The sequence below is a fragment of the Strix aluco genome, chromosome 16 (genome assembly GCF_031877795.1).
Source record: "Strix aluco isolate bStrAlu1 chromosome 16, bStrAlu1.hap1, whole genome shotgun sequence".
NCBI classification, from domain to species: domain Eukaryota; kingdom Metazoa; phylum Chordata; class Aves; order Strigiformes; family Strigidae; genus Strix; species Strix aluco.
This window is the reverse complement of record NC_133946.1, coordinates 17,651,527-17,721,616: the sequence shown is the minus strand read 5'-3', so window position 1 is coordinate 17,721,616 and position 70,090 is coordinate 17,651,527. Positions and strand designations below refer to the sequence as shown.

At 50.9% G+C, this 70,090-nt stretch overlaps 2 protein-coding genes across 3 annotated transcripts; both read right to left on the bottom strand.

The window, feature by feature from the left end:
• Positions 1 to 17,680: 17,680 nt before the first annotated feature.
• IGF2 (insulin like growth factor 2) lies at positions 17,681 to 36,465 on the bottom strand. The gene is made up of 4 exons (XM_074842416.1): positions 35,817 to 36,465; positions 27,980 to 28,142; positions 20,749 to 20,915; positions 17,681 to 20,303 (listed from the first exon to the last, which is right to left on the bottom strand). The coding sequence occupies exons 1-4, from the start codon at positions 35,919 to 35,921 to the stop codon at positions 20,061 to 20,063; spliced, it is 678 nt and encodes a 225-aa protein (XP_074698517.1). The 5' UTR covers positions 35,922 to 36,465; the 3' UTR covers positions 17,681 to 20,060.
• A 20,926-nt stretch (positions 36,466 to 57,391) lies between these two features.
• On the bottom strand, positions 57,392 to 61,360 carry INS (insulin). Of its 2 annotated transcripts, none has more exons than XM_074842484.1 (3): positions 61,282 to 61,360; positions 60,528 to 60,731; positions 57,392 to 57,528 (listed from the first exon to the last, which is right to left on the bottom strand). In XM_074842484.1, exons 1-3 carry the CDS (start codon positions 61,358 to 61,360, stop codon positions 57,392 to 57,394), a joined length of 420 nt encoding a protein of 139 aa, XP_074698585.1. The 2 variants fall into 2 exon arrangements, with proteins under 2 accessions (XP_074698585.1, XP_074698586.1); XM_074842485.1 differs by having other exon boundaries at positions 60,528 to 60,736; positions 61,288 to 61,316.
• Between the last annotated feature and the right edge of the window lie 8,730 nt (positions 61,361 to 70,090).

Genomic DNA, 70,090 nt, shown 5'->3' with positions numbered 1-70,090 from the left:
TTTCCTGCACTTTTCTTCCCAGGCTTTATCTTGTTTATTCATGTGAATGGTACCTGGGGAATAGCTGCGCCTGGCCTTGGTTTTAATCTGTCTGTATTTCAGCAGTGTCATGTCATTACATTGGTGCAATACCAGATCTGGAGGAAATTCATATGGATGACCTATTCTTGATGGCCCTTTAACTATGGCCAGATGGAGCATGAGCCACTTGTGGCCACACATTGCATGGTGAGGAGCACATGGTAATATGCATGGCCAGGAAGATGACACAGCTCTCATCACAAATCATTTAATAGATGGTTTTACTCTGCAAAGCATAATCTAGAGCAACCAGCTAAAAAGGGGAAGGGTGTTTCTTGGAGGTCTCCAGCACCCTGGGCAGGTGAGGAGCTGCTCTCCCTCCTTCCTTCCAGAGACATTTAGGGACACTGGGCAGGGGGAGGGGAGCACCAAGAGGCCTTAGGTTAGCAGACGAGGTGCAAGCACAACCCTGTACAGCAGCAGGTGCAGCATGCCTGCATGTTCATGGGATTTCCACTCTCTTGTCCCTGCTCATTGTGGCTTTGGAAAACTGCATTTCACTCTGCCACTTCCCCACGTGTCACCTGTAACACTTCTAACATGCAGTAACCCTTAACAGCTAAGCCATCCTCTTTGTTAGCATCTTTCCTGCAAGGATCTCAAAACACTTAATACAGAGAAATGTTTCTCTCAGTTTTTACCAAAGGGCTACCTAGAGCCAAAGGACGAAGTGATCTACACAGGAATGCTTTCAAACCAAGTTCCTGACTGCTTTTCCAGGAGCTGTTAAAGAACAGCACTTTCATCCTTCAGCCTGGCTCAGTTCTAATTCTTGTGGCCATTAAATCTTTTTTTTCAGCTTCCCTGTCAGTCCGTCCCTGAGAGCCCTCCACTTTAGAACTCAGGAGGATGCTTAACTCATGACTTTTTCCAGGGTTTAGCTCCTTTGTATCACCACTAGCCTCAGGCTGAACAGAGAGAAAGTGGTCTGATCCACTCAAAGGTGAGGGTGAAGCTTCACATAATTTTTAGCTGGGACAATCCAAAGAGCCAAGGGAAGGCCACCATCTGTTTTGGGAGGCAGCAGTGGGGTGATGAGATGCTTGGGGTTGCTGAAGGATGCGTCAGTGTTGAGGCACACAAGGATGCCTTCTCCTCCACCCAAAGTTGGAGACGTGGGGTCAGAAGTGGGCTGGCTGGTGTCTGTGTGAGCAAGAGGCACAAGGTAGCCTCTGGGCATTGCTTCTGATTTCATTACCATATGATATGAAATATTTCTAAAGAAAATCTTGTTTTTTCGCTGCCATTTAATAAAGCTATAGAAAAGAAGAGGGAGTCCCACAGCATGCTGGGGAGATGGGGTTAGCTGATAGTCAGCCACTCCAGCAATGTGCTTGGCTCAACACCCCTTGCAGCTTTATGTGATGTCCAGGGCCTCCTCCAGGTCTCCTGCAGCTGGGTCCATCGCAGCAGTACATCCCAGGTGATCATAGCAAAACAAAACTTCACTTTCTAGGATTAAACTCCAGGATTTCCTCGCTCTTAAGCAAGTTCTAGCTCTCTGGAGTCAACAGCAACTTGCCCAGATCCTGCTTTCAATTACATACAGATGTAAAACACAGGGTAACATGGTGCTCTGCTATCCCTCTGGGCTGAGCTGCTCCGTTGGGTGCTGTACATTCCCCTGCCCCTTGGGAGGCTGGAGGGATCCGCCCAAAACAGCACAGAGACCCGCTCCCCAGTGTTGCGTTGGAATGTCGCGCGCCTACATGCTGTCTGGCTCCTCCACGGCTGGGAAAGAGTTTGGATGCAATTCATTCATTGCAATCAAAACCCAACAAGTACTGGAAGAAAGTTCAAATGTATGTGAAATAATTTGTCCAAAAAGCTGGCAAAGGCAGCTTATTTTTCCTGTCTTACAAGAAGTTATGCAATCAAGTGATTAATTACCCGTGGCACGGTCTGAGGGGTGAAAGATTAATATTCCTGGAGACTGCTGCTGTTGACCTTGTGTTATACCCAGGATGGGAATAGCCCAAGCTTCCCAGCAGAATAAACCTTGCCCAACGGCGAGACTGTCTTCTCTATAGTTGAGTGAAGAGGTTAAAGTTTTATTTTTCTTCTTAATTCTGTCCCTCTGGCAGGAAATAGTACCATCAAAAGACTCCCACCCATCTCCTGGATAAAAAGGAAGTTCAAGTCTTTTCTAATTCAAGGGCTCTGCCTCACCCAGCCGCGGCAGTGGAGTGGGAGCCCAGCCTTCAACACGGGCGCTGTTGGGAAATGTCTTAGCAGCGTTGCACGTGTTAACCGGTGGGGCATGAGCCACAACCCAGCGCCCGCTGCAGACAGCGCTGGAAACCATCTCAGCTGGTTGCAGTTAGCCCCGGGGGGTAACCTCAAATTCAATCACAATTTCAAATGACGGTTCTTGCCTGCACTGAATACTCGCTAATGCACATTGTGGTATTACTTCTTTCCTGGGGAAAGAACCATTTCCTGGGATGTGACAGAAATTAATTCTGCGTGCAGTTGCAGTACTCATTCATTCATTCTGCTCATCATGTGCGGCTGAAGGGTGCCACGTTTCTGTGGCGTAGGAGGACATGTCTTCTCAAGCACATTGCTCACCCTACCTTTCTTTCTCTACATGAGCCTATGTGCAGCAATCACTTTCTGCTGAAAATCCTGCACCAGCTTGCTATCAGCAATGCTAGCTTAGACCAAAAGGTATCTGGTATTTTTGTTAAAAGGGTACTTTTCAGTTTGCCAAACTAAGTGTTCACTTCAAGATGAAGTTATTTTCCAAGGGAGTGCAGCAAACCTTCAGTCATTTTAGTCATTGGATGTGCAAGGAATAACGTGTAGCTTTCCCTATATATAAAACCTGGCCCACTTTGGTATTAAGCCTTTACAACGCCATTCTTTGGAGTATATCTTAGCATATCCTACCTCTCATGGCTGAATTTGCAGCATTAAATACTCTTCTAATGAAACAAATACCCATTATTCAATTTTAAGCTATACTCAGTATAAGAAGAGGGGGTAGAAGAAAGGGCTTGTACAATTTTTCTTTCTCAAGTAGTGGTTTCCATCAAAGCAACTTGGCATGTGAAAGATCCTAGTGAAGGAGAGAACCAAACATAAGAAAGGAAACCAGGAAAAACAGGGCGGGGGGTGAGGGGTTACTTCATGTGCAATAAATAAAACCTCCCATAATCTTTGGTCTCGTGAAAAGGTCAAGAGGGCTGGTGCCAAATAACTCCTCGCAGCAGGAAGACTGGACAGCAGTGAGGCTGCCAGGGCTGGTGGGCGCCTCTCAGCTGAAATGAATGAATGAGGCTGACAAAACAGTGAGACGATGAACAGGGGCTGAGTGGAGGGCTTGGAAATGGACAGTGTTAGTAGCCTTCAAAAATGCTCTAACAGACATGAATGTGTGTAAGGTGAAGCTCGCAGCTCCCCACATAGTCATTGATGGCACTATTGGTATGACTCATGCCTCACTGCCAGTCTGGAAGATCTCTGGCACCTCATTTTCTCCTGGTGCTCTTGTTGCTGTCTTAGATTCACAAGATCACAGAGCAGGTGAGGTTGGAAGGCACCTCATGAGATTGTATACTCCATCTTCCCAGCTCAAGCAGGGTCAGCTAGAGCAGGTCTAAAACTCTGACCAGTTGGGGTTTGAGTATCTTCAAGAATGGAGACTCCACAACCTCTCTGGGAAACATGTGCCAGTACAACCTCCCTCACAGCTAAAAAACCTATTTTTTTAATGTTTAAATGGAATTTCCTTTCTTTCAGCTTGTGCCCATGGCCTCTCATCCTGCCACTGGGCATCACTTGGAAGAGTCTGGCTCCATCTTTCCTCCCCCCATCAGGTATTTATACATGGTGATAAGATGCCCCCGACACTCCTCTTCTCCAGGCTGAGCAGCCCCAGCTCTCTCAGCACCTCCTCGTATGACAGATGATGCAATCCCTTAATCATCTTTGGTGGTCTTTGCTGGACTCATTCCAGCACATTCATGTTTTGTATTGGGGGACACAGCTCTCTGGTGTTGGACTCACTCCTCAACCTGCTGGCAATGCTCTTCCTAATGCAGCCCAGGATGCCCTTGCCATCTTTGCCATGAGGTCACATTGCTGGTTCACGGTCAGCTTGTTGTGCACCAGGACCTTAAGGTCCTTTTCTGCAGAGCTGCTTTCCAGCTAGCTGGTCAGCTCCCCGTTCATACTGACGTCCAAGGTTATTCCTCCCCATGTGCAGGACATCACATTTCCCTTTAAACATTGTGAGATTCCTGTTGACCCATACCTCCAGCCTCCTGAAGTCCCTCTTAATGGCACCACAACCATCTGCTCTATCAACCATTCCTCCTGTTTTTGTACCACCTGCAAAGTTGTCAAGGGTGTCCTCAGACCCATCATCCAGGTCACTAATGAAGACATTGCTGGCGTCAGTATCAACCCCTGGTGTGCACCATGAGTGACTGGTCTCTAGATAAGCTTCGTGTCACTGATCAGAGCTCTTTGATCCCGGAAGTTCAGCCAGCTTTCAAGCCACCTCACTGTCCATTTATGTCATCCATATTTCATCAGTTTGTCTATAAGGATGTTATAGGAGACAGTGTTGAAAGACTTGTTAAAATTGGCATAAACAACATCCACTGTGCACCCCTCATCCACCGAGCCACTCATCATATTGTAGAAGGCTATCATGATGGCCAGGCATGATTTCAGCATATCAAATTCACCAGAGTGTGAGGTTTTGAGAAACTGGAGAAAGGGAACCGCACCTCGTCTCCCTCTGGTCTTGGTTTTCAAAATAGTTGGAGGGAAATTGGTGTTTTAGCTTTTGTTGTAACTAAGAATGCCTGTCTCCCTTCTGGGGAGTTATGTAGGAAAGGCAGAATTTACTGTAAAAGCTTAGTTACGTGTGCTAGAATTTTAGTCTCTGCTTTGGCATGGACTTAGAAAAATAATAATCATTTAAAAATAAACCTAGCTATTGTATTTAACCTTGGCCCGTGCAGCCAGTTATATTTTGTGAGACGTTCCAGTTATCCACAGATTCTTTTCACCGAAGCTTCCCTTCAGGAAACAAAATAAATTAATGATACAAACAGGAAGCAGCTGTCTTTTCCTAAATAATAATTAAAATGGGGTCCCCTTAGCAGAGAGGGGAATAAAGGGGAGGGAGAAGATCTGAAATATTGTCGGTTTAATTTTGACCAGCCTTCAGAGAACAGGCTTAGAATAGTGACACAAGCTGTGAGGCTGGGAGGACTTATTTTCTTACAAGCCGTTTTTGGATTTAAAAAAACAGAGAAAGGTCTGCGCGAGGGGCAGATGAGCAAGACAAAGGAATGCTGCTCTCTCAAGGCACACAAGCTCTCCTCCTTTAGTAGTATTCACATGGAAAGAAACATTAATCATCGTAATCATTGATGCTGTTCAGTGGCTTTCATCTGCTATCAGCAATCACTAGGAAATTCCAGGGTGTTCCTGATGGGTTTTTTTTGTCTTTGTCCCAGACTGTTGACTTGATACAGTTCCTTGAAATTCCACTTTAAGAAGGAAGAAGGACAAGAGAGTTGAAACTCTTGGCTCCTTCCAGCTGGCTGGGAGAAGGAGGTGGTGGCAATGAGTGTGGTACCACACAGGGGCTCCTGCTGTGGCCTCAAGGCTTGGTCTGCTCAGGCCTTCCAGAGGTGGAGGGACCTTGCCCCATGGGCTTATCAGTTGAGCATGTGGGTGACCACAAAAACATATTGGTCAGAGGCGAGGAAACCAGGGGAGATAACCATGGCCAGTAAAAGCCACAAACAGCACAAGAGTTGGGACTTTCTATCTTTTATTACAACTGGCTGAAGCAATAAGTTGATACAGCGTGGCAGTGCATTGGGAAGGGTGCATTTCTTAACAGCATGAAATAACATTTTATTAAAAATTAGGTTTGAATTTGCTCCATCTCAGGAGATAATGTCAATACGTAACCATATGACATGGCCTTGAGAGAAGACTTGGGATGCACCCTCGGTTGGTACTCTGCCATTTGCTTGGGTAGGTGGTACTGGGTAACTGGTGGCGCTGATCATAACAGGGGTGGCTTGATGGAAGTTTCTATGTCTGCAACCAGAGAACCAATGCAGAAAAAAACCAGTGCCATAAACACAGTGGGTTAGCCAGTGCCACCTCCCAAAATATAGAGCAGGTGGGATTTGCAAGGTTTATGTTTTATTTGTAAGACTTCAGAACTTTACTTGGCAGGAAGAGCCTTCTGTCCACTCCCAAATGTATCACTGAGCTGCTGCACGTGTCAGGGATTTACAGGTGCAAAAAGAAGATGGCAGAAAAATTGGTGACAAGCTTTATGACTCCTTCTGGTATTTGAAGGTAGGGTCAGACTATCATAGATACCAGTTTCCATATCCTTTGATGTATGGAAACTCCAGAAACACTTCATACCATAGACTCTTATCCATGAATCAGACTTGGCACCAATTTTGATTTAGATTTTTCTAGAACTGGTGGCTTTTAAGATGGGAAGGCAATAAGGCATCTAGTCCTAAAGAAAATTTTGACATGGTCTCTTTACTCTGCACTCAGTGACCCTATTATCTATACAACCTTTCTGCTATATTTTTCTCATTGTATCTTGTCCCAAAAGCTCAAGTTGGTATTCTCTGAGCGAAACAAAAAGTAATAGATGTTCATTTTTAACCAGGCACAGCAGTCTCCAGCCAGTCCTATATCTGCTAAAGGGACAAAGCTAGGAAACTGCAAATGTTTCTTTTAGCAGCACAGAGCTTGAAAGTGTAAGAAAGTTCAGTCAGGACGGTCCAAGACACTTAGCAGCCTTCACCAGGTCTCATGGAAAACTTTTCCATGGAAAAGTTTATCCTGAGTTACCTTCAGATAAAGATGGTGTCTCCACAGTCACCATGGGAATACCCATCCGTGTCCCCTCTGTGAGAGGGAAACCTGTTATGGGTCTCTGAAGGAAAACACAACATTTCAACATGAGGATTTTGTGATTCCCTATTGGAAATACAGTTTTGTCCCTGGCTTCATCTTCCTGTTCTCACCCAGGATCTCTGCTGTAATATCCATTAGTAGATAAGATGTAGAGTCTGCATCTTTCCTGCCATGAGGCACACTGGAAGGGTAACATGAGCCAGGGGGTTCTCCTTCAGATGCTCAGAAGGAAGTCAGGAGAGCTCAGGTATTCTGGGCAAGCACAGCTATTAAGACATAAAACTTCAAGGACAACAAAGGAAGGAGTTAATAGTTCTCCAGTGGTACAGAAATGCCTCCACGGGGTCCCAAGAAGCTGAGCAGATGGCAGTGTGAACATCACCTTTGGTTTTGTGTGCACTTGCACACAATCAGTGGGGTTGCTTGTAGTGGTAAACTTTTAAAATTTTGGAGACATTTTGGAGAAAACACGTTTTAATCAATGTTTAGACTCACCAAGCACACACACAAAAGGATTAAAAGGGAGACATATGTCATTTGAGGCCTCTTGGCTCCCAACAGTACACATGCCCTCATTTTTAGTTCAAACTAAATTAATCTATTAAGGTACAGGAAACCTAATTTCACATCTGTCTCTTCTCAGGCAGACTCTGGAATACCAAAAAAGGCAGCTAGGTCTTTATCACAATGTACAATTCAAGGGAAGTGAGAGGTATTATTCATGTGGGTGTGACCTGATGGCCATGCTGATTCACTCTTCCACTCCAAAGCCCTCCCTGTCCTTCCTAAGCTTTGCAGCGCTCAGAGCCGCCTTTACAAGGGTCCTTATTTGGTGAAGAGGGCTACATATTTTGGCCTACCCTTTCCTCCCTGCTGCAAGTTATTGTTGTAGAAATGGCTCACAGAGGGGTAGGTTTTTTTTTTTTTTCTTAAAGATTAGGCTCCCCGCAGCTAAGAATAGCTTCTGCCGTTATGTGAGCAGCAGCAAAAAGTAAAAAGAGTATCAACAATGTGAATGTCACCGGAGGCGAAAGTCCCGCTCCACCCGTCGCGACAGCAGTCCACTTTTGGAGATCGCCGGGTGGCGCTTGGCTAATTTTGAAGCTTCCTCAGTGAGATCCAAAGTTGGTGTGACAAGAGGGATGGCAAAGTTAGGGCAATCATTCTGCATCAAGTAATCCCTGCAGTACTGCAACTGTGCTGATAATCAGACGTCATCAACCCCAGTGAATTTTGAACTGCGACAGAGCTAGGTGTTTTGTTTCCACAACAGATGGCTTGATATGAAGTCCCCGAAATCTTGAATGGATTTATTTATCTCAGAAGATAGCTTTTGGTGTAGCCATGTATGTTTTGCCCTCTAACTGTTTGGGAGAGAGAACAAGATGGCTGGACTCCAGGTATACACCTTTTCTCCTTTTACTTCTTTTTTTTCCAGACCATTTTTTCCTTATTCCCCCTTCTGGGGTCACTGCCATCCTGATCGCTCTTGGTTCACAGCAGTTTCTCAAAGTCATAGTGAGAGACCCAGGACAGGACACCTCAAAGGAGCAGCTGGGAAGATGTGAAGGGAAGGCTAACAAGGCCGCTTGGTTGTTATTCAGAGACTTGTATTTCAAATACTATTTTTCAGGGAAGAGAGGGGTGAGAAAGGCTCTGACTGTTATTGCTACAAGTAAACCCTTTAAAACCTATCTCAAGTAGGATGAATAAAATCCCAAAGCAGTTCATCTGAGATATGCGCTGTCTTGGCAGCTTCAGCATTTTTTAACACAGATGCCTCTAAGGGCTCAATTTCCATAGCCAAACTCAGAACCAACCAGGCAAACTGGTGACCAGAACTGAATTATAATTTACTGCAAACAGCTGGGTTCACAATGATTTAAACATTGTTTGCTGAGGTGGGAACAAATGGGACAACAAGGAAGCAAGAGGGGTAGCAGTGTCCGACATCAATGTTATTGCCAGACACTTGATAACATCAGACCCTGAGAGTGAGGGACTACTTGGGGACGATGTATATGGCAGGCATTACAAACCTTACATTGCTCAACGAATTTGTCTATCAGCAGTCAGGCCCTTAAGCTGTTCAGTCAACTGCGACCTGGAAAAAGGTGTGTGCAGTGCCAGAGCTGCAGTTAATGTAGGGTGGGTGAGGATGCTTGAAGATAGTGACCTTTGGGAAGTAACCACGCAAGAACAGGATAAAGCCATCCCTCATGAATGTGAAGGTATATAAGGACATAAAAACAGCTCCACTGGGTCAGACCAAAGGTCTGTCTAACCTAACATCCGGACCCCAACAGAGCCCATGAGTGGAAGCCTAAGGAGAAGTAAGAACAAGGGCAAACGTATACAATACTTCCCCTCAGTGCTCTCCGAGCCTCCAACTATTTTCAGCTCAGGAACTTCCTGAGCCAGATACAGTTTCTATGTATTTAAGAACTCTCAGTGGATTTCTCTTCCGTGAACTCTCCTTGAATCCATGTAAACTTCTCATATCCATAACATCCTTTGGTAAGAAGATCCACAGATTTGCTACCTGTTGCATGAAGGGCCGCCTCCTTCTGTTTGTTTTTCAGCCTGACTCCTACTAACTTCATGTAATGCTGCCTGCTCTTGTACAGGAAGAGACAGCAAAGCCTGCCCCCTCCTTGCTCCCATGCCGCTTGCAAGCTCAGAAACCTCTTTCATATATCTCCCAGTCATTTCTCTTCCAACCTGAAGACACCTGTTTTAGTTGTATGGAAACTAAGCCATAAGGTGGAACTTGTGAAGGACTTGGGCTATTTTTACGTACAGCCTCACTCAGACACCAAAGTGTCTTTGTGTCTTGCAGTTGTGAATGAAAGCCTCCAGCTTGCTCAGAGCTTGAGTTCCAGCTCTATTGCTGCAAGTGTCACGCATTGGCAGAGCTATGGGGATATAAATAATGGCCTGCACTCAAATCCCAGGGAGGAACAGTTCCTAACCATGCTGTACACATGCACAAGCCATTCCTGGAAGACTCCCCACACTCCCATACTCCCTTACACCTCCTCAAATTTGCCCGTAGCCCATAGTCTTGGCTTCACTTCCAAGGGTCTTGTGAGGTTATTCATGTCTATGAGCTGCACTTTGCAGACAAACTCATGGGGTTTCTGGCAGTGACCAGCAGCTTAGCCTTTTCCCTCATTGTGCTGGCATGTAAATCCGTCGCAAGTGCCCAGGGAAACCAAGAGCCTGCCACCTGCATAAATGTTGCTGAGTACCTACCAAAAGCATAGCGTGCTCCCTGCTCTGTGTGTGTGTGTATGTGTGTCACGGTGACCTCTGAGCATGCCATCTAAAATAAACCCATGCATGGAACCAGGAATAGAAAGAAAGGAAGGATGCATTTTATGTAAACGTAGTCAGAAAGTCTGCAAGACAAATTACTTGAAGTGGTGCGAAAGATGAAGAAATATGACTCACTTCCAGAGGGAACTGTTTCTGCTGGGCTGAGCTGAGGGTAGTATTGTGTCTTAGGCAAGTACATGGTTGCCATTAGGGCTTTACTGACATCCACATGGATGGGTTGGACATACAGTAAACTGCTTGATGGGCATACAGAGCAGGAGTGCTTCACGAACACCAAGGGAGCTCTGCAAGCGGAGGATGCACCTGTTTATCTGCAGTGTGGATTTACACATAGCTTTTGCAACTGGTGTCACTAACATAAGGATGCTTGCCATGCTCTCAACAGAAAGAAGTCTATGAGGCACCTTGTCCAGGCAAGTAGGAGCAGTGGTGTATTTAATTAAACACTCAGCTTCCCACGAAGCCAGTGGCAACACTGCAGAGGATGAGGTAGAAGCGCTCAGCGCCGGCTGCTGTACCTTCACAAGCTGCCAGCAGAAGTCTCCTCTGCCCCCCGGGCTATCAGCACTCAGCTCCTCTGAAGCATGAGGGTTTAGCGATGTTTATCAACACTTCCCCTGTGAAACGCAGCTATGCGTACCCTTATTCATCACAGAGATATCATTCTCTTCCCAGTGTTTTTCTTTTGCTAACTCCTTGCAGCAACAGGCAATTTCACTGAATTCATCTGTGGTTGTTGATGGCATCGGGTATTTTATTTCAGACCATCTTTCCTTTCCATGCGTCATTGCTTTCTGAAACCAGGGCCGCTGTTGCATGTAGGAGAGCTGAGAGATGCTCTGCACGTGCAGCTCCATGGCGTGCCCCAGCCCCACCGCACAGAGGGGACAGCAGTCTTTCCCCCTTGGCCAGGCATGCCGTTTTGGCAGCATAACCCTAATAGAAGTGTGTTGTGTCCCAAGTGCATTTCTGAGCGGGACCCAGCTATCATTTATCGCACGTTGCATTGCAGCAGTCCAGACTCTGAATTTTCCAAAGCCCTGCTGCCATCCACATCCATTGAGGACAGGAATGCAAGTTCACCCGGAAACCACCTTTCCCTTTTAAGTGAGTGCATTTCTGAGCGGGTTTGGTATTTCCCATCTCTAGATACCACATTTTTTCCACTGACTCTGCAGGCAGCACCAGGAGCTTCAGCAAGAGCCTAAATCTGTCAGCGCACCAGGAAGCGCAGGAAGCCAAACACCGAAACTTCCCATCCCATTTTCAGCGGAGGGGTCAGAGCTGTCTCTGCCCCTGTGGCGCGACGACCGATTTACCGTCATCCCTTTGCTGCCAGGACAGGAAAGTGCTCACAGACGGGCTCCATCCCTGGCGCCCCCAGCCCTCGGCAGTGATCCCTGGTGCGGGTGCTGCCTCTCCACGGCCAGGGGCTTTTCCTTTCCCTCCGCCACCTCTTCCTCCAAAGACGACGGGTGAGCCGGGTTCGCTCTCACATGCAGAGGCTGGTGGCAGAGTGGCACAAAGCCTGCATTGTGTGCGCTCGTCGCCCTGAGAAGCGATCTAATTGTCTTCCCCAGCTCAGAGCAACAATTTGCTGGCAGCCAGGCTTGTGTCATTATATAACTGGAGATAGTCCGACTTGTAAACAGATCTGCAGAACATGTCTCTCTTCCCTTATTTTGGAGAAACAATGAGTTCGGGGCTGGCTGACACCTTGATGCTGTTTACAAGGGTACGAACCGAGGCTTTGCAGGGAGGAATTAATCCAGAGCATCCCTTCCTCTTTGTTCATGGCAATGGGAAGTCAGCAGGGGAATCCCAGGACAGGCAGGGGATTTAACAACCTGGAGACCTGCAGGGCTCCTTCAGCTGCACCTCGTGCTATGCAGTGGGCTTTCCTTGTGCTGGGAGAGGAGCTGGGCTGAGAAGGCTTGCCAGCAACAAGCCTGGAGGAACCAGAGGGTGAAAGACGAGGAATTTGATTTCCATGTTCATTTTCCCTCCTCCCCTCTGCCCAGCCCTAGCCTATGCTAACTGGCTAGTGAAGGAAAGGCAAAAGTTGTCCTCCTCTATTTCCACCCCTGAGGGAGCGCATTTCCATGCATGACTTTCAGGCTGGTGAGGGGTGCCCAAAGGCATCTTCCCCCAGTGCTTGCCAGAGTTGAAACTGAAGGCACCATGTTGTCATGGTCATCTGTGCTCCTCAGGCTCCTCGGGCTTTCCTTTCCACTGGGGCTGCTCTGCACTGGGGCTTGTATCCTCCTTGGGAAAGAAAAGAAACTCCCTCCCTTTCTGAGTTTCATCTTTCTATGCTTCTGCACACGGTAACATCAACAGACAAAATTTCTACTCTGGAAGACTGTTTCTGACTGCAGGGGACAACTTAATCTTCTTGTTAACTTCAGTGCTGGGCTTCCCAGACAGATGTTTTGTTGCCTGAGCCTGAAACAGGGAGAGACAACGGGACATCAAAAGGAGAAATTATTTCTTGGGCTGGAATTTCACTTTGATTTTTCCTTGTGAAGACCAAAACGGTTGAGAGGAAAGGGCTGCTAGAGCCTGGTCAGAGCCTGCCTGAAGACTGCAGTGCTACCCTTGCTGCATAAGGACTGACCCTAAATATCCCAGCACCAGAAAAGGGCTATTTACCTTGTTTAGGTCCTCCCCTTACCATGCCTTTCCTCTGCTCTCAATGCTAAGTCTGCCTTTTCCGTTTCTGTCTTCCGTCTCACTTTCCCTGGGCCTCCGAAGCTCTGGGCACTGCATCCCTCCCCCAGAAAGAGGGTAGAAAAATATTGGGAGGTTGCTGCTCTATTATAACTTGGCAGCTGCTAGCTCTGCGCGTCCATCTTCCTCCACTCCTCTCTCCCCCACTGTTAGATTCAATTTCATAAATAAATACGCTGCGTATTGACGTCAGTGTAGGCCTTGAGAAATAATACTCCTGCCGCTTTCTTTGCTAAGCATGGGGAACGGCGGGGAGAGGGAGGAGGAACAGGAGCAACAACGGCTTGGAAGATGAAGTCTTAATATTCTCTTAATTGCCTCCCTCCCTTTGCAGCTATGCCCCAGCTGTGAAGAAAACAAAGATTACCATTATCAGTGTGCCCTTCTGGCTTGAGGCAGGAAAATCAAGTATGTAAAATTCCTGTTCCTGGTGATTTTTTTTAGTGAGGGGGCATGATGGGGAGATATTCTGTCCCAGAAGTTGGAGGGGTACCCTCAAGAGATCCCTGTGCCACTCACATGGACCTTAAGAAAATTGTATCTAAACTGCTGGCAGAGCTTGGATTAGCACCTTGGTGAAATGAAGGCGACGTTCCTCCATCCAGGGAGAGAAGATGAAAGACAGGGCTGTCATTAGAAAAGATATCATCATGGGTGGCTTCCTCTGGTCATTAGGATATGGTTTCTAGACATCAGAAGGGCTAAGACACCATTGGCCTGCCAGTAGAGGCAATGAGACAAGAAACCTGCATGCTTTTGAGAAGGATCTCTATGAATAAATGATTTAATATTTTTATGTTTGTTTGCAATAAAAAGCTTTATAACAAGACCCCTGAGTCTTGACTACCTTCCTAAATTGGTTCCTTTCAAGTTTGGCACAGCTGAAGGATGGTGTCTTGTACAGAAGGAGCATGGTCTCAATCTAAACAAACTCGTGGGAGGTCAGGGAGGCAAGAGATTGTCCCAGCACTTCTCCCATGGAAAAGCGTGCAAATACTTTGCTTTACATTATAATCATTGGTATTATTTCATCTCACTGTCCTAAAATTGTGAGCTATGCCTTTTCTAAAGCTGCCCCACAACAAAGCACAAACACGTCCATGAAATAGATGTGAGAGTTTTGAAAAGTCAGTACAAGCTGAATGTATCTCTAGTAATTTTGAAAAGTGAAGCAGGTATTTTATTGATGGTGACAGGGTGGAGTTCTGCACTTGTCTCTGCTGCTGATACCTGTGAACTACTCAGATACTTGAATAGTGTCTTTTTTCCATCCAGAAATGTGATACGCTTAACGTTTTCCAGCCAATGCTGCTTGCCATGTTGCTCTTTGGAGAACACACATGGAGATGGATGCTCTACAGTGGTGCTCACCTCCGATCACTGCTGCACGCTGTGCCTGTCCTGGAAACCCAAACCCAGAGCTGTGAGCAGCCGGCTTAAGACCAGAACATCCCATTTTGAGTGTCAAGTTTGACCTGCCAAGCTGTCCAAGCCCAAAAATGCCCTAATTCAGAAATTTCCTGCCTCCAGGTTATTGCTGGTTGCTGAGCCTGGCAGGTTGGAAGCCTCTGCTTTCAGTCCACTGTTGGCAGATACAAGGAGAAGGCAGGGAAAGAGGCTCTCGCAGGGCTCTCTGCAAATGCTGACATGATTTTAATGAGCAAGTGCATTCCTCAGGACGTGCACAGCTGGGAGCGCAGCAGCGAAGCAGGCCAAGATTCCTGTGAGGACCCGTGCCTTTCCGGCAGGTTGAAGTCATGTCTGCCGCAGCGTGCTGCCCGCTGACAGCCAGAGCATCCTTCAGCTCCCCCTCAGTGGCAACGACAGACCCCTCCTAGGACATGGGGTCTGTTTGTCTTTACAAACCGGGGTTCCTCTTTCTCCTGCACTGGGAGCTGTGGAATTGCTGTGCTACCTCAGCCTTGGCATGTTTTGTGGCTCACCTGCTCTTTAAAAAATAAAGTGGAGGAAAAAAAAGACACCAGAAGCCAGAAGGTTATTATAACTGCTTTGCTTTATTGATACTGCATTACAAGTGAGAAGTGCAATAGGTGCAGGAACTATCTGAGTCTTCTCTACCACTGAGTGCACACAAATGAAATAATCCACAATACAGCAACACCTCTCCCAGACCTCCCCACAGCCATGTAAAACATTGGTGAACAGTAACACGTGCAACAAGGAAATCAGGTATATTTTTAAAAACGACAAAGATGGTTCTTCCCTTCATTTAGTGCAGCAAGGTACATCACTGAAAGACCAAGCTTTTGAGAGCGGGCGGAATGAAAGGGAGGAAGCTGCTATGAGATACAGAGGTAGAGGAACCAGTCTGGAGGCTCAGTCCATCCTGATGGCACTAGTACAACTCACTGAATGCTAGGAAAACAACTCAGCTGCCTTCTGCATTAAAAAAAAAAAAAAAAAAAGCTAATAAATAATGTAGAAGGGGGAAAAAAAGGGAAAAGTATGTGTTGGTTGGCAGGGATTTTTTCCCTGGTATCTCCCCCTATCCAGACAAAGCCAGAGACACTGATTTACATACCTTGCAGACTGTGCCACTTCTGTACAGCAAGTTGCACCTTCCCTCTTTCCCAGTATCCCTGTGTGTATCACACTGGGAAGATGCCCTCTGAAAAGGTGCTTTATGCAAAAACCATTTGCCCTTTGCTTCCTACAGAGCTCAATGGTAATACTGAGACCCAGGGGCCAGAGCTGGGGCTGGGCTAGGATGAGGATCTGACTTTCCCTCTCCTTCCTGGGGCTTTGGGCAGCATTTAGGATTTCTCTGTTGAAATTATCCTTTGCCTCCCCACTCTCTTGCATGTCAGCAGAGCAGCGGGTGGAGGTCCCTGGGCCAGCTGGGCTGGACGTGGAGGTGCATTGGGTGCCCAGACCTGCCAGTTGTCCCTCCCCAGGGATCGCTGCCAGGCACTGCTGCAGCCTCCCATGCTCCTGCAATCCAGCAGCCAAGCACTTGGAGCTGTGTCTGCGTGCAGAGGCATCACAACAAAAAATCGGAGACAATTCTGCCCACCCATCTGAGCAAACACGGCACCTTGGGCTTGTTCTCAAGCCTGCAGTCTGAGATTTCCAAGCTAAGGCCATGACTTATCTGCTGACCTGAAAAGAGGCTTTGCAGGCAACAAAAGAAACTTGAGTCAAAGCAAAGGTCCAGTTTCACCCAGTCTCCCACTCACTGGCCAGGACTAGGCTCAGAGGTTCCTGGGGCTGCTTGGGTCTCTCCTTGCAAGTGAAGGCAGTCCTTGCCAAGCCAAAAGGCAGGTTGGCACATTCTGAACAGTCTCCTGGTATCCGAAAATATGAGCTGCTCTGGTCTGGCCCCATGGTGACCCATGACAGGATAAGGCAGAAAGGAGGGTTAAAGATGAGCCATGCTTGGAAACAGCATCATCACCCTTATGGTACTTTCAGCATCACTGCTCTGCTCCCTGGGGGATGCAGGCAAGAGATTTAGCTGAAGCTTTGCTTGGTTTTTAATCATCCCTAAATGCCCCCTATTTGTTTACACAGCAAAGAGCACAAAGGGACCAAAGCTCCCAAAGGCAAAATTTCCAGCAGTGGCCACCAGAAGCCACAACGAAGTCAGTCCTCACCCTTCAAAGAGACACTTTTTAGTGCAAAGAAAACCAGAATGTCTGCGGTGCGTGGCGGGAAAGGGACAGAAAGGCAGACACATCTTTTCTTCACCTGCAATAAAGTACATGTCCAAAGGGAGCAGCCAGCCCTGCATCTGTACAAAAACCTTCCTGACCAACCACAAAAACCCCAAGAGAAAAAACTCTGAGGAAAAAATTAGTTTTTTTTTTTTTTGCTGCTGCAAAATTTAAAAAGAAGCTGGTTTAAACCATGTATTTTTAAGTGCCTAAATCAGCAACTCCGCGTTTGAGGTGAAAAATCTCTTCCAGCCCAAGCTGTCCGGGGCAGGAAGATGGGCTCGGCGAGATCCTTTCTCAAGTCCTGTACCCCACAGAGAGACCGATGCGCAGCCAGTGCGCTGCCTGGCTGATCGGGGGCGTTAGGGATGCTGGGGCACTGTTTTGCCCAGTGGTTGCGCTACTACCAAACTGGAACCACAATATTTTACCTCCCATTTGCACTGGTGCACGATGGTTCTATGATGAAAAGCAGCATATCGGTATCCCTAAAAACTTAAAGAGAGGCTCTATCTACCCCAAGAAGCCAGAGAAGCACCACCTACGAGGAAACCTAACCTACATGATACATTTTTTTTTCTCCTTTTTGCTTTTGATGCGTCTTCAGCTCCTGTCCAGCTTTTTCAGGTCTCTGGGAACAGCCCAAACCAGTAAAAGCTAAACAAATCCCAACAGCCACTGGGAAACACCCCCAAATCTCGCCAAGAATCACTGGCCACTTATTTATCTTGGTGGGTTCAGGGGGCAACCGCCGCGGGACTGTGGTTTCAGGGTTGTGTTTAAGGGCACTTCACCCTCTCTTGCAGGTTTGAGCCCCAGAAAGAGGAGCTGCAACGCACTCTGTTCCTCCATGAAGAGTGGTGCTTGGCATGGCCTTCTTCCCACCCAACTCTCAACCCAGGAGCAAAAAATAAATTAAAAGAGAAAGTCAGGCTTCATATTCTGGATGGATATTTATTTGCTTAACAGATTTTCTTTTTTTTTTTTTTTTCATTTTTTCTTTTTTGGTACAAAGCATCCAGGAAAGCTTTTACTTCTCTTTTTAAAAAATAAAAACTAGGTTTCTTTTAAAAAAAGACACATGAAAAGGAAAAAAAAAAAAAAGTCAATTATTTGCAATTGCTCTGGTTTTATTCTGCCTTCCCCACCCCACCCACTTCCCTTCCCCCCCCTCTTAATTTGGACCGATTTTCATTCTTTTCCATATATATTTAATAAAATAAATAAAGGATTTTCTTTGTCGTGTATTGCAGTGCCATTTTTTTTAAACAAAGGCTTCATGGCTCAACATTGCAAGGTAATAACAAACAAAAGGATTATACATTAAAATCCTCCCCCTCTCAAGATTCCCCCTAGCCCTCCCCTCCAAACCACGAAATAGAATACAATTCAAGTAGTCTTTTTTTTTTTATGTTTTAAATGTATGGATATATAAGACAAAGCAAGTACAGAACTGGTTAACAGAGTGACCCCATTTTATTAGCAAGTGAGAGTATATTATAGGGAGATGTAATTGATTCCCCCCTTTTTATGGTTCCTAGACAGATAATATATATTATTTTAAAACCAACCTATTTTACAGCCCTCTGCCCACCTCTCAAACCCATCCGCTCACCGAGTCCCGAGCCTCAAGCCAGAGACTCGCCTTTCCCCCCCTGTCCCGTGCAGCGGTCCCAGCCCTGCAGCCGCCTGGGTGCAGCCCTCCTCCTCCGCAGCCCCGGGGGGGGGCAAGGGGAGGGGGGCAGGGGGCGCGGGGCAGGGAGTGGGGGGTCCGGCGAGAAGGATGCAAAGGGCAAGAGAAGGAAAAGGAGACGGTGGGGCGCGGAGCTGGTGCTTCTGCAGGGGCTGGGTGGTGAGGACCACCCACCCGCCCGCTCGCCGGAGATCGGTGTGCGAGCAAGCTGTCAGGGTGTGGAGGAAGCGGTGGGTCCCCCGTGGCTCGGGAAGCCAAGCTCCGTCAGGGGTCCGTGCAGAAGCAGGGCCTCAAGTTGTAACTGGCAACACCTTCACCATTCAAAATAGTTTGTCTCCAGAACAGTTCCCTTTTAGTCTAAACTGTGGTGGTTTTGTTTTTTTTTTTTTTTAAAAAAAAAAAAAGGATGCGTGTCGATGTATTTCTGTGTGTGCGTGCATCTGTGTACATGAGTAACAGCCAACTAGCTCATATGGTCATGACCAAGCTATATTTCAGAAGAGAAAAGAAACACATTTATCACACTTTTCCTAAAACGAAAAGCTAAAATTTCAAGTTCAGTATTCGCTATCTTGTCCTTCCCTCCCCACCCTCCCTTGCTATTTCTGGGTTTTTTCCCTTCCAACTTACTTTAGCACCATAACACATTTTAAACATTACAATCCCTCTTCAGATACTACACAAAATGTCCCATAAAAATAGTGCTTTTTTGCCAAAAAAGTTATATAATATATTATATATATAAATCAACTAAATCCGTGGCAAATGTGCAATGCAGACGCCTCCTCCATTTAAAGTGAGCATCAGCTCACTTTTTTCTTTTTTTTTCTTCTTTCCCCTTTCCTTTTTCTTCTCTCTTTCTCGCTTTCTCTCTCCTCTTCCTCTCTTTCTCACGTCATCGATGATTTCAAAAAGGTGCAAGTCGATTTGGAATCTTGTAATGAAGCACACACACAAAAATGCAGATGGGGGCTCCTCAGAACTTCTTCTCAGGTACGTTTTTCTTTTAAAGGTGCAAAAGAAAGTTATAAAAATAAGAAAACCAAAAGAAAAAAAAAGAAGAAAAAAGTGGGGTGGGAATGAGGTGAAAAACTTATATCCCTCCCTCAATATTTCTCCCCGTTTTATTTTTTTTTTCACTTTATTGTCAAGAAAGACATGGAATGGACTCTTCTCGAGAGAAAAAAGATTAAAATAAAATTTTAACTTCATATCCTTTTTCCCTCTTGCTCTTTCTTTTGTCTTCTGGCGTTGGCACCGGGGATGTCACGCAGCGCCCGGCAGCAAAAAGTTCAAGTGCCAAACTGTCCGTTTGCAAGTACAGGCTTGGAAATACTGGGGGCGCGGGGGAATGAAACAGGCCTGGGAAACGAAACAACCCTCCCCCCCACCCCGAAAGGACGATGCCGCGGGAGCAGCGCTGCTCGCCGCCGCCGCCGCCGCCGCCGCCATCCCCTCCTTGCTGTGTCAGTTGTTTGGTTGGGGCCGGAGCGGCGTGAGGGTGCCCCGCCGCCCCGCTCCTCAGCTTGGCGGCCCCGGGGACGGAGGGGCTCGGGGGCCGGGTCTCGTCAGTCCTCCCGCCCTCCCCCGGGAGATCAAAATTCGAGCCGGCTGGTCAGGGTTCATTTCTGGGGACCAGCCGTTTCGGGGGAGGCTCGTGCTGCCGGGGGCCTCTGGCTGGGCAGGGAGATGAGGGGACGGTGCAGCGCCTTGGCTTCCTCGGCTGCTTGCAGCCCCTCCGCCTGCCACCGGTACTGGCGAGCCCGCAGGATGCCGGGCACCTCCCGCTGCAGCCGCTGGGAGCTCTTCTTCTGCCACACGTCGTACTTGGAGTACTTGGCGTGCGAGGGCTTCTGGAAGCTCTCCTGCAAGGGGATGGGATAGCAACGTCAGCTTCATCGCAAGCCTGCCCACCCGCTGGACAGGGGATCCCCTCTTTGAGCTCCATCCATCCATCCCCTGGAAACATTGCCCCATCCCTGGAAACACTCAAGGCCACGTTGGACAGGGCGCTGAGCAACCTGATCTAGTTGAAGATGTCCTTGCTCCTTTCAGGGAGGTTGGACTACATGACCTTTAAAAGTCCCTTCCAACCCAAACCATTCTACAATTCTCTGATCCAGCCCACCTGGTCCCCCACCTTATTCAGAGCTGACTTTCTGCCTGGTATTTGGCATGAGTTGCCAACAGTGGCCCTCTCTTGGAGGCTCTGCAGAACCAATGGACCTTGCAGCTGGGGTTTGTCCTCTCCCATCATGGCCTTCCCATTGTTTCTCCTGCTATTTATTCCAGAGAAGAGCAACCCCCTACCTTGCTGAGCGCCGGCAGACCCGCCAGGGAGGTGCCGGAGAGGTCGCGCTCGGACTTGACGGACTTGGCGCAGTAGGTTTCCAGCAGAGCCAGGTCACAGCTCCGAAAGCAGCACTCTTCCACGATCCCCCGGTTGATCCGCCGGTTATTTCGTCCCACCGGTCTACCTGCAACAGCAGAGACCCCAGCGTTAGCCACCAACCTGGACTAGACTCTCTCCCTGCCTCCACGGCACCCATCCCCTTGCAGGCATCCCTCCACCAGCCACCAGAGACCGGTGGGTCCCACACGCTTGAAAAATAGCAGTGCTTCTCCCAAACTAGCCGACACGCACCTGCCGACCAGCCGAGTTTCAAGTTAAGACTTTCCCAGACAAATGCTGTTGATGCCAACAGGGCTCCCCGCGTGTGCGCGGTGCTAATTAAAGACGCTTTATATGGCAATGATTTATTCCCCTCCTATGCCTCCGGCACGGGCGGCCTTTTTGGGCACAGCTAAAGTGAGGAAGCTCGAGCCCAGCCCGGCCGCCAGCGCTGTGCCGATTACTGCGACCGTCTCCGATGTTGATCCTGGCAAGCAAGTTTTATTAGAAAGAAGCAGCGCGGCGTTGCGGCTGCCAACCTCCCTCCGTCGGGTCAACGCTCAGGCAGGTGAAGCGAACCAAGGCGGCTAAATTTTACCAGATGGGACAGCTCTGAGACAGCTGCAGAAAGAATACAGGCTCCTGCACCCGCCAAGAATAGCTATTAAACTTAATCTTTTAATAAGGGTTCCTCTCCCATTTCTGCCTGCAGAAGGATGCGAAAGCCCGTGTCCAGTGCAGCAACAACAGAGTGCATTTCATATCACTGCTTAATGAGGGCCAAAGCGCTCCAGAGGAAAACTTTACATCAGTTTTACAGGTTTTCCTCCCCCTCTTGAAATAAAGGAGATGAGCAAATTTGAATTTCTGATGCAGAACAAATTTGCTTGGGAATCGCGACTTCCAAAACATAAACCAGCCCAAAACAAAAGGATTTTCTCCACGCTTTTGCACGTGGCATGTTATGTGCTTGTGCTGTTGTGGGGTTCACAGCCAGGGCTCTGCAGGCGGCCATGAGTGCCTCTTCCCAGCACAAGGTGCTCCAAGGGAGGGGAACAGAGGCCGGCACCAGTGGGGCTTGCAAACAGGATCCGGTACCACATCATGGCCACGAGAATTTGGGCATGGGAAAAACTGAGAGTGAGTGGTGAAAGCACGATGCCTGATGCTGCTCACCACACTGCCCAGCCCCCACCTCCCAGCAGGAACACCAAAACGGTCCACACCAGCCCCGTGCATGACCCACGATCCTCCCCCATACTCCGGATGAGGCAGGCACTCAAGTATTTGGCCTTGGTGAAGATTTAATGGCCCTGGCTTGCAAGGCGCTGACCAATTTCCTTGGGGGGTACCCCATCTGGGTGCCCACCCAAAATGCCTCGGAACAAAGCGCAAAGCACAGGAGTTTTCTGTGCATGCAGCACAGCCCCACATGTGAAAAGGAGCCCCATACATGCAATGCAAACATGTATGTGCAATGCAGCCTGGCGTGTGCAACGCAGCCCTCTGCGTCCAACACAGCCCTGCATGTTCAATACAGACCCCTGTTGCAGTGCTGGCATGCAAAACCCCGCAACCACACCTCACCACGGGCTCTGAAATAGCAAAGCCCCTGGCAGCAGGACACCCGCTCTCTACTAAAACCAGCCGTGCCCCCGTGCTCCATGCTGGTGCATTCCCGCCTTGCTCGGAGGTCGCGAGAGCAAATGCGGCATCAGGGTGCAGGGCGATGGAGCAGCTGACTCATACCATGCAGCCCGCCTTCAGGAGTCATTTCAAATGCTCCGTTTTCCACGTTTGTCCCCCCTGTGCCACCACCGTCCTTTTTCTTTTTCTCTGGAAAAATTTCAGGCACGACCTTTAGTCAGCCCTGCGAGAAGGTGAGAAGGATGGTTCCCTCTTGGTAAAGGCTCAGCAAAGGGAGCACTGTTAGGAGTTTAATTTTCTCTCTATAAATGCTTGTGGCCAACAAGCACGCTGGCTTGGGCCCTCCCTTTAAAGGCAGGGCAGGTGTGTTGGGTGCCCGCAGCTGTAGAGCGATGCCGGTGCAGGCAATCTGGGTGACGATGCCCAAGGGAGCCAGGGAAGAGGAGCCAGGTGCATGTATTCTTCTATAGGCATGCAATGTGTTCTTCTATACGCATGCCCAGCGAGGTCCACGGGAGACGTGCGCTGCCACCGACATCCCTCCCGCCCCGCATATGGCCCCCACTCCGCACCTATCCACCCCAGTGCCCAAACCTGCCCGCGCGGCAGGTCACTGAAGCATTAGGCTGCTCCAGAAAGGCACCCTGAGCACGGGCAGAAGGAGAGTTTGGAAGGAAAATAGAAAAAATTCAAGTCACCCCCTCTTGCTAGCACATCCCCAGAGGGCTGCATTCACACTCCCGCTGAACAGAAGGTTGCACAAGTGACGACACGCACGGTTCAGGGAGAAGTTGAGGTTTTGAAAGGTTACACGTCTCCTCTTGAAAACAGAAGTTGCCCGCTTGCATCTATGTGTTTGTTTGGAAAGAAGAGTGGGGGGGAAAAAAACTAACAAGCAAAGCGGGACCGTTTTCACCACCTTGCCATCAAGGGCACTTTCTAGCACGGGAGCGTGCAGGAAGATCACGACAGCACATGTTTGCAAACGCCCAGGCGTGGCCCCGCCAGGGTGAGCTCCCGGCAGGGACCACCGTGACGGTACAGCCCCTTCCTGCCCGCCCGCTGCCCCTGCCCCACCGGTGTGGGCACACACGCGGCCCCCAGCCCCACGCGCTGCCCCTTCTCTCTTGCGTAAAGCTGCTGCGTGCCGTTCCCCTTGCTGGCGCCGCTGCCAGCTCCGCTGCCACCGTCCCATAGGGCACATTTCCCATTACATAATTGTCCGTACGGATCTCGCCAAATGCCAATACAATCCTCTGTGGGAGAGTTACTTTAGGAAAAAAAAATAGACAACCATAACAAACAGGGATTTAGTCCCAGAAAGCACCTGGAGACAACAATCCAGGGAAGAGACGCCAGGGCATTGCTGGTTAACAGCAATATCGCTGCTGACCTGGATTGAGAAAAGCGTTTGTTCCATAACAACGATTTACGCACAGACTAAAATTTGAATTTCCTGGCTTTTGCCCATGGGTGGCATCTCACTTTACCACCCCTGGCAAACCCAGGGAGGGTTTTGCTGCTGCGTTCCCTTGCCCGCAGGGGAGAGCTGTGTGGGCTGCAGCACCGCTGGGGTGCACAAAGCACTTCCCACTGCAGTGCTGACCACCTCCTCCCAAGGAAACGCACTTCCTCTAGGCCTTCAATGAATGGCTGTGCTCTCTTTTTCCCCAAATTGTGCTCCACCAAAACCTCCCACATCTCTGCTGAGGGGCCGAGCCCTGCGATGCAAATCCCAGTGATGCAAAGCCTGGCGGTACAAAGCCTGGCAACGCAAAGCCCAGCGAGGCAAAGCCCTCCAGCTGCCCGGGGTTATTCCCACCCAGCAGCGAGCTATCCTGACAGGGAGAGCTGGGCATCCCGGCGGTGCTGCAAAACCAAACCTGCTCCCGGGAGAACCTGGAGGCTGCGTACCTGCAGCTCAGCTATGTCTCCGTGCCGGAGGCGGTGACACCGCTGTGGCCAAGGGGGGACAGGAGGGTCCCTTCCCTGGCATCACCACCCTGCTGCTCCAGGCTCCCCACCCTCACCGGGGCCGGACGGATGCCACGGAGAGGGGTGCGCGGTGCCGGTGCCACCCTGGCCGGGTCCCCTCTCCTCTGGTCAATCAGACGGCAAGCCAAGTGGAAGGGGACTTTGGGTGTAAACAGTCCCTGCGCCCCTGTCGCAGGAATGTCGGGAGCAACAAGGGGGCCTTTGTGCAGCACCGGGCCCCGTCCCAGTGCCCCCGGCCTGGCCCTCCCCCACCCCGGCACCACACTTTCCCCCCTGCTTTTTCCTAGTATTATTCGGAGGAGCGGCGGGCGCACAAGAATGTGCCCCGTCAGCACAAGCGGCTGCAAAGAGCTAAATTCTTATCAGCTGTTGGAAAGGAGGAAACAGGAGCTGTTGTTTACAGAGAAGTTGGACGCCTCTCTCCCTGCAGCCCCTTCTCCCCTCCCTGCCAGCATTGCATGACAGCAACTTCGCAGCCGGGGCTTCATCTTGACCTGCCCCACTTTTCTTACCCGGGGCTGCGCTCAGCATCCCTCTGCGGGCCGTGCCACCATCCCCAGGGTGGGTGCCAGGAAGCAGGGAGAGGGGGTCCCGACCCTGCTGCAGAGCCACAGTGGGATGCCACCACCTTGCTGGCACCTGCAGGCCAGCCCCAAATGCCTTAAAAGTCACAGAGGGGGGGACTCATGGCAGAAGCAGAGAGCAAAGCACACACAGCTCCGGCTGCAGCTTGCCCAGGCACCCCCAGCATGCAGTGGAGAGCTGGCATGGTGCACATCACCACGTCCACCCTGCGTCCCATGGCCAGGTAGCCCCAGTGCTGCCAGCTCCTGCCCCTGTTGCAGCTCTTTTGTAGCCCCAGCTCTTGGGGGCAGCTTCAACATCCTCAGCCCCAGGCACCTGCCAGCCACGATGCCTCCAAGGGCACCCGGGGGCTAGGACTCGCTCCCCACACCAGCGGACAGATGGGCATCCCGGTTATCAGGGGTGCACCCTCCTCAGTCTAGGCTGTGCATTTCCCCATCGCCAGATGCTGGGGGGATGAAACACCGTGGGCACACTGCATCCCCTCACACGGATGCAGACAGTGCTGTATTTCAGAGCTAGCTCTGCTAGATAAGTACGCCCTTGTAAGAATGCAGAGCATCATTTAAGTACTTAAATCACCACTGCAGCAGAGAACTGATGATGGATTTTCGTGCTATTTTTGTTTTTTCCAAGATTACTAGTGGGATGCCCCATTCAGCAAGTGGGGCCCACCTGTACCTGCAGGACAAGGCTGCCCAAGTCATTTACCTCCCATACGAATGACTGCGTTAGCGCAGGCTGCTCATCAGGTTGCACGTCCTATGCTGAGAAGCACTCATGACAAACCCAGGCCCAGTTTTAAGACGTAAACCCAAGATCATGCAACGTAATTATGCCCCTATTGAGCCTATACGGTGACAGTAGTGTAGCCATGAGGGTTTACAAGTGAAGATGAATATGGTCAGCAGAATTAATCACTTTATGAAGCCAGCTGATGGAGGCAGAGGGAAAAAATTAGGTGAGCTGGGGATGTCCCAAACCTCCATCAGGTAGAGCCATCACCCAAACATCTTCAGCTCTACACAGCACAGGCTGGTCAGAGGCAGAAGGGGTTAAAATGTGGGACTGGGGGGACTTTGCTTCATCCTCCAGCACTTGGGCTCTCCAGAAATATTCAAAAAGAAGAAGTGGGGACAGGAGAAGACAAAAAAAAAAGCAAGAATCCCCTTGCAAGCACCAGACTGGCCACTTGGCACCAAGCGACTTGTCTGCCTTCAAAAGTGTTTTTATTTTGGCCTGGGCGGCTGGGTTATTTGAGGTGAAAGGAGGTCAGTTTGTCCGTAAAACAAAAGCCCCATTCCCTTTCATCCCCAGAGAGGGGGAGGAGGGAAGAGAAACCACGGGAGGGAGACGGGAGACGGATGCTCCTCTATATATAGAGGGAGAGGAAGAGGTGTGAGAGCGGGAGAGGAGCTCGCCTCCTTGCCGCGCCAGTAAGGCCAGTCCCAGACCCACTGCCTCCGCCGAGCTCCAGCACGGGGCTCGTTGGCAGAGGAAAGGTGGAAGGGGGAGATGAGAAGAGGAAGGGCAGCTGACGTGCAAACCCTCGCCGCTTGGCTCGGCGAGAGGAAGGAAGCGCGCCCAGGGCGTCCCCAAAAGTGCCGCCTGCCCGCAGCACCCGGGGGGCTGTGAAAACATCCTGCAGCTCGGCCGGGCTGGGGCAGCAATCGCCCCCAGCTAGCTGCAAAGCCACCTGCAGCCCAGCCGCCTGCCCAAAATTACACAGCCCGAACCCTGGCTGCTGCTGGATGTGGGATCCCTGCGCTTCTCCCTGCCCAGCCTCAGCAGGCAGTGACAGCCAAGTCTGGCTGAGCATCCAGGTTGGGAAGGGACATCCAAGTTGGGAAGGGACATTCAGGCTTGTCTCTGAAATTTGCAGCGCCCTGTTCCCTGAACAGGCAGACTGGGATGAGAGGGAGGCTGGCTCTCAACTCCACTACTCCAAAAAACACCCTGTTACTTGAAAGTGACTTTTAAATTCCTTTTTCCAAGGCAGAGGCAAGACTGCCAAACGCACAGCACCACGTGCAGCTGGTATCTCCGTCCTCTTCCCCCACTTGGCTTTGCATCTTTCCTGTAGTCAGTCACTCTGCGGCTCAGTCCTCAGTGGGCAGCAAGACACAGGGTCTTCCCTCTCCCAAGCAGAGCAGGGGACCAAAACACCAGAACAAGGTGTCACATTTGAGGCACCTTTGCCCATAGATTACCGAGCATCCATCGTTACTGGTTACTCCTCCTCCTCCCCGTTTAAGCTAAGCCACTGTAACGCTAATGCCAACGGTGCAAACCCCCAAAGCATTCTGGTGGAAAGCCCGCTCCAGCCAACTCTCCTGAAGCCACCTGCACCCTGCAGACAACAGCAACCCTGCGTTTTTTGGCACGGCAAAGGGGTAAGACATCACTCTTCAGCGACAGGTTCAACAGCAGGTAGCCAGGAGGCCACGAAGCATATTTTGGGAGCAGCCTAGAACCTGCTGCTATACCCAAGGAAAGACTGCCCAGAAAGGGGGAGTGCTCAGCTTTTTCCTTGCGGCACTTAGGCAGCAAGGTTTAAAAATAAGTCAGGGCCCAAGCTCAGCAGAGAGCTGCCTGCAGACAACCTCATTACCTTAATGACTTGCCCGCATCGCCGATGAGCCAACCAGCTATGGCTCCCCAGCGATGTTTGACTTTCCTGAGCATCAAAATGCAGGACCCAGTTTCCCCATGGGACTAGACAGTCCCCCAAATCGGCGCGAGGTGGATGCATGTCACCCTGAGCATATCGCTTTTCTCGCTCCTCTCCTGCCATGTGCGAGGCAATCACAAAAAGCACTGGGCTGGAAAACCCCTCCTTTCCCTCCCGGCCTGGCTCCATCAAAGCAAGGCGTGGGGTGGGGGCAGCATCCTGCCCGCTGCCGGCAGCCGCCTGGCACTTACTGAAGTAGAAGCCCCTGTCCCCGCAGACGAACTGCAGCGTGTCCACCAGCTCCCCGCCGCAGAGGGTCTCCGCCGTGCCGTACGCCGCGGCCGAATCCAGCGCGTAGGCCAGGAAAGCCAGCAGCAGCAGCAGCATCTGCCTCGCCGCACACATCCTCTGCACCTGGGGACAGAGGCACAGTGTTAACATGGCGCGAGAGACCCCTCTCTGACACCTCCCCTCGGGGCAGTGCCCCCCACCCCGGCCCCACCCGCAGCACGCCTGGGGGTCGATGCCTGAACGTGTGGGGATGCTGCAGGGAAGGACCAGCAGCGCTGAGCCGGCCACTGGTGTGAGGCTGGCTCCCTGCACTCGCCCCGCTGGTCAGCCGCTCCGGACAGACAAAGTTTGCATTGAAGCAGTTTTTCCATTGGAAATTCCCACTTCAGCCTACCTCTGAAAGGCTTTTATTTCCCCCGCTCTTTCAACAGCGTGATTTTTTACCCCTTTTCCATGGGAAATCATTCAAATGATCATCCAGAGGTATTTTTTTTTTTCATTTCTGATGACAGGTTTTCATGCCCTACCTGAACACATGTTCCCCCAAAGCAGAAACAAATGAAGTTTCAAACTGTCCTAGAGCTGCTTTTGAGGAAAGCTGGGTTTTGCCAGGGAGTGGTGGCCTTCACCCTGGGCATGCGAGAGACTCGCACGGCCAAGGCTCGGGCAATCGAGGGGCTGATTGCACAAGCCGTGTTTGCTGATGAGAGCCGGGACTGAGAAGACATCCCTCAGGAGCAGAGTGGTCCCACGGGAAACACGCCTGAGGCATCACCAAGGAGGGCCAAGGGGGTATCAGCCGGTGCAGAGGAGTAAAAAAGAAACTCTCTGGATATTTGCTAACTAACCTGAAGATTTCCCCTGACTCAGATCCAGCAAACAGCTTTACCTCTGTGTCAGCTTCTGCAGGTGCTATTGCCTCACCGGATGAGCAAAAACCCATGGATCATTCAGGCGTTACAGCCCCTCAGTGACGAGCATCACTGTGTATATACAGCCAAACAACAATGGTGGCCAAGACAGGTTGGCTCAAAATGAAGAGGGGAAGTGTGGCAAAATAGGAGCCAGCGTGGGGTAATGCTAAATCTCAAGTGGAGCATCCCCTCTCCCTGCTAACGCTCAGCCAAGACGCTGAGTTTCACATCCAGCCTTCATCACCATAGCATCTGAGCAACTCGAGAATAATATCAGTTAATGAATATTACCTCACCCCCCCGGGATGCTCGGAGATGGAGCCGAAGCCCAGGATAGATTAAATGACTCGCCCAAGGTCACGGGGGAAGTCTGCAGCGCAGCCAGGAAATTAGCCCAGCTCCCCCGGGGCCCCACTACGGTCCTGCCAGCAATAAAGCCACCCTTGCTACCAATTTTTTACTAGCACGTAGCTCAAATCATCGCTGCTAGAAACACGCCGTGCCTACAAGTCATGAGCTCTTCTGAGCAGCGGGAGGGACAGGGATCAGCAGCAAGAAAAGCCAAAACTGGGGCTGCAAGGTCTGGGTGGGCTGAGGGGGGCATCCCCCCCGCATGAGCTTCAGTGCCCACCGTATTGCTTAGCCTGTGCTGGCAGAGACCAGCAAGGTGGGCAAAGCCCCTCCAGGGCTCTGGACAAGAGAGGCAGCAGCTCTGGGAACAAACTGGGCTCAAACCAGCAAGTGATGGGACAGGGACCAGCTTCTTCAGTAGCACCCATCCCTTTGGCACACTGCGGGGGCTTTGGTCTATGTTACACTAGGAGCAGAGGGATGGCACTGGGGACCGATTGCACCATGCTGCCAAGCTGCAGTGTTTTGTCACCAACACCTTTTCACCTTGATTTTTTTATGAAGTGGCCAATGGGTGTTTACTGGGCCTCCCCGACATGACCGCAGCATCACCTTCACTGCTTGAGTCATGCCCTTGGTACAGCAGTATCAGCAGACGGATCTCCAACTGACAAGAGACTAATGATCCCGCCCCCTTTCCTTTTTTTTCTTTCCCTTTTCCCCCTGTTTTTTACGTGCAGCTCCTGATCGCAGGTGTCCCCGGGGCGCAGGTAGCGCCGGCGGCTCATTGCCGGGACGGCAGATGTGTGCCAGCCAGTGCCGCCGTCGAAGCCGCTGACGTGGGACTTCAGGACACCCAAATAATCCCCCATCCCCAATTAGGCTCCTGCTGGCTGCGAGCACTGAGGCTAACGAGCAGGCTGCATGATGGCCTCCCCCAAGCCAGAGCTGGCCCCCAGAAGGGGCTTGCTTGGTGGCACAGGTGACAAGCACAGTTTTTCCTCTCTACATTCAGTCTAAAGAAAGGGGTGAGATGCTCTGAAGCAAGGGGAGAGCAAGGTTTTGTCGGCAGGGCGATATCTGATGCTGGGGAGACCTGATACCTACTGTGGAAAAGAACTTGTGCTCCTCGGAAAATACCCTCTCCTGCGCAACCCACACCGCAAGCACAAGGTGGCCCCTGGCAGCCTTCCCTGCCTCCACTCAGAGCTCTTTTAGGGTGCCCACACACCCCGTACCTCTGGCCAGGAAGCCCCCCTGAAGCTGCGAGGACAGGGATGACCCCAACGCTGTCATCCAGAGCCAGGCTAACATGGCGGCGTGCCATGCGATGAAGTCCCCCTTTGCCCACGCATCAACCGCCAGCCCGTTCCACCACGGTCACCTTGGTGTGTCCCCACTCCCTCCAGCAGCTGTGTAATGAGAAACCGGGCAGCAAAGCAAAAAGCATCTTTATTTACTACCCGGTGCTGCAGTTTCTCTCCAGCTTGATGGAGCTGCAACCCAACCCCATAAGCCCTCCCCTCTCGCTTCAGCCCTACTGACCCTGCAGAGAAAAGCCACCAGGCTTCACCCAAAGGCTAGACAGGCTACCAGGGTGTCATCACTTGCTCAGTGCATCCCGATGACCCTCCAGTCAATCCTTCCCCCCTCCTGCTCCTCCTTAGCATGGATGAGCAGCACCCATGCAGGAGAGCTAGCACATGCCCCGCCGCAGCTGCCGGAGAAGGTGCTGCTCCCCAAAATGGGGTGGCACGGCACAGCTGGGTACCCACAGCCCATGACCCGGCACAAGCACCATGCTGCATGCAACTTCAGTTGTCATGGCCAAATCCTGCTCAGCATCATGAATCGAAGCCCTGTGAACTCCTGCGAGCCTTCATTCTCCACTGGAAAGGTGGGACAGCACTGCTTTTGGTTTCTAGTCCAAGCACTAGGACAGGGACAGGCCCCTCAGACAGGAGTAAATTTACACCGATGGCTGGAAAAACCTTCAGTTTTTATTAGAAAGCCTCTCTGATGTGAGATGTAACAGGAATACGACAGTGAGAGGTAAACAGGGCACTTTCCTAAAGGACAGGGTCCCACCTCTGCTAGGAGAGAGGCTACGCCCACCGAAGTTTAATTCTTGCCAAAGTGGGTTGAATCAGCCGCGCCGGCTGCCGTTCCTCCTCATGTGCCCACGGAGAGCTCAAATGCTTCAGGATGCGGTTTTAACCGGGGCGGTGGAAACAGCAGCGCGAGACGTGCCGGGTGCCCAACAACCTGAGCACCAAACTCCTCCTAACAAGGGCTCGGACCCCACACAGTGTGCAAGAGGGTGATGCAAGAGGAATTTCTCGGTTGCAGAGGTGCCCTGTACTGTCCTGGGAATCGCACCTGAAGCTTCTCTGAATAACCCACGTACGAGAGCAACCTTCTCGGTGCAGGAGAGGCTCAGACAAGCCATTGGAGCAGGCTGTTGGCCTCTCCATGCCCAGAGAGGGTCTGCTTTGCTCTCCATCCTTTCGTGTCCCTCTCCTGCCTTCCCCGGCATCCCCAGGTCCCGGCACGGAGCCAGGCTGCCGCTGGAGCCAGCTCGGCTGCAAGCTGCCACACGGGGGATGCTGCCGCTGCCTTGGGACTCCCGTGTATTCCCCCCTCGCAGCACACGCTGCTGCACCCATGGCCGGGGACCCCCGAACACCGCTCGGCAGCCCCCAGCCAGCGCGGACACACCAATGGAGAGGGATCTCTCCGAGCAGCTGCGGCACGCCGGGAGCGAGCCCCAGGGCAGGTCTGCAGCGGAGCCACCCTCCCACCCGAGGCCGTTAAAGGATTTTTTGAGGATTTGCTGCAGAATCAGCTGGATCGGTGATTTCTGTCCAGCTGCTGGGGAGTCGGGGGCCAAGAGGCCACAATGTGCTAAAAGGCCCAGTTGCCAAATCTCAGAGGACAGCTCAGGCATCCCTCGCATCCAGGCTTGTGCTGAGCCAACCAAACCACGGTGCCTCTCTTGGGCAACAAACATCTCCCCAAAAACAGAGACTAAACCTCCTGTCTGACCTAATTCCTTCTTCAGTCTGGCCTTCATTACAGTTTAATATGAACAGAACAACGTAGGAGGGAATTGACAGATGGCCCAGTCTGCAAAATTTGGATTTGGACACCAAAAAGAAAAAAAAAAATCTCGCTTCTTTGTGGAGCAGCGCAGCGTTTAAAAGGGAGCAGGGCGAAAAGTCATCGGCCCAAACCCAGTGGCGTGTACAGGAGGGGAAAACCCCAGTTTGCACATCCCAGCCTCCATCACCCTCCACCCCTCCAAAGAAAAGCGGGCAGACTGATGTTTCACCACTCCCAGTGACTGCCCGTGAGAGATGCTGGGCATCTCTCTCCCTGTTTTACTCCTCTTGGTGGGCAGCCCCAGGAGAGCGGGGAGCTGACCCAGTTTTAAGTGCAGCTCTCCCAAAGGGGCAGGACACGGGCCCGTGCTGAGCTCACACATGCCAAGCAAACGCTGCCCCTGCCCATGGGCAACCTCACGCAGGGCACCGGGCTACCATGCCCCGAGGTGCCAAGTAGCAAAGGGCTAGCGGAGGCCGGCGGGGTGAGGCAGGTGCCTTGGCAGCCAAAAACCACCCCGGGGCTGTGTCTTGGGCAGAGGCACGGGATGAGGCGCCCATCAGTACCTGAAGGGAGAGGAGCCACCACGTGCAGTGCCGCAGAAGAGCCTCCCATTTCATCTGAAGGAGAAAGGAGGAGATTTCCAACCCACAGCTCGGAAGAAGCAAGCTTCAAAACACAAAACTTTCAACCATTGAGCTGTCAGGCAAATAAAACCAACCCAGGACCAGGGGTTTTGCTGTTTAGCTCAGGCTTGAAAAAAATAAAAACCTCATGATTCTTGGCACCTGGCTCGCATGACATTCATATGGCTGAGGTTGGCAATGCTGCTGCTATTTTTAGCGCTCACTTTTTTGTCTTCACTGCTCGTCCCCAACAGCAGCCCACTCCGCCCCACACTGGGGGTCACCTTTCCCCCTCCCGTCCTGCGAGCGGGGACAGACACCTGCCTCCTCTGCCTGCGGGACAGGGGCTGGGACGGGCAGGGCAGCGCTGCCCGCACCCCACCGCTATACGTGCTGCAGCGAGAACTACTGTAGCTGTGGAAAAATCAAGCTGAAAAAGGTGAATGGGGTATTCAGTACCATTTACTCACCCCACTGGGGAGTAAGAGTGTATTGCACAAATTTTGGTATGCAGCCCAGAAACATTTGATTTATTGCATGAAAAAAAGGAAATGCAATCTTGCTTAACTCTTCTAAAGACAGCTGGCAGGACCCAGTGAAGGGATTTAAGTCCATTTTAGTAGCCTCACTTAACTCCTTTCTTTATTGTTCCTCTCTCCTTTCTGCATTCCCATCCAAAACCTGGAATATATCAGGGAAAGTTAACAGCAAGTTAAGCTGTTAAATCAGAAATTGTGGTGACTGGAGTCTACTGGCAAGTGATATTCCCACAACACCTTGAACTTGCTTTATGTCTTGGCAGAGCGGCTTTAACCCTTTCAGAGCCAGGCTGCAACCCAAGGCAGATTTCTTCCCCCGGTGCCCCCCACCTCTCCTGACCCCTCACGCAAACGTGTCGAGGGAGGCCGGTATCTCTTTGCCCCGTTAAGACACACAGCAGCCTTTAAAAGCAAAGACAATCCAAAGAAGGATCGGAGAGGTCAGTCCCAGGACACGAGCAGGGAGAGGGTGGGCCACTTACAGTGCTCGTATGCACTGCTGGAAACGCACCAACACCTCGGTCCCTCTAAAAATAAGACCTCACCTGCTGTGTTTGCTTTATTTAAAAAAAGAAAAGTACAGAAATGCTTTTCTCTGGTGCTCCACGAGGAAGCCGGGCTCATGCCGAAGGCTATAGGAATCAATGGGAAGACACGCACTGACACCTCCGGGTTGCCTGGTCAAAGCAGCAGCCCTCCAGCCGGGCTGCAAAAAGGATCACCTGTCAGAAAAAGCGCTGGGACACACACGCAGACACATTTTGGCTCTCAAATTTCATGCGGAGGTGGGAGGGGACCTGCGGTGTCAAATCTTTTATCCCTTAATGAATTTTCACAGGAGCCGGGATAGCCCCTTTGAAAGGCTGAGTGAACTTGTGTGGGTGTCGACAACATGGAGCAAGATTTACAGCTCTGACCCATTCACCCCCACCAAAATTGTCAAGTTGGGTCCAAAACAGCTCAGTGAAGCTCAAATCAGAAGTGTCAGTCAGTTTTATTCCTCCAGATGTCCTTAGCACAAAGTCACCCTCACAAAACCCCATGACCCAGGCTCCTCAACTCCACTCTAAATCAAGGCAAGAGGAGGAATAAAAAACCCAACACGCTGAACCCTGCGAAGTAAAAGGAAAAACCACACACGCACACGGACACACACGTAACCTGACAACAAACAAACCCAAAGAAAACCAGGCCTTGGCCTCCCAAGCACATCCCGGCATTTGGAAGAAAACTACAGACTTTGCATAGGAAGCCTGGACTCGAGGGTTGAAAGCAGCGGTTCTCCCGAGGTCTCTATTTAAAACCACCCACACAAACCTTGTTTTTACACTTGATTGCTCCACGCCGCCTGAGCGAGACCTGGCGTATCCGAAACCCTGCTAAAGTACCACTGGCTTGAGGCAAGGCAGCCACATCTGCTGGTACAGTTACGCTAAATCCGAGTTTCCTCATGTGCCCCAATTCCCTACTGCTCAACAGAGTGCTAAAACCTTTCCAAGTTGTGCTCTTAAAACAATTACTGTAGGGAAAAGCAATTGGGAAGAAAGAAGAAGAAAAAAAAAAAAAAATCACACAAAGTCGAAGGCTGCATGCCAACCATTAACTCTCACTCCATTTTGGCTTCGCTTTCTTGTTTTTCCTCTCTGTATTTTTATCCCTCCGAGACCGAACACACCGCGGTGTTTTGCAGAAGAGAGTTTAACAACCTCCCCGGTCTCCGAAGCGGGAGAACCGCCGGTCCCTCCCCGCCGCCGCCACCGTCTCCCCGCTCCCAAACCACCCCCCGCGGGCAGCCAGGGGCCGCGCAGCCCCGCCTGACCCCGCGGAGCCCCCTCGGCGGCTCCCCACGCGGGACCGCCCCGCGCCGCGCCGGCTCCCCGCCGCCGCTCGGCCGCGCAGAAGGCGCGCAGACAGCGCGCAAGCCGTCCCGCTGCCAGCATCACCCCCCACCCCCACCCCCCCCCCGATTCCGGCAAGGTGCGGAGGGGGGGTCCGCGGGCGCGGGCTGTCCCCGCGCCCCCCGGGGATACCCCGCGCCCCCCCACCGCAGCGGGCCGCCCCGCCAGCCCGCGGCTGGGCCGGCTCTCGGGGTCCCTCTAGTGACACGCGTGGGGACGGCGGGCAGCGGGGCCGGCGCGGCTCGGCATGGCACGGCGCGGCATGGCACGGCGCGGAGCGGCGCGGAGCGGGGGAGCCCTCCTGCCTCCGCCCGCGCAGGGGCAGCGCGGAGCGGCGCGGAGCGGCGCGGAGCCGAGCGGCGCTTACCTTGGCGCTGCCGCTGCTACTCTCAACTTGTGGCGGCGGCGGCGGGCCGGGGAGGAAGGCAGGCTGCCGGCAGCGCTCATCCGTGGGTGCCCCGGCGCTTGACATGCTGCTCTCCTGCCCGGGCAGCGATCGCGGCTTTGGCTCGCCTTCCCCGCGCCCTGGCTCGCTCTCCTGGCCTTGCCTTTTTGGTATGTCAAGTTCCTGCTTGATTTTGTCTGAAGGATGTTATTTTGTTACGATCAGGTATTTTGTTATTCTAGAGAGCGAGCGAGCGCTTTCCTTTTCTTTTTTTTTTTCCTTTCTTTTTTTCCTTTTTTTTCTGTTTTTTCCCTTTTTTTTTTTTTTTTTTTTTTCTCTTCTCTTTCTCTCCTCCTGCTTTGGCTGCCCCTTGGGTGGCTCTCACTTTTGTGTTTACTGACTGCGTCCCCCTGGCCGGGACGGAGGGGCCGGCTGCCTGACTGCCCGCTGCTCCCGGCTGGCTGCCCCACGAGCGAGGAGACAGGCAGGGCGCTCCGGCTGCCCCCCTTTTATACCCCCCCAATGGGCATGCTCTGACTTCCCCAGCGAGCACCAGCCCGGCCACGCAGCCAATAATGTTGCAGAGCGGTCTAACCCCCTCTCTTCCCTCCCTCCCTTCCTTTCTTCCCTCCTTCTCCCTCGTAACCCTCCGGAGTCCAGCTCGGGGAGGGAAGAGGGCACAGAAAGTTTCTGCCGCACGGTTTCTTCGCGGGCTGCTCCCGCGTGGGGGGCTCTGACCCACGCGGCCGGCTCAGGGGGGGGGCGGGAAGGGGGCTACGCGCATCCCCCGCCAACCCCGCAGGTGAGGGGCGGAGGTGAGGGTCCGCACCCCGAGCCCCAGCCCTGAATTGCCGAGGGGCACCCCCTGAGCGCCCCTCGCTGCCGGAGGGCGAGCCCCAGGCCCGGGGGGGGGGGGGGGCGGGCGGGGGCAGCGGGAGGTTGCGCTGCCCCCGCCCCAGCGCTCGGGGCCGGCTCTCGGCGCGGCCGGGGCACAGGTGTCCGCGCCAGTTCCGCACCGCTCCGCAGGGCTCCGCGGAGGAGGCCCGGCCCCACGCACAGCCCCCCCCCTCCCGCGCCTGCCCCCGTCCCGCGTTCCGCGCCCGCGCCGCGGCAGAAGCGACCCCCCCGCGTGTCCGTGTGGACAACACGGGGGGTGCCCCCTCGCAAAGCAGCGGCCCCGCGATGGGTTGGGCACCCGCTGAGCACCTTCCCGGGGCCGTTCCTGCTTCCCGCGGCCGCCGCGGGGGGACCAGAGGGGCTTTTCCCAGGCTTCGCCGTGCGCCTCCAGCCCTGCGCGGCTGAACGCGCGGTGCCGCAGCGCGCAGAACGCGCCTTCTCCCAAATCCCTGCGCCGGGGAAGGGACCCCGCTCCCCCTCCGCCGGCAGCAAAGGCAGCCCCGGCCAGCACCCCCCCACCCCGCCCTGCCCCCCCGCGTGGGTGCCCACTGGCAGGGGCTCGCAGCCCGCGTTGCGCCACGGCCACGCACCCTCCTCGGGGCGGAGAGGAGCAGAGCTGCCCGACATCGGGCAGCAGGTTGGTCCTTCTCAGGCAGCGCTCGCCATAGGTAGTGGCGCGGAAAGGCAAGGATGCAGCAGCCCCTCACCCCCGCGTCCAATAAAACGTCTTTTTTCTCCTTTCTCCAAGTTTGCACTTTTTTCTTTCAAGGATGGGGGGCTTGGTGCATGTCTGAACAGTCGGAATTACCCGAAACATGCCCAAGAAAACGTGGGCAGGACTTGTCCTTTCTCACTAGGCTTTGGACATCCTTCCCTCCCCAGCATCCTCCTGTCCTCTGAGCTGGCCTCTGGGCTGTGTCGCTGCGTATCGCACCCGGCAGACCTGGTGCCAGGGCTGCGGGCTTTGGCCAGAGCATCGGCTCACCTGGGAGAGAGAGGTGATGCTGAGGAAGCGGTTCTGTGCACACCAGACTCAAACACAGGCACCTACATTGATATTTAAGCACGTAAAGAAGTGGCCTGGCCATCAAAGAGACTGCACGTCTGCCAGCGTGTGTCCAGACTTCTCCCAGAAAGAAGCATCTCCATCGATGCTTACCTTGGGCGTTAGGAGTCTCTCCTAGATGCCCAGGACTTAGTAAATCCCAACCGTGGGTCTTCGCAAACGGCTCAGCAGAGCTGGTCTCCTTAACAAAGAGCAACCACCTTTCCCCACTGCAAAAGCAAAACCCCATCAAAGGAAAGGACCCAACCTTGGCAGGGGGGTAAGCAGGGCTGTAAGCTACTGCTAATAGCTGAAGGAGCCCAGCTCCCTTCCCCCAGCTCACCACAAGGACCTCCTGAGAGTAGACAAAAGAAAGCTTGGAGGGTTAATCTCCCTGAGAAAAACAAGTGATTTTCCAGTAAACAACTGCAATAGCAAACAATGGGGGTGAAAAATAGCAATCATAAAAAAGTCTGCTCGGAGGAAGAGGCGACCCAGTAAGAGAGGTGTCTCTCTGGCTGGGGGGAAAACAAGGCAGCAGTTTGGTGAAGCTGCAGCAGCAGCAGCAGCAGCAAAATAAACCCCACAAGTTGCCACTGGATCTACTTGTGTTTGTGCCTTTTGATCTTTTAATTGCTTCTTAGTTATCCTTCAGTGCAAATAAATAGTGCATTGTGTCAAGAAAGAGGAGGGGGGCGGGGAAGGGAAGAAAGAGACACAAAAGAAAGAGCTGTCGCCCAGAAGAGAAAAGGAACAGGTTCTTTCCCCCCACCTTTAAAGGAGTGAATATATCTGTATTTGGGGGGGGAGAAGGGGGAGAAGGGGATAGGATTAGAAATCAAAGCGAAACTGGAGAGAAGCACATTAAGCCTCGGGCATCCTTACAGTAGGAAGAAAAGAGGGAGGTGGTAAAACCCTCTGGGAGTTTATTCGGTGAGTTATGAGAGGATCCACGAGTGTAATATTGTTAAAGGTCAGCCTAAACCTAATTTAAACTAGGGATGTGTGACCTCCGCCCTTCATTTAATACAGTCATAAGGAACATTACACTGCAGATAGCTGGAACAATAGCTGCCTCCACCCCAAACTCCAGCCCCTGGCATTGCCTGCAAGGAGGGCCTGTGAAGGAGAGCAGGAGGAGGACCAGTAAAGCCAAGGAAGTAGCTAACCTGAGGACGGGGAGGCAGAAAGAGAGGGAAAGGAAGGCCTCTGGTCCACAGCACTGACCACCAAGGGGCTTGCAAAACACAGCATCCCAGGAAGAATTTTGGTTTGAAAGTGGATGGGGCTGCAGCAAAGTATCACCTGAAACCCTTGGAAATGCAATAAAAATAGCCCACTGCGTCTTGCATTTGTCTGACCTGCCTGGTCATCGGCGTGGTTTGGGAGAGAAATCGTGGTTCCCATTAAACTCACAAGGAGCAAGGACAGCGTTTGCAAAACAAAGTCAGCCAAAGCGAGCTGAAGCTCAATGAACCTAAAGTGGGAGCTGGAATAAAAGCAACATCTGAAAGGTGCCCTGAGGTGACCAGGGGATGCCCAGGACTCAGAGAGAAAACCTCTGTTGCTGCGCAGCAGCTGTAGAGGTGTCCATGGGCAGACTGCAAAGCCCCATGATGGCGCTGCCCATCTGAGCTGATCAAAGCGGCTCGTGGGTGGCCACCAACACGTGGCGATGGGCCGGAAAGCTTTCCAGGGAAAGGGGGAAGAATAGGAAAGCTTGGGCCAGCCTGAACCTTGCAGGCAGGGATGTGAGCTTCAGCAGGGGCCGAAGAATGTAAATAGCTGCAGAAATCGGAGGCCAGGGTTGATGTTAGTGATGCTGGGGGGGAGTTGAGCCAAGCGGATACCTTCAGGGAAGGGGACATTTACATGACTTTTCCCTTCCTCTCCACCTATAATTCGAAGAGGGGAGAGGTCACCTAATCCCAGCCCAACCAAGACACCCTGTGATGCTCATTTGGCTTATTTCACAATTATACCATAAATGACAAGGTGAGCAGAATGGGGACTTGAGGTGCATGGTTCAGGTGCTGTGCTTGCAGTGTTACAAAGGTACCCCAGTTTGTAAAGCACATTATATTCTTGTATATCAAGAGTGAGGACAACCAGGAGAAATCAGCCTGCTTTACTGACATGCCCGCCAGATCTGGGCACCAAGACAAGACAAAAGGAGGGCGAGGGCGGGCCATGGGTTTGGGTCTCCTGTCTGAAGAACAGGAGAAAAAGTCATCCCCAGTGAGAACAGAGAGTGATTATCCAGACTCCTATACACAGCTGTTTAGTGGCAGAGGAGTAATCGTACTGGGCCCAGAGCATTTTTCAGTGGCTTTAAGAAAGCGATACCTTTTGTTCTGTACAACCCAGGAACCTGGCAATAACACCGTGTCCTTGCATGCTGCTAAAATATATTGATCCTGGGGCACACTAAACTGTTGGAACAGGAGAGATTCATTGGCAAAAGGGGATGTGATATATGGAAGGTCCCTGTGTGAAATTGAAGTCAAAGAACTAAGAGTGGGAGAAATAATTCACCTGGGGCCCCTGGTAAACAAGGAGGAAACAAGAGCAGAGGCTGGGCAGGTCTGCTCAGGGCTCCTGACAGCCCTGGGTGAGGAGAGCATTTTGGGGCCGTGCTCCTAGTCCAGAGGGTTTCTGTTGCAGGATTGTTATATGGGCAGGGGAAAAGTGGAATGCCCTTAGGCATCAGCAGAGGACATTTTTTTGGCATGTTCAGAGCAAAAGAGGGACTCTCGTAGCAACTCCTGCCCAGGTCTACCAATGCCTTGGAGCACTCATTGGACTTAGGTGTTCAGGAAGGGTGTTGGCAGATGCATCCTGAGGACCTGGAGGGTGCTGAGCATAGCAAAAATGGAGTTATTCCAAGGTAAGTTATTGCACTGTGCCAGAGGAATTTGTGACAGCGGTAAAAGGTACAAGTGTTTTCACCTCTGTTTATATGGAGGACAAACTATGCATTTTTGTGGGCTGGACAGAATTGGTACTGCTGTAGCATCTTTTAAAATTCAATATCCCCAGAGATTAGAGAAAAGCTCCAGCCTGAGCAGCTTTGCTTGTCTCAAGAGGCTGCGGGAAGGAGGATGTGGGGTAGGGAGTTGTCACAGTGGCTGAGGGTGAGGTAGGAATTGGAAAAGCATGAATGATGTTCAGCAAGTGAAACCCAGTGGGTCTGCTTGTCGGCATGCTGTCTGCAGTGCAGCCCAAAAGAAGGAGGTCAAAGGGTCTTAGGGTCAGAGGATGCCAGAAAGGGAGAGAAGTGTCTCCTTTCTCCTCATCATCTGTGGAACACCAAACATCTCTTGGTCATCCCTGGTTGCCAAAGTGGACTCCAGCTCAGCTAACAGCTTCCCAAAAGGGATTTCTGAGAAGGGTGGAATAGGGTAGATAAGAGGAAATGCCTGCCCTCTCCCCAGCTTCTTTTCATTGCAAGGGGAGCCTGGAAGGCTCCAAGTTTTGTCTGATTATTTGTGTCAAAAATGTGCAACAAATACAGTAGCGGAGAAGGAAGATGGGTCTGTGCCTATATTAACAGCTAAGCACATCACCATTTCCTGTTTTCCTTATTTATTTTTTTTTGAAGCATTTCCATGAAAATACTCACTGGAATGCATTAGAGAAGAAGAGGTCCAAGCTCATTTCAGGACCAATAAAAGCTCAAGCAGGTACAATTAGTTCTCCCAAGCACCAGGGGATGAAGTTGGTTCTTTATAGCATTGTGCAAATACGGGTCCATCTACGGCGCAAGCTCTGAGTCAAAACACGTTGCGGGAAGTGGTGGGAAACCCTTTGGACTAGAAGCTCTTTGGGGTGCAGACTGTGCCCCATAGCCATGTCCCTGCAGGGACAGCCTGATGAGGATGCGCTGGGAAGGCAGCACTAGTAGCAGGCATCCTCATGTCCGCCGGGGAGGAGCTGAGCAGTGGGAAGGTGGGCTGCAAGGGTGCCACCCACCCTTGCAGGATGGAGGCCCTCTAAGGGTGTCTGTGTCTCACCCCCCAGCACGGGACCCTCACACGCTCTTCTCTCTGCCCTCACTTGGAAAACTCAGGGTTCACCCTTAAAAATGCTTTATCCTGCCCCTGGGAGCATCAGTACGAACAGGTCAGCCTGGTTGCATGTTGCTGGATTCATGAGTGAAAGCAGGCGAGCTCTTAATAAATTCTTCTTCCTCAAAAAAAGAGACACAGTGGTTGTTGCTGGGGTCCTCTCCAGCAGCTTCAACAGAGCAGATGTCACTGAGGGGCTGGTGGCAATGCCTGCGATGGGCCGTGCCGGAGGTGGATGCAGTCCTTGCATTGATTTTTCCTTGGTGCAGCTTCCTGGAGAGCTTTCCCTTGGCCTTGTCGCGCAGTCGGCTCGCTCAGCAAAGCTGCCCAGGTGAGAGGGGCGGTATTTCCAACCCTCTGCCACATCCTCCAGCGTTCGCTACTGATGCAGCTCATGTATTTCAGACGTGCCCTTTGGAGGCGCGTGCTTTGAGTGCCCGTTCAATACTCTGCAGAAAATCAGACACAAGTGCCAGCTGGAAATATCACCCTGCAATGGGTTATTTTTCCAAGTGCCTGAGAGAGGCAATGGCACTGAACACAGAGGGTGATGGATTTTGGGGAATATACATGGGGCCCTTATTTGCCATGGAGAGGTGGAGTGGTGCAGATACGTCTCTGTTGTGTAATTAATGGCTTTGAAAAAAAAACCCGAGCCTGTTGGCTAAGCCCGAATACCTCTGAGGGGTTCAGGAATCCCAGCTATGTATCTTTCAGGCGTTTCTTCCTCTTTTTTTTTTTTTTTTTCTTTTTGCATCGCTGCTGTGCTTCAGTGCAGGTCTTTGTTTGCAGCTCTTATTGTTTTTGGGCAGAGGGTTGGGTGGCAGCATCTCCCCCAAGCCAGGCCTTCACCCCTTATCAGGGAACCCTGTCTCCACCTCCAATTTCCAGTCAGGGCAGGGGCCACCCCATCACTCCTTCAGGCTGGGAGCTTTTTTGGGCAGGATAAATGGGCTGCCGGGCCCAGCCACTGGTACCCTCGGCTCTGAGCTGAGCAGTGAAGACCCCAAAGGAGGATGTGGGGCTGAGGTCCCACAGGCAGGCAGCGGTGGACGTGGGAAGAAGGGGCAGCGTGGGGCTCACACAGGGCTCCCGTGCCCCAGGTGCAGCCCTCCTCCGCCACTGCGTCCACACATCACCTTGGGCAAGTCACTTAAGTTCCCTCTGGTTTGCATCTCCACCCATCAGCTCGGGGCAGGAATAAATCTGTCCCCCATTGCCTCGTTCCCTTAGGGACTGGGACTTTCTACACCTACAGCTGGCAGTGGGCATACGGGAGTTTGCATAAAGCCCCCGCTGCTTGCACCCTCCCCTCATGCCCATTCCTGAAGCGGGTGGCACAGGGATGCCCTGCGCCCACCTGTGCTGCCACCATCCCCTCCAGACCATGCTGCCCTTGCTGCGGGTGATGGATGCCCACAGGGAGGTAGGAGGTGTGGGTAATTTGTTTTCTCACTTAAACAAAACACTCTCTCATAATCATAACGAAGGAGGGGAGGCAACAGCACTTGGCAAAGCAACTTACACTAAGTGCACTTCACTAGAAATGTTTATACTCTGCCACTGAAAAATCCACTGAGCGCAGCGATAGTGTGGTGCGGCGCTGGCAGAGCAGAGGCAGCTGAGGTGGGGATTGCGCCCCGAGCCAGGTCCCAGCCAGGGTGGGCTTGGGGATGTCACCAGCTCGTCCTGGCAGGAGGCTCCCAGGGTCTCTCACATGGGGACAGCACGTGGAGGGACAGAGGAAAGTGCACGGGGATGGCTTTGGGCTTTCTGCACATGGCTCCACCTGGGACCACGCACCCTCGAAAGCATCATCTCTCCTTTCTTCTGTTGGCCATCGGGGCTATTTAACCTCCAAGGGCAGGTGTATAGATGGGGTTGGCATCTCCAAGTAGTGTTGTAGGGCAAATAGATACAATGCAATACAGTGTGATGGGGGACAAGCTTTCTTATGGTGCCAATTGTGCTCCAGAAAGGCTCTGGTGGGACAACCAAGAGTTTTGTAGAGATCCCAGCACTCCTGGAGCAGGAGACCTCACAGGGTAGGACCCTTGGGACTGCTAAGCTAATTACTGATTAATAGGAAGGTAACCCCCACCAAAAAAAAATGCATGTAGCTTTTCAAAACAGCAGCTGGTATGCTTGCATAGCACGTGCAGGCGTGCGTGTGTGTGCACACATGTATTTTTGTGCTGAGGGGGAAGCGAGTGCTTGGCTAAGTAGGTAGAGCCAAATGGCAGGTGATTCAGATGCTACCCCCTATTTCTGGCACCACTTTGGTGGTGCCACTTGAGTCCCCATCTCTTCATCAGCCGAGGATCACAGGCTCCAGAAAGGCCCTCCATGAAGCCCCAGTTCAAGCCCCGAAGTCAACAGGCAAAGGGTTAACTGAATTCCCAAGGCAGGTGGGAACACGAGTCAGACCGGGTGATATCGCAGACATGTTATTTGAAAAGCTAAGAAATTGTGGAATTCCTCACCTAATCCAACTTCCCCACAGTTTAAAGAAAACTGTAATGCAAGATATCGCTATGGCCAGGGGAGACCCCCCACGAACCTTTCCCTGCATAATCCATACGTGGATACGCGCACCGTCAGCCGCCTCCTGTGGCGCTGGGCTTCTAACCCTCCGTGAGTTTGCTCCCGGTGAAGCTCGAGGGATGCAGCCCCTACGATCAACCCCCTAATGCCTTGACCCCTACGAGCTGAAGGGGGCCCCTCCATCCCTGCAACATTGCTTGTGTGCTGTGCGTGGCCCTCCCTCACCCTGCAACCCACCCTCTGCCTCTAAGCTGAGCGCAAGGACGCACTGCTCACGCCACAGTAGCCAGAGAGCAGTTAAAACACCTGCATGAAAAAATGTTCCATGAGACAACACAAAAATTAGTGGAAATAATGCTCTGGACTTCTGCAGGCCCCAGCTGAGGGCATCCCTAGTCATGAGAGGTGGCTGCGGTGAGTCTCTGCAGCTACGCAAATACCTGGACATGATTAATGATTAGCAAGTGTAATTACAGCAATGGAAATTGCATCCCTGGTTCAAATCTGCCTGCCACTCCTCCCTTTCTTTTTCCAGGTGGGTGTCTTGCTGAGCCATCTCGGTTCACCAGGTAGATCTTCATGCAGAAGAAGATAGTTTTTGCCTGGAAGTAAGTTGCATAGATTTTTGTTTAGACTTTTTTGCATTAAAGGCAACCATTTCAAATATGTACAGATCACACGGGTGTTTTTTAGTCAAAACAAGCACAGTAACCACAAGAGGTGCCAGACTGGAACAACCTCTTCTCCACTAACCTAATCCAAAGGGAAAAAAAAGAAAAGGATGTTTTCCAGAGATAGAATGAATTCCTTTGTCTCTGCGTGTGATATAGGAGAGAGAAAAATCTAGCAACGGATAGCAGGCATCCCCTAAAAGGGACTTTTAGGGGAAAGTTGCTTTCCCTCCAAGAAACCTTAGTGCTGGAGCTAGGGAATGATTTCAGGCCAGACCCACTGGGTCCCACTCCAGGGCTCCTGTCATCAGAGGTGATGAGTGCCTGCAACTGCTGCTCCTTACGAGCTGCCTCGGTATCCCTTTCTGGGTGAACCTCTCTGTTTCCAGTGAGTCAGCCCAGGGGCTTCAGGCTTATTTGGGCAAGCTGAGTACTGCCGTCACTCCCTAATTAACTTACATGAGCATCATCTCATATTTGCCCGAGTCACTGGGGTGCTTCAGGAGCTCCCATCCCAATTCCTTGTTGAGACCTCGCTCGTGTAGGGCAGCAGGTCCTGCCCCAAGCCAGAACCGTCTTGGGGAGGGCAATATTTCTGGGGATGCCTCACTGGTCCTCCCACATGCAGCAATGCAATCGGGGCACAAAACCCCTCCGGTGGCTGATGCCTGTTTCACGGCCGCTTTCTCCCACCCACCGCCGCCCTCGCCGTTCCCGGAGACCCACATGAAAGCAGTAATAGCACTGTCGGGGTATACAAAGTAAAAGATGACTCACTGCGAAGCCTTTGCTCCCACCTTCGGGAGGCAACCAGATAGGGAGTAATCTCCTGGGGAAGGGGGGTGGAATTTAAGTCAGACTGATTTTTTTTTTTTTTCTGAAAACCTTTCTGAAAACGTTTTAGTCTAAACAACTGGCTTGGGATGTTGGCATTTGGCTTTTAATTAAGCGTGCTTTTCTGGGCACGATTCTGCCAGGATAGCAATGGCTGGAGCCAGGTTCTGGTCTTGGGAGAGAAATCAGTCCCAGGACCCCACAATAAAATGGGAAACCAGCCCCTGAGCTTCACTAATTGCTTTGGAAGGTCTGCCCTGGCCGATGGGTAACTCATGGGGAGGTGAGAGCCAAGGAACAGTGCTAGTTTGCAAGTGGGCTGTGTGATTTGCACAACCGACCACAGAAGACTGGGGCAGAAGAAGTGATTTCCACCATGCTTGGAGGGTTTTGGCAGTGGTTCCCACCTTCTGGATTGCTTTTCTCCCTGCTGCTGGCATGTGGCCTCTGGTTACCAAACATGCCAGCCCCTGTGACCTACCTCTCTCTGCCCACCAGTTTCCAGCACCAGGATTGATCCTGTGATGCTTTTAAAAGACCATGTGCAAGGGGCAAGAGCACTGCAAGCTCTTAAGCCCAGAGGGAAGATGGAGCTCCCTTACAGGCAGCAGCATCCCAAACCCGGCTGCCCCTGCACGGGGACTCCCAGAGCTGTGGGGTGGGAGGTGGAGGACACCAACATGAGGCTGCAAGAGCCACTCAGACCAGACACAACAGGCCGTGGGGTGTGAGCACTTCTCTCGGTTTAACCTGGCCGGGCTCCAGCCAGCTTCAGCGTTCGGCGCCTGGCTGAGAAGGCACCGCTGCCACACCTTTACCCAAACAGTGGCTACTTTCTCACCTGCCTCTTCTCCAGCTTTGCCACAGCGCAGGCTGTGGGGACATAACCTCTCAACCACAGCCTTTTTTTTTTATAATACGAGCTGCTCTGGGGCTCTCCGGCAGACCACCACTTCCCCCCGGGGCTTCCTTCCAGGGGCTGTTCCTGGGCTCTGCAGTCGCCCTGCTGCAGTTTGTGACTTTGTCAGGGAGGGAAAGCAAAGTGTGCATCCAGGATCCCGAACAGAGCAGGGTAAGACAGCCCTAAAATGAAGTCAGGGGACCTGGTGAGAGGTTTCCCGCAGGACCTTCACTGGTGCATTGAACCTCGCTGTGCCCTGCCGAGTGCCCAAGAAGGGCGCGTACACTGGTGCCCACATCTCTGCTGGGCTGCCCACAGTGTACGTTCTTTGGCAATCAGAAATAGTCAGATAAAATGGTTTGCAGCACAGGTTTTATTACAGAGGCACGGTGTGGTAGCCAAGAGGAAAGGCATCGTTCCAGATCCCTGGGGAATGAAGTCTTCTGCCACTTCTGCACCAGGCATCGGGTGTTGTCACAAAGGGAGTTTGTATTAGCGCATGTGGATGATATTATGGACTAAGACTGATTTGAGAGGGCTACTCATAGCTAAAATGGATTTGATGACAGCTTGGTTCTGCTTGCTGATTTGGAGCTAACCATAACAGAAGTCCAAACAAATCACTGCTTGAGCCATTTTGTACTGATTTTTTTTCCCTATTACTTCACTGAACCCATCGCAGCTTTTGCCATCCCATCTTCCTGAAGGCCTCCCAGTCCCGGTTTGCTGTGAGTGAGAGAGTCTCAGGTTTTGAAGGAGTCGCCCACATCATAGCCAAGTGCTGGGTCTTCTCTCAGATTTTATTTTGTGTAGCTATACACTAGAAATACCAGGCCGTCCTAGGTCAAGGCATTGCCACCTAAAAGCTAGGACCAGCTAACAGCACACAACATAGTTGGTGAGGCAGAGAGAGTCTTCTGCTGCAAAGCTGCATGAGATTTCTCTTGACTGCGAGGAAGATTAATTGGAGAGCAAGTGGAGGGAGGAGGGAACTTTTCCTTCCCAGGGATTTATTCTCCTCATTTGATCCTGGCTTTGGGAAGGGAACAGTAACGTCAGCAGGCTGCCTGAGCTGGTGGCAGGGTTCACCGCCACGTCTCAGCTGTGAGGGGGCATGGGCTGCAAAACAGGGTTGTTTTCCAGCAGAAATCTTCACTGCCCCTGGCTCTGCCCTCATCCGTGTATCGCTTTGCTCTGCAGAGGAGCCCCTCGCAACAACAGCATCACTCCCGGGTGCCTCCCACACCCCCTCTTTGTAGCATGTAAATACTCACAGTCACCCCCACCTTCTTCTCAGGGGATGAAGCAGAAAGAGGGGCAATGTGTCTGAGGCACCAGCAAGAGCATCAGGCACATAGGAAGCCTCATACAGAGGTTTTGAGTGAAGAAAGGGGGGTTTTCTACATGCCATGGCCAGAACTGTGCCCAGCTGCTCCCAGAGCCAGCACCTGATGCTGGGGTGAGCAACCAGGTCCCACTGAACAAGCTTCATCCTCCATTGATTCAAGTGATGCAAATCTTTTGTGTCGCCAGCTGAACTGTCCCACTGAGTAGCTATCTCTTTCCCACCAAACACCACTCCAGTCCAGACGGGCTTAGCTTCGCCTTCCAGACATTAAATCTCGTAAGGCTTTTGGCCACTGTGCACCACGAGGACTCTTCTCACACCCACCAAGTCTCTTTCAAACTTTTTTTGGTTAAGTAGAGAGAGCTTCCTTGCTCTCCAGTAGAAAGACAGGTTTGAGGCAGGTCAGGTCATGTCACTCCTGCTGCTCTTTTCTGCTTCTTCCCCCAGCTCCCTTTCATCCCTGATGTATTTAGCTGTGAAAATGTGGCCCATTGTCTTTTATCAGGCTTGCAATAGGCTTCGCAAGGGGTGTTAATCAGCCGGTGGTGGTGCTCACCATACACATCTTCCTAACACTCAGTGCTCTGCTTTCCCTACATAATCTCACTCTGCAAGTGATTTAATGACATATTTATCTCATCCACATCAGGATCCCCTGGTGGGCTTGTCCTAACTCAATCCCAGAGACACCTGACTTAGTTACATTACTCTCTCTAGTTACTGATCTGCTTACAGACAAGTTGCAAAATTGCCCATTGATGCTTGAAGAACCTTCCTTTAAAAACCTGGGGGATCCACACAGTTAGGAGGGGACTGGGCACAAGTCTTTGCTGGTGTGCATTTGGGTAACTAATTATATTTCTATTATTGTATGTGAGTGGAGCAGTGCCACCACCACTGAGGCATTTCATGGAGAATAATTTAGACCCTTTTCCTAAGGTAAGAGGCTGTTACAGATACTGACAGATGTTAAGTCTTTACTTCACTAAAGTAACACAAATTAGCTGTGTGTTGCTCTGTTTGGCCTAAATTCAAATGAAGCTCTGGCTGAAATGCTCTGCTGATGGGCAGAGCTGAGCCCAAGCTTCCCACAGCTCCCAGCCCACCGCGTCCCTCCTGGCTCCAGCACTGACATGAGGCACAAGGACTGAGCTGATTTGGGATGGAGGGATAAATTGGTTTGGATATAAAATGCTGTAGGAGTGATTCCTTAATAATTGAGTTGCAGCAATGACTTCAGTTGGTAAGAACGCAAAACCAGAGCTAAATTAATGGGGGAATTTCACTTGACAGCTTGGAGCAGGCATTGCAGAATGACCCAAATCTAAGAGGCTCAAGTGTGTCCCTCACTGGGGATCCTCATCTCTGGCTCACCCAGTACCTGAGGTCTTCAAGGGGAGTCATGGCAGATCCATTCACCCATCCTCTCACAGCTGAGCATCACCAGGCTGGTGGCTGTGCCAGGGAAAACCTTTGTTTCAGCACCTATCACTCCAGCCAGGGTTTAATAAATTTTCCTGGTGCTTCCCAAGCCATCCCGGTGCTCGGCTGGAGCCCTGGGCACTCCCTCTGCTGGCTACAACATCATTTCATAACCACTCATCAGGGCCTCGGCCCCGCTAGGAGGAGATGCGGCCGGGGTAATGGCTATCCCCATCGGCACGATAGCTCATCAAAGCTGTGTCAAGGCTGAGGAGGAGGACAGAGATGCCGTGAAATGCCTTGTGAGCAGGGCGAGAGTGAGGATTTGAGCACCAGCCCTGTGGTAATGCTGGGTGGGGAGACATCCCAGCTTAGTTTGAAACATTAATGTCTATATTCAAGATATATATCTATGCTCTGGCAGTCCTTCATTGCCAGGGCAAGCCAGAAGAGCTCAGGGGTTAGTTGCACAGCACAAGCTCTTTGGGGCAGGATGTTATCACAGGACCTAAACCTAGGTCTGCTCAAAAGGGGATTTCAGGCTCAAAACCACATGCCCATCCATCCCAAAGCGCTCCATAGGTACATGCTGCATCAGAGAAAATATTGGGCAGGTAAGGTTTCCCCAGAGAATACGGCAGACAGGTCCATGGCAGGGTGGCAAGTGAACCGGTGGTGAGGGTGTCCTGGGGTGTGAGATCCGGGCTGGAGGTCCTGGCTTCAAGAGCCCAGAGGTTCAGAAAGACAACCAAAATCCTTCTTGGAGAGATACCACCTTTAAACAGAGACCAGAGCAAGAGCAGCAGCCACCCAACTCGCCATCACCCCAGGTCACTGGCCACGCCAGCGAGGGCTGGCATAACTGTCTGGAGCCACCCGTGGGTCGACGGGCAGTTTGCTTGGTCCCATGGCCTTGGTGCAAAGTCTTACGCCAGCATCACATCTCCAGCGAGTTTTTCTCCAACACTTGGCACGGTCTGTGTTTATTAATGTTTCCCCTCTATTCTGGGGGGGTCCCCGGTGCCCATGCCACCTTGCCCTGCCCTAGACGGTGCTGCCAGGCAGCTGCAGGCAGGGGTGCCGGATCCAGCTGCGGGCTGCCCTGCGCTCCATCCCCTGGCAGCAGCTGGGACTGCAGGACAAGGCAAAGCCGTCGCAGGAATCTGGCTTTAACAGATTCCCAGCATTTTTGTGGTGCCCTATTTGGGTGACAGAGCCACGGATAATTGCTTTGCTCTGAACAGATATGTGAAACCTTAGGATCTTTTCCAGGTTGTGAGGACTGTGAAGCCCAACAGGAGAGGATGAATTCTTCAGGAAAGGTTCCAGAAACTAAAACTGCACACAGGCTAAAGGAAGAAATCAGGATGTAAAAAGCCTTTTTGGAGATGAAGAAGGCACAGTGATGTGAGGTTAGCAAGGGCCAAGGCGAATGGCTTGAAAGTTGCTCCCAGTCCTATGTTCTTAAATGGGGTGCACAGCTCTGCGGGGTGAAGATTAAGGACAAGCGTCTCGAGAATGACATCAGGGCTCTGTAGTCAAAACCATAAAGGAAAAATGGGCATGACATCAGTGCTCGGTGCCGCTCACTGTCCCCAGAGTGAGGTCAGTGATCTTGCAGGAGCAAAGGAGCTGCTGGAGGAGCACTTTCCAAGAGGGGCTGCAGCCTTTGGCGGTCCTCCCACCTCCTTGGCATAAACCAGGTGCCCCCTCCCCAACCCCAACATGGCTGCATAAGCCAGAAGGCAACCTCATCCCCTCCTCGCTGCTGCTTCCTCACCCCCAATGCTTCAGTCAGCCAAAACACATGTGGGTACACAGTGAGGTACTATGGACACCTGCCTTGTAACACCTGCACTGGGACAAGGACTGAAAAATAACCTGTCTACATTTCATCAGAACTCTGTGGGGTCAGAGTTTTCCCTCATTTGGGGTTGAAATTCATTGTTTCAGGACAAGGTGTCAGCATTTGGAAAAATGTGGCCAGTCTTAGGTTGCAGACATTTAAAAAGTGACTGAGAAAGCAATTTCAGAAGCGGGAGAGGAGCACGCGGCAGTTTGCGCCCTGGGTGTGCTTTTACGGGTCTTGAGCTGTTTCACCATGATTTCTCTCTTGCCACTGAAATCAGCAGAAGCTCAGGGGACAAGACAGTATTTATTTGGGATAAGTTTTAGAAATCCCCGCAAATGTTCCCATACCAGGTAGGAAAAGCTGGAACCTTGGGTGTGCGAGATCTGCCAGCAGGCACATCTGCAGAGCCAGGACCCTGCTGGGTCCCAGACTCTGAAGTGGAGGAGGTTTCTGATAAGTGGAAAAAAGGGTAGAATTTTTTTCCATTGAAACTTCCACAGAATGGTTTATCATCAATGTAGGGTGGGTGGTGTCATTTATATTTCCTTTTCTGTTTTCTGATTAGAAAAGAGTAAGCCGCATTATTTTCTGTCAAAAAGTTACATCTCAGAAGTTGGCAGTTCTGTAAAACACACCCACCCCCAAAATCTAGCATTACAAAGCCCAAATGACAACAACCTGGAAATCAAAAGCTGAATTTATTTCTGTTATTAATTTTCTTCCAAAATCTGAAAACGTTTTGTGGGAAATTTCAGTGTGAGCAACCACGCGCATCCTGGAAATCCTGGCATTTACCAGGCAGAAAAAAAGCACCATATTTTGGCCGGCTCTTTCAGCAACAGAAAGAAGGTCGGAGGAGCCCAAATGGTTCGTCAACCTCCCACTGCTGCTCCTGAAGCTGTCTGGGGATGGAGGGAAAGGAGTGAGGCTCAGATCATTTCCTTGTGCACTCCTACGGGCTTTTGCTTCACTTCCCGTTATTGTCCCGGATCTGCTCCTGCCTGCTCTGCCCTACAGGACTGGGAGGATGCGAGAGCCAGCCTGGCATTGGGCTCGGAAAAAAACGGCCTCCTTCCTCCCCATGGCACGCAGGAATAATTCACCCAGAGACAATGTGCTGGCAATGACTTTCCAGATCAATTTATAGCCTGACCTAAAGCTTTCTTCCTGCCCAGGGTGAAAGGAGAAGGAACGAGGGCTATTTTTTGTTCAAAATAGGTGTCTTTGGTGAGGTCAGTCTAAATCAGAGGGCATTTGGGGCGTTAACACTGAATCTGCTCAGTGCATGTTTTCCAACTCAAGTCATCGCTGCAAGTCAGTTATTAAGGAATCACACTGTAGATAAGGAGAGAGGCTGTAAGCAGGTTTAACATTTCCTACAAAGCTGTTAGGATGGTTAAAAAAAAAAATCCCAGCATATAGCCTGGCTATTTCTTATATAAAGTGAATCTGTGAGTTCCCAGGGTAATAGACGCGTTCTTCTATCTGTGGCTTCCCGGAAAAGGAAATAATACAGTCAGATTAGCTCCGGGAAAGTGGCAACCTTCCCTTCCTCTCCAGATAAGCTGGAGCAGCACAGCCCATCCAGCAGCCCGGAGGACATGGTCTGTCACCCAGCCCCCAGGTGCTGGTTGGTGCCCCGCAAGCAACTCCCCTCCATTCCTATTTCTGTGCACATCGCTCCCCTTTCCCGAAAACTGGAGCAGACCCCTTTTAAGTAAGGGTTCAGACACAGGGTAAACAGGGACAATGTTGGTCCTTTCTTTTCTAGGCAATGTTAACAACTCGTTAGCCGGAAGAATTTGTCTTGCAATCCCCTCCGTGGCTCAGCTTTCAATTCTCTATTCAAGCAGCATGAATGAACCCAAGCCTTTATTTGCATTCTCTTCAAATTGCCCTCCACCACGAGCATGAGACCTCTGGAAGTTTGCTGCAAGACTAGCAGAGCCAAGATATTTTAGCCGGGCATGATGCCCCACCGCTACCGCAAAAATCACTTCAAAGCAACTGCTGAGTCAGAATAAAGGGGGCTGGATGCATTTGCTTCCCAAGGATCACAATGCAAAGCCCAGCAGGAGGAGGAGCGGAGAGGGAGGTCAATGGATGCAGCATTCCCTGTCCATGAGTCACTTCTGCAGGAATTCCTAAGATCTGGCATCTCCCAAGCACATCTGAGAGCAGGGAATAGCCTGGGCAAAGGCACAGGGATTTGAGGGGGCCTTTATAAAGAAATTCCATCCTGGACCATAGTTAAGGACACCCTGGGCTGTTGCACATCCTCAGGTTTGGGTGGGGTAGGGGGCTAAAGCTGCCTGCCCTGTCACAGCACAGGGTCAGCAAGCTGGCAGCATCACGTTTACAAGCCAAGGAGCCGTGTGCTCCTGTGTGGAAAGTGCGTAGGGTTGCCTTCAGGCTTCCTTCCCTGGAGTCCCAGAAAAAAGGGGAAAAAGTACCTTTGTTCTTCTTTGGTCTTCACCTTGATGCAGCTTTTAAAAAGTGAAGAGCTGGCCCTTCATGTTATTTTCAGTTCTGGAAAGCAAAGTGTACTCATAAGGACTTTTTTTCTTTTTTTTTAAGGTTTTCTGCAGCATTTAAATTGATGCAGTATTTTCTCCTGCACCTCCCGGAGAGCGGTGTAGCTCTCCGTATGTTGTACACCTCCAGGACAGCTCTTGCTTTGGGGAGGAAGGGAGCAATGGCAGCTACACATGTACTCTGCAGAGAGCTCAGACTGATGGGGTCCCCAAAGCAGATGTGGGGCCATCCCTCCATCCCTGACCCTAGATGATCAACACTCCCTCCTCTTCCCTTCACGAAGGGGCCTGCTGATTCCTTTTCCTAGAAGGCACAAAGGCAGGGGAATGGTGGGGAATATCCATCATGGCCTCTTTCTGCTCCTCATCCTTCTCTCTTTTCCTCCAGCCCTGGGTAATCTCCAGCTGGGCCCCCAGTGTGTCCAGACCCCCATCTCACCTAGCCTCCAAAACTACCGAGAAAATATTGGACTGCATCTTGAGCTGGGTAGGAGGGGATGTCCTGCCCCATCTTAAGATTTCAAAACAATTCCCACTGTGTTTGCTGAAACCTCCTGGAATTTTTCAGCAGCAGGAGATGAGTCCACCCCGGGGTAGCCCAGAGCCTGGCGGTTAGCATGTGGTCTTGGGCAATCAGGCACAGGGGGTGAAATCCCTGCTCTGATGCCTGCAGAGCGGGTACCTGAACCTCCCGCGTCCCTTCATCCCTTTGAATCCTGCTTTGTTAAAACCAGTCCTGTCCTGCGGGAAGTGCCGATTTTGATGAATCAACATTTTCCAGCAAAAAATGTGGCATTTGCAATTTCCCAACCAGTCCTAATTGAGAGCATTCAGAAAAAGCAAACAAACAAACAAGCAAACCAAACAATGGCAAGGACGCAGGAAACAAGCTGGGCATCTCTGAAGAGCTGTCCCTGCCTGAGCATCGCTGCCTGGACAGAAGTGCCAGCAGATAATCAGCTCTGGCATGGAGACAGGAACCCCGTGCTCTGTTGCGGGGAGCTCAACCTTGCTGCAAGTGCCTGCTGGTCCCTTTGGTGCTGAACACGTGTAGGTTATCTCTGTAATGCAAGAAGCATCTCTGATATTATTACAAGTAAGGGCTCTAGACCGTTCTGGTCTGCTCCTGTCCTTGGCATGACCCATGTGCCCCATTCCTAGAGAAGCCAGAGGTATCTCCACAGACTTGGCTATATCCCTCTTCTTCCTGCTGTTTCCATCATCACCATGCAGCACTTGGAGAAGTGCTTGTACCAGTCTGGCAGTCAGGCACTCTAGGCTTCTCCTACACCACCTCTTTCTCTTCCAGTATTCATACTTCCAACTTTTCCCATCAGGAGACCTATACAATTTTGTCAGGTAGGTACAGATGGGAGTCTCAGATTTGTACTAGAAAGTCTCTGTCTTGTCTCAGAAGCTCCTCTGCTCACTTGCTTTCCATGGACCTCTGATGCTGAGTGCAGGATCTCAGTCCGAGGTGATGCAGGACAAGACTAGGCGACTCCAACAAGTCTTGGGTTTTCAGCTGTGGAGGGGAGCATTTCTCTTGGATGTGCTTTCCCTCCAGACTGTGCAAGTGGACCCGACACTCTGCCTTTGGGATCAGGGTGGTATCTCCTTGGAGTGGATGGATATATGGGATTGCTGGAACTCTGTTTGTGCCTGAATAGGATGGTGGCCTTACCATGAGTAATAGCTCCTGGCTCTTTGGATTGTCCCAGCTAAAAATTATGTGAAGCTTCACCCTCACCTTTGAGTGGATCAAACCACTTTCTCCCTGTTCAGCCTGAGGCTAGTGGTGATACAAAGGGGCTAAACCCTGGAAAAAGTCATGAGTTAAGCATCCTCCTGAGTTCTAAAGTGGAGGGCTCTCAGGGATGGACTGACAGGAAAGCTGAAAAAAAGATTTAATGGCCACAAGAACTAGAACTGAGCCAGGCTGAAGGATGAAATTGCTATTCTTTAGCAGCAAATATCTTGCCATGCTTTCATAACCACAAGGTCTTGGCCCAAGTCTGCCTGTCACAGTTACAAGCTGGCAATATTCAACAGGGCCCAGAAGAAGGGGCAATGGAGAGGGATGGAAGGGTGATCAGGGGGAATAGCACCAGCAGAGCAGCACAGGTGTGGCAACTGCAGTAGGGGGCCCTGTCACGGGCTCTTGGATGCATTAAGGGAGCCCGTATGGAGGGTTACTGCAGGGAATCACTTATGCTTTCTGATTTTTTATTTTATGGCTGTGTCTTCTTCTCAGCAGCTCCTCCGGCTGCTTTTCCAGCCCTTCAGTTTGCAGTGGTTTTGCCAGTTTTGTGCTCATGATAGGAGTGGGAGCAATGCATCCTGGCAGGGAGGAGATGGCAGGTTCCATCTGTGCGGCTCTGATGGAGGCAGTCAGATCAGGTCTGGGACAAGAGGCTGTTAAAACCACAGCCTCCTCTCAGGCCAGCTTTCAAAATCTGCCACCAGCACAATGCAGCCCCAGCCACTGCTGCCACCTCTGCTAGGCTGCACTCATCCCACGGGTATCTCCTGCATGGCTTCCACTTCACTGGCACGGGTGTCCCTCAGCAGAGGGGACGTGACCCTTCCCCATGCTCTCTGCCACCCCAGCCAGTTGGCACTGCCATGGCAGCTTTTCCTCCCAGAAAGTGGCAAATTTGGGGCCAGATACTTGAAAGAGGTTTGCTGCAACAGGAGCAGGGATGCTGCCTTGAAATGCTCAGCTCTTGGACAATACACTCAAAACTCCTCTGGATGAAGTCTGCTTTCTGCATGTGACTTGTCAAATACTTGTGAACGACAAGCACGTCACACAGCAGGGGCTCTGCCTGGGCCTCCCACATGAAGAAGGGGGAGCTGGACACACTCTCTAAATTGGCCATGGCAGTCATCCACGATTTTTCTGGGTACAATTAAAAGGTGACTTAATTCTTTGCTTAATCTGAACTGTTTCCATTACACAGCTGAGGAAGTTCGGTCTCCCAGCTGCCTGGCTATATTTGGGCTGTGAACTGCAGGAAGTTGATCAGCGTGACATTGCCACAGATATTCCCCAGTAATGTTTCCCTAGAATGAGAAATCTTGTTCAAACCTCTCTGCCCTCTCCTCCTTGTGCCCTGGGCACTGAGGGTACTGGATGCTCTGCGTACCCACTCCCGCACTGCATAATCCTCCTCTCTTCCTCCCAGGAAGTTCATTTGGATGGCAGAAGAGTAGTATGAAGTGATGGGTGGCCCCAGGACCTTTTAAGACTGCCTTACCCGAGCACGGATGACAACACCCTAAAGTAAACATCAGTGCCTCTTCCCCAAGACACGGACGCACAAACCAGCACAGTCCTTCAAATAGATCCACAATATTTATTCAATTGTTTTGAAGGTGCAGTAGCATAAGTGCGTGTTTCTACCCGTGGCCCACGAGCTCCCTGCCGCTGGCATCGCTGCTAGTTGCAGTAGTTTTCCAATTGGTAGAGGGAGCACGTGTTGTGGCAGCATTGCTCAACAATCCCTCGCTTCACTTTCTCAAACTCCTCCTGATGGAAAGGCAGCTCTCCTACCTCGCCATGCAAGGGGCCGCTCACTGCCAGGGAAGAAAAAGATAAATTGTGGGACATCACACAGCATCAGCCCTGGCTGTTGAGCCCTGCAGACACCCCCTTTGCAGACACCAGATTTTTAAGCCAGAGTTGGCTGGAAAATAGGGAGGAAGTTGCAAAGGTTTCCCTGGTTTGGTGCTGCTTGTAGCACCTTCAGGCTCTGTGTTTCCTCTCCCAGAATAATCATATGGTGCTCAGAAGGAGCCAAGCTGAGTGGATGTCAGCAGTGTGAGGGACAAACGGATACAGGGGCTTTACTGAGGAAGGTGTGTGGAGAAGAAGAGAAACACTGCACCCTTCCTGGGGTGAGTGGCTAGTAAGGTGAGAAAAGGGGCTGGTCTGCTCCAGAGAGATGAATTGCTTGGGACTGCAGCCCCCCTTGGGCAGTTACCCACTCTTCTGGGAGCCTGGGCAAACAACTGGGATGTCCACAGGATTGCAAGGACAGTCCAGTCCTGGGGCTGGATGCATTTCCCAGCTGGTCCTGAACAGCCTGCTCCTGTTGGCTGCCTGAATGTAGCCTCAAGCCGATGGCAAAAGCGTTCATGTGTGTCCATGTTCACAGCTGGGGATGAGTTTTGAGAAGAAATGATGAATTGGGGTATTTGGACACAGACAAAACTCAACAGAATGTCTTGTTTGCTGGTGGGAACTTGAAAACTTATGGACAAAACTGTTCAGGTTTTAGTTGCCCAATGAAAATACAGAAAATGGCAAATAAAACAGAGATTTTTCCTGTAGGAAGTAAAGAGCTGCTAACAACAAAAAGAAAATGCCTGGAAAGCGAGAATGAGATGTGGTTTCTAGGGCAATATGAAAGTACAGCACAAGATGCAAAATCCCCAAGCCCCCAAAGCATGATGCAATGAACGAGGCACAAGAGTAACAAGAAATCATTATGCTAGTGTGCTAGGAGGAAAATCTAGGAAAGATTTAGTCCAACATTAAGTAGAAGAGGAAATAGCTAGTCAATGTTCTGTGATTTACTTGTCTTCATCCTTCAAGCCAGCTGTGAGCAGACTGTAAACAGAACCAGCTTGTGTGACAAAGAGATGGTGTCTCAGACAAAAGTCCTGGAAAAAGAGGTAGAAAGTCCTCAGATACTTTCAAACTGGTTGGCCCTGATGAAATCCTCTGTACAGTATTTAGAGAATTTGGCTAATGAAACTTCCAACCCATTCGTGGTGGTCTTCAGAAATAAATAATCAGAGAAGGAAGCAACTAACCGCCCAGCTGGCTATTCAAAACAAACCATGGCAAACCCTCTGCTGTGACATTACCTTGCTTCACCTTCCAAAGACCTCTCAGACTATTTCACAGGATGGTTACATGTGCAGGAGAAGGAGTTGGATACAAATGAAACCAGTGTGTGATGGGAAGAAAAATGGTGGGAGAGGTGTCTCATAGTCAGGGGAGGTTAAGTAATGGTCCATCTTGAAATGAGAGGGTTGAAATGGCTGGGATTTGACAGGGGTCTCTTCTTCATCTATTCACAGTCTCCATTAGTTGTTTGGAAGACAGAAAAGGGAGTGTGCTTGTTAGGTTCACAGAAGAGCCAAAGCTGAGAGGAGCTACATGTACCCATCTCCAGGAGAGACATCATTACACCTGGAGCATTACAAGTCCTGGCCCCATCTAGATACAAAGACCACACTGAAGGGCAGATCTCTGGACTGCCTCATCCCACCTGCACTGCCATGCAGACACAAAGTGCTGGACCAGGGGCAGCGACCCAGCACCACAGGGTGTGCAGGCAGGGTGGTCATATCCTCCTGTCTCCTGGCTCTCGCACTTGTCAGTGGTCCAGGAGTCCTAAGAAGGGGAACAAAAGCAGCTCCACCAGCATTTCACCACCATGAAAAAAGAGATGATATAAAGCTGTGGGGGCTGCAAGCCTCTTGAAGGGCAAGATTAGTACTAAAAATTACCTTTGAAACTATAGAAACACTGAAAAGATGGGATGCTGTTCAGTAAGAAATGGGAAAGATGCTGAAGGTAGGCAGGAAGACTGCGTTGCACATCCAAGGCAAGGGTTTAACCGTGGTAGCGGTCCTTCTGGGACTGCTGATCCACCTGAGGGAGGGCCAAGGCATCCAAGGCAGACAGTGATCACTACCAATAAACACTGCAGTGCTGCTTTGAAAAAGGCAAACCACCTGTGTAGACAGGAACATGGTGTGAAAAACATATAATATCGTTCTTCCAGTTTGCTCGCTTTATTTGGCACTGGGAAGGCATCAGCAGGGGTCTTGTGCACTTCTCCAGGCATCAGGAGTCAGTAAGGATGTGGACCAAATGCAGAACAATTTGCATGGACAGAGACCTAAGAAGGTAGGGGGTGAGTGCAGAGGGGATTTAGCTGAGAGCAGGTTAAAACTAGACATGGGAAGAGTCTTCCAATATTTTGAAAAGCAGCCATAAATAAGAAAGGAGTAGACTCTTCCCCATGTCCACTATGGAGAAGACAAGAAATAATTTACAGCAAGGGATGTTCAGGTTAGATATTGAGAAGAAACACGCAAGAAGGTCAGTTAAGCATGCGAACAGGCAGTTTCAGAAGGCAGAAGAAGTTTTCTCACTGGAGATTTTTATGAACATACTAGACAAGCATGGGTCAGGAATAGGATGGGGACAACTGAGCCTGTCTTACGGCAGAAGGTGGTTTCCTGGGTTCCGTCCACCTTTATTTTCTATGAACACTCCCAGGCTGGTGTAATGGCCACACAAAGAAATAGACAAATAGACAAGTTTGAGCTTTCAGGCACAATTCCTTTTGCCTCATAAATCCTCTTTCCCTGTCTGCCCTCCCATCTGCCTTTTTAACCTGAAGAGCTTTTCATTGGCAATGTGACACTCCTGGTATGTTAAAGGTATTCCTGGCATTCCCCATCAAGGACATTCCTTGTGTCACTGTCAAAGATAGGCAGTTGTTACATTTTGCATCGCATAGCATACAACTGCATTCACGGTCAGCCTAACTTACCTAGAGGCTGCTCAATGTCCCGGCGGGCTTTGGGGGAGTAGAAGAAACCCCTCTCTCCACACACCAAGTAGAGAGCCTCCACCAAGTGGGAGCCGCAGAGGTGCTGGTTGGCAGCTGCGTGGCTGATCCCGGGGCTGGAAAGAGCAAGAAGGGCCAGGAGAGGCAGCGATCGAATCCAGAGAGCCATGGTGGGCAGGGTGAGGCCTAGGGTTAAGAGGCAGAGGAGACGCAGGGAAGTCTAAGAGGAAGAAATAAGTTGTCATCAATTATCTTATGTCCTTCAGCACCTTTGGCATGAAAATGAGACCAAAGTAGCGGATGGACCTTCTGAAGATGCCCTAGCTTGAGAGGGAAGGAAAGCTTTCTGCATCAGGCTTTGCAAATCACAGAAAATGACTAACGATTATAACCAGAACTCTCCCCATCCACAAGTGCGCATCGGTCCTGGCCTCCCTGCTGTCTTCCCCCAAAAAAGCCAAACTAGACTGGAAGAACTATCTCACTGAGCCCTGTAGCATATGTGCCCAGGAGAGCCAAGATCAGCAGACACCTTCAGAGGAAAACCCCTCGCTGCCAAGTCAGAAGGGGCTGTTATTTATGATGATGGCCCCAAAACAGCACAATGTGCTCAAAGACCTGAGGAGACCTCATTTTCCTGGACTAGCAAGCCAGCACCTGTCACCACCACTACATCAACTTAAGAAAACAGCTCTGCAAAACAGGTAGAAGCTAGAAGGGCATGAATCAGACTTACCCAAAGAAGTGGCAGCAAGAGATGGAGAGAAGTTTGCTCTGAGAGTTGGAGACTGTTTGGGTGGTAGTAATATCCCCATTCTCTCTTTCCCGTATTTATATGCTTTACATTAGCCCAAGTGACACAAGAGCTAGCACAAGCCCAACCTCCTCGATGACACTCTAGCCAAATTTTTTGCTGCTTGTGCACATTAATTTCCCTCTACGTAGCATCCACAGGCCTTTATGCAAGTTAAGATAGAAGCAACAGTTTGCAGTTTCCATCTCATTTCATCCGACCTGTTTTTGCTTCCCTGAAGCTCTGTCCTGAGCCATCAGTGACCCTTTTAGCAGGAGATAATGGTGCTATTACAGCTGCAATGATTACTAATGACACTAATGCTGGCAATAGGCACTGCTGGCATTGAGGTGGCTCAACAGCTGTTTCTAAAATGTAAAATTAAAGGCAAACATGTTAATCTGTTTGATTAGTATCACCTTGGAAAGTATGCAGTGACTGAACCGAGTTGTGGGTGAGACCATGCTACTGTCAGGTGTTAGAGGAAGGAAAACACATTATAGTGCTGAGGCTGCCTGCGGCCCCACTCACTGGCCATGCGGAGCACAGCGAGAGACACGCGTCCACAGCTTGGGCTGGGGGAGGAATAACATCTGCATTTTGCAGGAGACCTTGGGTGGTCGTTTTAGCTCAGCATGGGGCTAGAGTTAGAGCATTTGAAATTTTGTATGTGAAAAAATAAGCCTTTGCCCCTTCACGAACTGAAAGGCTGGTCCCCTCCTTCATCTGTCAGGTGCCCCTTCCAACTCCCGTTTGGGATTAAGCAAAGCAGAGACTCAGGCTCTGCCGTTTGCAGGTGAGAGTTCTGAGCACCTCAGCAACTCTCTGGGGCGCTGCCCAAAATTGTGTCTTCAACACCAAGAAAGATTTCTGGTAAATCCCAGTGAAAACTAGGAGATAGCTGATTGTCTTCATTCTGGCTGGTTCACTTTTAATAGGAGATGATGGGCCAGGGGTAGTCCACTGGCTTTCATGGGCCTGATTTTGGCAATAGATCTAGCTCGCTCTCTCTTTCACAACATCACCCGATTTTTTTGATACCTCTGTGCTCAACTTTTCTGCCACCAATAGTATTTTTTTTTTTTTCCCCCTGCCTGAAAAGGACTATTTTAAATGCTGGGGATGACAGACTTCCTATTGCTCTAAATTTTGATACTACGAGTGCTCAGCACCACTGAAAGGAGACATTTTCATGTCTGAACTCTGCTGCTTGTTTAACTTAGAAGAAGCCTCATTCTCCACACACAGTATAAATCAGAAGGAAGCTCACCGAAATCAGCAGAACGCCTTGAGGCTCAAACCAGACCCTTGATTTCTTGAGTAGCCAAAGCAATTCCATCCATCAGCATCTAGGAGGTAGGAAGTCCTATATGCCCCTGTCATGGCTTTAAGTGTGAAGTATCATATGTTTGCTAAATGACTGCAATTGCAAAAAGGCTCATGAGAAGTGCTAAATCTCTGATGAGCATACAGGGAGGGGACTTATTTGCTCAAACGGATGCAAGGCAAGGTTATCAGTTACATCCCCTGCCATGTAGGTCTTTCAGCCTGCCACTAATAAATCCAAGTTGTGATGCTCAACTACAGTTAATAGCATTTCTGCACAATGTGTAACACTATCTCTGTCTCCCTTATCCTCAAAAAAGATATGGGATGTACTTGAATGACCTAGCGATATACCCATGAAGAGGGTCTCAGGTTTCAGCAAGATATGAGTATAGGGTATTCACTTACTCAGACCTTCTTTCTACCGAGAGAAGATGGGGAATTAGCAGCTATACAGGATAAAACCTGGCATTTTACCCAATTTGAAGTAGGTTGTCAAAGCCAGGAGCAGAAGCCTTATGCCACTCACGCTTCCTCCAGAGCAGGGAGCCCACACCCGGCATCTCACACAAAGGAGACAACTTGCAGAATTACCCAACAGATCTCCTTAGCAGTCATTTTCCTGTGGTCACTGGTAGACCTCAGTCCAGTGGTCACCTTGGAAAGGCTCCGGAGCAGGGTGTTCACCCAGGTTAATCACATGCTGAGATTTGCCATTTAGGGTTTTCCCTCTTGCACTTTTGAACATTACCTGAGCTCACCTGAACTCATGTTTTATTGACAGTGGGATTTTGTAAGGAGGGTCCTCTATCTGCTATCTTCTCCCTTCTGGGTACCTTCCCTGATGGGCTTCCCCCTTCCCCAGGGATTACCCCACTGATGTAGTAAAAAAAACTACTTTATTTTGTGTTGAAAGTGCCATGGTATTAGTCTGTTGTTTCTCTTACTCTTGGCTAACCAAATCCTGGAGGTAGCTTCGAAAAGCTCGTGGCATTTCTGCAGCACGCCCCAGCAGGGGAAGGGCTGACTGTACCCAAGCATTCAGGAATCCCTCTTGGCTCGCTGTAGTTTGGGTGAAGAAATAAGCCAGAAGATTTATTGGAAGGAAAAAAGATATCACTCTGGCTCAAAGTTCAGCATGGGCCAATTTTTTTTGCAAAAGTTTCCTACTGTGATTTTTTTTCCCCTTCCAAAATATGATCACTTTGATTATTTATTGGAAACCATATTTTCTTACCATAAATGGTCCTTTGGAATATGAAAAATGCTAGCAGTGATATAAATGGATATAAAACGGATATAAACTGCGGAAAGTTTTGTCTTAGAAGGAAAACTCCCATGTCAGCAGTGAACTAAGAGAGGGGGCCAACAGGGGAGCCCATTTCTCGATGGAAAAGATTTTTCTACAGAAAAATCTCAGCTCACTCCTTCCTATGATTTTCATGTGATTCGGCAGTGACAGGCCAAATGCTCATCCATTGTTTCAGCTATGTGTGCCTCTCGTGATCCCCCCAGATCCTCAGCTCCACATTGGGCTCCCTTGGGCGAAGGGTGGGAGCAGCTGGTTGGGAGTGGGCTGCTCCTGGTTCCTGCCCTTCATGCTAAACCACCTCTGGACGTGACTCAAAGCCACCTCCCTCACTCACATCCCCCCGACCCCAAGCAGTTGCATCAGTGGGAACAAGGTTTAGGCAATCCCCGGTGTCATGTAATCAAGTTTTACAGTCTGTTGCCAGCACAATAAAATCTTTACTACTGTAGATGTCTAGCATTTTCGAACCCTGTCCTGAAAAAATAACAAGCCCACTACAGGGGAACTAGTTAACAATTACAAGCTTGTGCAAGTTTTACTGACAGCAAAATTCAGGTCCGGAGACAAGCAAGTTCTCAGAGAGCACCTGGGGACCCCAAAACGCCACCCACATCCCCAACACTGCTCTCACACTCAGCAGCCACTGCTGGGGCTGCTCTGCCCATCCCCACATGTGTGTTGTCCCAAAAGCAGAGCAGAGAGCAACACAGAGGTGACCATGTGCCTCCTGTTCCCTGGAGAGCAAATTTGGTGGCTTGTGAAACAAATAGTCCTGGAGAAGGCACCATCTGCCAATGCACCCCTGTGCTGTGCCAGCAGCCTGACAAAACACGGCCCCGAGACATCCGGAGGGGTCTGCATCCCGAAGAGCAGCTTTTGGGGATGGCCAGCCCCTGGAGGTGCCCCAGTATGGCCACTAGTAGCTGGGGATCTGTAGTTGGGGCCATGAATTCAGGCACATGGGCCATTTGAGCTACAGAGGTGTTGCTTTTTGCTCGGCATGGGAAATGGGGACCTCCCCGGGTCCGGCGGTGACCCCCTCCAGGCTTTGCTCTGCTCCCTGCAGAGGTGCAGCAGTAGCTGGTGGCATGGCACGGAGTGGGGTGGCCGGCATCCTTGGTGCTTTTTGTCTCCATGTGATTTCCAGCAGCTCTGCTCCTGTTGACGTGTCCCAGCACCCATGGAGTGGCGGCGTGCGACCACCCCACCAGCGGCAGTGATGAGTCGAAGGACAGGAAGGTGGACCTGGCACCGAGGAGGGTGCTTAATCATGGGAATGCTTGCAACCAAATCCTGCGAAGCCTGCAGAGATACGTGGCAGGTAGGGCAGCCGCCGTGGGCTCAGGGGGAGAGGGGGCTGCTATAGCAAAGGGTGAGGCTCTGCAGCTTATCTGGAGCCACACAATGAGAGATGCCCTTGCTCAAAAGGGGCATTGTGCAAGCAGAGAAGGGGGCCACTCACTGGGATACAAGTAATCTCAGCTTCTATAAACTAATCCAGGCAGCCGCCTGGGTGCAGGGCATGTGAGCCAACCCCATCGCCCCGCCATCCACCAGGCCCAAGGGAGATGCTCCTGCCAGACCGTGGATTTCACAATTTTCCAGGCCCTTCCAGGCCAGGGACATTATCTTGCTGCCTCTTAGAGCACAAAGGGTTGATTCATAAGACGGAGGGTGTAACCCAAAGATCAGCGTAACCAACCAGGTCTGACCCATTGGTTTCCATCACCTTTGGCTTAGCTGCTAACAGCAGGGAGGGTCATGAGTACATCTACACCTCTGGAGATGCAGCTCACTGGTAGAAAAAGATGCTCCAGGGAGCAACTCTGAAGAGCCATTAGCTTTCATTAGAGGACAAGGGAGTTTCCCAGGTGTGCTGTGGCTCTGAGAACAGCCTCCTGTGACCCAAATGCTCTGGCCACCCCTCCTGATCACATCACACATCTCTCCGGGGTAATGCTGACCTTTGGCCACCCAACTTACTGGGAACCATGGAACCTGCAAATTGGTTTGGCTGCACCCTGCTCAAGCTCCCCCGGTCTCTGCAGGCTCAAACCTCTACACAAGTAGAGCTGCCCAAGCTCAATAGACCAAATTTAATGATCTCTAGAGTAAAGCTTCCAAAATCTTTCCCATCTACCTTGGGAAGAGCATATGCAAGGTTATAAACATAGATGGAAAAAACAGGTATGCTCGTTTTAACTCCATCAAAATATTACTGGGCACTTTTTTTTTTTTTTTTTTTTTTGAGAAGTTAGAGGAGAAAATAGCACCTAAAAGCTGCTAATAGTTCCTAGACACAGCTATTAGCAGACGCAGCAGAACAAATTAGTTTGTTTATCAATGAGGAGAATATGAAATCTGTGCCTATTAATGGCCTAAAAGTAATCCTTGGCGTAGATAGAGAAACATTAGAAGAGGTGATGACACCCTGCTAGAGGACAAGTAATGAACAACTAAAGTAACAAATAACACACAGAGTGGAGAAAGTGATGGAAAAGTAGCCTGATCAGCATCAATCCAAAAATACACATTTTCAGCACTGATACCACATCTGTCCTTCTTCACGTTGTGGAACTCCATGAGAACAACCAAAGAGGATCTTGACCTGGTCTTCAGGAAACAGCCATGAGAGGGGCCATTGAGTCCATCAGGGAGTTTTCTCCAGCATCCACAAGTGTAGGCACTAAAGTCTCCTGGTGCCACCACCATGGCTTCCACAGCAGGTGGCATCACAGGCACCACTTGGAAAGCAAAGGCATGGGTGACCTGCAGAAACCTTTGGTAAAATATGACTTGGTCCTTGGCCATGATGCTGGAAAGCATGGACAGGCCACCAGAGAGCAGCAGACATAGAAGAAAGTGATGGGTGCTATAACCAGCCAAGGCAGCAAGGGGGTAAAGAGAGAAATGCCAAAAAATGAAGGAATGGTTTTCGCTGTCTCAGACTGTATTTGTCCCCTGTAGTAAAGGGGTCTCAGGGATTGGCAATAAATGATCAAGTCACATACTTCTGTGTTTTCTGCCACTGCTCATCTCTGCAGCTGTGGGTGCATCGTGGACATCTGCCACAGTTTCCCCAGCGGTAAAATTGGGGCCTGCAAGTGATGCTGTAAGAGGACATTGAGGACCAACATACTCATTCTTGCACCACACTTTCTGCTGTGTTTAAATATGAATCTTTGAGACCCTGTTTTCTAGAATAAACTTTACTTTAAAAGCCCCTGTTTTGCTATTAAGATACTCTTGAAGATTTTGGCTAGTGCTGCCCTGATGCCACTGCCCTGAGGTCCCACTTTTCTCCAGGAGATGTGGCTTGCCATCTGGAGGTGCCGCTCACTCCTTCTCAGGGTGCTCCGAGCTTTAGCACTTCAGATGCCTCCAGCTGGGTTGGGACTCAAGACAGGAGCTGTGATTTCTTCCTCCTTCCCCCTCACTCCCATAGCATCACCCGTGTGGGAATTGGTGTTTCGCCAACAGGCACAGCTCTGCACCAAAGAACCTAACCTTTCCTAACACGGCATCTGGCAGCAAATAAAACCCAACCCACCATTGCTCTTGCGAGCGGTGGCTGCTCCCAGGTATCCATCTCGCCAGCTACGCTGCTTATTCCTCTCTCCCAGGATGCTCCACTGGGGCAGGAGGTGTCGAGGACTTGCAGAAGGGCTGAGCCCCCCCTGGTCATGGGCAGCCCGACCTCACTATAGAGTTCTCTGATCTCCTCTGCCAGGGTATGGGGACTCCCAGGTCCGATACCATTAATTATTGCTGGGTAAGTGGATTGTTTTGAGCACTTAAAGCTACTTTAAGGATTTGGATGCACACCGGTAACTGGTCTGTAGACTTGCCTAGGGGTTCCTAGACAAGGAGGTGTAAATCCTACTGATAAGGCTTGTTAGTGTTAGGGGGCTGGGAAGGGGGAGGCGGCGGGGGGGTGTTTGGAGCCAGGCACAGGGCTCTCCAGGGGCCGGGAGGGGTGAGCCCGCTGCTGCAGCCCCCTCCTCCTGCCGGGGAGCCCCTGGATGGGGGGAGGCACTGGGGTGCTGCGGGCAGTCGGGGTCAGGCTGATTTACAGCAGCAGAGGAACTGGGGCTGTTAATTCAAAGTTGCCGCTTATCGGTGTTTAGAAAGCAAGCTTCGATCTGTTGGTTAGCGATTTGGCCTTTGCTGTAAATAGAGGGGCCCCATGCTTTGCTCTGACATTTTTGTCCTTATTATCTTGTCTCAGCCTCCAAGGGAGGTGGGAGAGTTATTTAAGTCTGACCTTAGTGGAAGGAAAATGAACAACTCCCTTACCCCACCCTGTTTTTCTCTCCACTGTCCTGGGTAACAACTGCTGCATTGAACTATCTGTCCGAGATACTTAATCCTCTACCATCCCTGCAAATATTTTGTAGATCAATTCACCCTGCTGTGCCCAGAGAAAATAATTGCAAAGAGACCAAGTAGAACTAATGTCAGGAGTGAAAAAATGGATTTTGCATTGTTATCCCTCCAGGAAAATCAAAGAGGATGGGCCTTGACCCCATCAGGTGCTGGAGCTCACCACTGAGCCTGTCTGGTCTTGCATTGCTGTGGTTCAGGCCTAATTCAAACCTGTGTTTCATGTGATTTTCAAAACCAGTTGCTCCATCCCAAGCTAAACCTCTGAACGTCACATACAGAAACACATGATAGGGGCTGGTTGGAGCTGGAGGGAGTATTCTGGATTTGGGGAAATTTAGGTCAGGACCCAAACCCTCTACAGTTCTGGAGGAGAGGATGTGGGGAATGCGTGAGGAGTCTGGGTGGGTCCCAGCCCTGTTGGGACATACATGGTTTTGGGAGGCTTGCAGTACAGAAATCAACATGTACAAGTACTCCAGCTGCTCCTGGGTGATATACACCATGCACAAGATGGTTGAAGTGAGTTCATTAACAGAGACATGAAGAAACCCTTATTCATTTGAAGCACAGCACTTGCAAGTCTGAAAAATATCTGATCTCCAAATGCTCATTTTATTGACCTGCCACCACCAACCCTACCAGCTGCACAATGAGAGTGCTGCGAGGCTATGGTAGCACATCTGGGGTGCAGTCACATGGGGTTTTAAATCCCTTGCCTAATCTTTGCAAACCTCTCTATTCAGTTAAAAAACCAAAAACCAACAACAAAAAAATCTCCTGATCAGTTTTCAAGACATTTTCAGATACTTTCTGCTTTCAGCCGTGCCAGAAAAATGTCAAAAGATCATCTTTCCCCTGGAAAACTTAGCATTTCCCCAAACATTGTAACGAACAAGTGTAGGAAAACTGAAAACAAATTCTTTGCGGTGGAAAGTGCAGTACCTTTTCTGGTCCCTGGGGAAAAAAACAAGTCTGATTTGAGCTGGATTAGCAGTACGAATGACAGCTCAGGTCAGCTGCAGCCTTATCCGAATCAATTCCCGTCTCCGGGGGGGTGGGGGGTGTGTGAGCGCATACCTGCGGCTATAGGATTTGTAAATAATTGAGTTCTTCTGATCCGTAGCATCACAGCACAAGAAGAAAGATTTGGTCCTGAAGGGGCTGACAGAGGTTCAAGCCCCAGATCTGCCACTTAGACACTTCTTCCCAAAGCTGTTTAGGCATGTAATTACTTTTCAGGCTCTGTGCCTGGTCTGAGTCTCTCTGATTCTCTGCTTCCTTTTATCTGTCAGCCTTTTACAGGGACAAGAGTACTCCTCTACCTCCCAAGCGTGTAATGAAGATGAATTCATTACAGCTGTAACACTTTAACGAGCACTGTGAAGATACAGGGTATCCTTACAAGTCCTAAATTAGGAAACTCCCTCTCAGACAGTGCTGGGGTGCCTGGATGCATGGTCCAGACCTGTGCTGGCAATACATTAATCCACCTCTGTCCATGATTCTGGAAGGAATTTAACCAGAGAAAGAGTCTAGCTTTCATGTAAGAGCCAAGCTTGCAGAAGTGACTGGAGTTAGTTTTCTTAAACATAAGGATAACTCTGGAGTAGGAAACATTTATGTGGCCTTGGGCATCTCTTTTGGTCTCTGGGGGTGCATTCCAGTTCCTGGGCATCTTGTATCCCATCTGCCACTCCCACATGGATGCAGCAGGCGCCTTAGGTCATC

Bases quoted from the DNA above. Each gene is read 5' to 3' on its own strand.
- IGF2 (XM_074842416.1), bottom strand. From the start codon at position 35,921: ATGTCAAGCGCCGGGGCACCCACGGATGAGCGCTGCCGGCAGCCTGCC. The intron at 20,916-27,979 runs GTAAGTGCCAGG...CTGCTGTTGCAG, and splicing joins GGACAGGGGCTTCTACTTCA to GTAGACCGGTGGGACGAAAT. The intron at 20,304-20,748 runs GTAGGGGGTTGC...ATCCCCTTGCAG, and splicing joins GTCTGCCGGCGCTCAGCAAG to GAGAGCTTCCAGAAGCCCTC.
- INS (XM_074842484.1), bottom strand. From the start codon at position 61,360: ATGGGGATATTACTACCACCCAAACAGTCTCCAACTCTCAGAGCAAAC. The intron at 60,732-61,281 runs GTAAGTCTGATT...TCTTAACCCTAG, and splicing joins TCTTGCTGCCACTTCTTTGG to GCCTCACCCTGCCCACCATG. The intron at 57,529-60,527 runs GTAAGTTAGGCT...CTTCCCTGGCAG, and splicing joins GGACATTGAGCAGCCTCTAG to TGAGCGGCCCCTTGCATGGC.